We start from the raw sequence: 72,089 nt of genomic DNA, 5'->3' as shown, positions 1-72,089 counted from the left end.
ATTGTTAATTTTTTTTTTAACTGTTACATGTGTCTAAAGATTTATTTTATGATTGAAAAATGTTAAACTTTTTTTTTTTTGTACGCTTATATAAAAAACAAATCTATACAATAAGAGCTTGGTGCATTTTAATATCTTTTTGTATGTGTTCTAAATTTGTTTAAGTTGTAGCTGTATATAAAAATTTTTATATTTATTATAGCATTTTGTATTATGAAGTACTTTCTTAACACAATCGTGGAAACTTTTTTTTTCAGTCAGTTCAAAAATACCCACATATTTTTTTTTTAATTAATTTTTTTGAGTTTATACTTTGTCTGTTTTAATTCATTCCTGGTAAGTATTTATTATGTTTGTTTTTTTCAAAAACTTATTTGTTAATCTCTACGAAATAATCATATAGTTCATATTGTTATGATACAATGGTGCTTAAAATTAAGAAGAAATAACTATGTTACTAACTGAATAATTTGAATGCTTTTTACGTCAATTCGTCATTACGTCAATTATTTATCAAATTCTAATTTGTGTACTTTCCCCTTACTTAGATGTTATTGCAGTCTTGCTGTCAGATTATGTTTTCTTCCTTCAGGAAAATAACCAAAAATTATTTTTTGCATCTTTGGAAAATAAAGTAAGAAGATTTATTTTCATTACTTTTTTTTTTCTTTTTAAAAGAAAGTTTTATAAATATATTTCATAACTTTTAATCTTATTTTAGCCTGGAATTGTGTCTCTTCAAAAATTACTCCCTCGCAAAAAAGCTGGGCAAGATAGTCGAGGCATTTACTTAATATCATCCAATCCTAATGAACCTGAGATGATTGAATTGTTCTGCAAAAGTCCTAAAGACCAAAAAGCTTGGATGGATGCGATCAGGGAAGCTATTGATATGTGTCCTGATGAAGGTACTCTTTTCTTAAATTTCGCTTAATTTAATTTGACTTAATTTGTTTGATTTCATTCCATTCAAGGAGTTATATAATTTGATTTTTATGTTTATTTAAATATCATCTGAATAACATTTCAGATAGCTTAATCAGGGACTGATCTAGAAAGAGGGGGGGGGAGTCCTAGGCACTGAACTGTCAGGGGCTCTCTGGTATTTAATTTAAACAAAATTTGCCTGTCGTTTAATAAGTGTTCTTAAATTATTTGTAACATAAGTAAATTATTATATATTAGTAAATTTGAGCTTATATTTATTTCAATTGTTGTTTACTTATAAATCTAATAAACAATTCTTAAAAAAACACAAAGAGAAACTATTTGTAACATTTAGGGGGCCCCCAGAAATGGCCATCAGGCCTCTGAGGCCTGATGATAAATCAGGTACTGAGCTTGATGAATATTAATTGCTATACTTTTTATATAACTTTATCACAACTAAAATAGGAGTTGTATAGACAAATTAGAGTTTGCTTGATGCATTTGCATACAAATTGTGTGTAAAATAATTTTAATCATCTTCATTTAAATTTCACAGTTAAATTAAAATTTTCCAGTTGAATATAAAATGAATCAATGATAGTTTAGTTGTTTGCCTATTGCTGTTCAGAAAAATCAAATTGTGTGTAAAATAATTTCAATAATTTGTATAGAACTATAAAAAATCAACAACCATTACTTGTGCAATTTTGTATATTGTATATTCAGTGAAAATGTGTAAATGTATGTTTATTACTCTCACTTTAAAGATATAGTTAACTAGTAGGAATTTATTTTTTCTAAGCATGGGATATAAGATTGAAACATATCTATGTAGTATATATCCTAATCATTAAATGGGTACATATTACATTGTTGTCTATATACTTTAAACTTGACATACAGTTTGCCCATTTTATAGTACTTATGGGAGAACTGTAGCAACGAGCTTAATTTTCTCTTCAGATAATAAATGGGTTTTACTTACTCCATGTTAACCTATATTTCAGTTACTAATTATATTTTTAAATACATTTGTTCTATTTTATTCTCTGAAATCTTTTCCATTGAACTTGGTTTCCAAATTTAAATCTTTATAGTTGTAAGTATTTTTAAAATTTTTTCAAAGAAATTCAATCATTTTAAAAATACTTTTAGCTTTAAAATTTATACTGTGTTCAATTGAATACAGTAATGATTAAAATGAAACAAAAAATATTCAAATTATTAATTTGTTTAGTAAATAAGGAAATCTGTTCATGCAATTCTCTGCAAAAAAACAAGGAAAAGAAAACTTTTTTCTGAACTGCACTCTTAATAATGAAACATATTAGAAAATTTGGAAGAAGCCAGTTTAAGCAGAGAAAAATTTAAAAGAAAAATAATAAATGTAAAAAAAAAAATTTTAAACACTTAGTAGAATAAATTATTATTTTAGGCTTAAGGTTAAATCATATTTACATGGAAGTTAAATTATATTGGAAAGTTTTCCACTTAGGTCTTCAAATATCAGATTTTAATATTAATGTTAAAATCTATAAATTATATATAATTTATTAATACTCTGTGTTTATTATGTAGCTCAAATGTATTAATTGAAATTTTTTTAAATTTTTAATAGATGAGGGTGTACCCAGTGAAACGGAAGAAGAACGAAAACTGGAAGCTGCCAGAGCAGCTCGTATTAAACAACTTACAAGTAAGAAAGCTATTTATATAATATTTAAGTTTTATTGGAAATTTTTAGGGAATTAATGATTAGAGAAAAATAAGGAAATACTTTAAATTATAGACGTTTGGTATTTCTTTTTTAAATGAAATATTTCAATTGAAATATGTAATTGTTTACAATTTTGATTAATTAAAGTATCACTCAAAACTTTAAATGAAAAAGCAATGAAATCCATTTGAGATCAGAAATTAAGTAAGATATATTAATTCTATCAATTTCATTCTTTAAAGAATTTTTTTTCTATAATATTTATTAATATTTAAATCATATTTTGAAATATATTTTGCTTTTTCAGGTCTTTTGCATGAAAAAGATTTGCAATTGGCTCATATGTGTGATGATAGAATGCAGGTTTATGTGGATTTATTGGTAATGTTCTTAATAAACTGAAATATTATCTTTTAAGGCAGCACTGATATTTTCAGGATATTTAAAATAAGTGCTAAATTTCCCATTTCTCTAAGTGTAGTCTAAAATCATTATTCAATAATAATTCATTTGCAAAACTTATTTTATTTATTAAATTTTCTTTATTTTCTTAAACAGAAATGGTATTGATTAATGAATATGTGTTTTGTGGTTTAGAATTTATGACGGCTTTTTCAAGTTACGTAAATCAATATAATTTTTAAAAACTTACCAAAATATTTTTATTTTTTGCCTTTTTGTTACAAGAGTCCTATTTAGCTGGTATAAAAGATATGCCATGCTTGTACGAATGCAGTAATTAGTTGGCAGGGGTCCTCCAGACATTTTGTAAAAGGTCCTGTTTTTGTAAAATTGTGAAAAAACTATTCATAATTTGTGAATATAAAATAAGTGTTAAGTCTCATTCTTTCAACCAGGGTCCTCCTTTTGTGAAAATAGTGACTTGTTATTGCAAAAATTGCTAAAAACCTTTTCAAGAAGTTTTTAAATTGTAAATAGATACAAGATTCTGCTCAAAAATTGCTGCTACTAAATTGATGCAACATACAAATATTTGGTATCTAGCCTATACTGCTCAACACAGAATATTCATTTTGGACGAATAATGGAAATAAAATCACTCACATTTTTAATAATTTCAATTGACATATATTAAATAACACAACTTAGTGATGTATCACTTTTAATGTGTTACGCATTAAGTAAACTTAAACAATTCTTAAATTTATAATGCTTTATTTAAAAAATTACCAAAAATTAATTTTTATTTACATAATATTATATTAATTAATTTTATGAATAAATTGATCAATCATTTATTTACAAAAAATATATATATGATTTGATATTAATAAGAATGCACACACGATGTTTGTAAAAGTAGAAATATTTTCTTAGAGTACTACATTTGTAATTAAAACTTAGGGAAACTCAGTTTGTCTCAAACCATCTTTCTTCCTCCCCCCCCCTGGAGTGGTCTATTCGATTAACAAAACGATAATGAAAATAAACAAATTTGTGAAGGGTCTGATTAAAAGATAAATTATTTTGTGAAGGGTCCGTTAACGGACCCAAATTTCTTCTAAACAAAACCCTAGTTGACATCAGCATCATATCATTTGGTAATTGCCCATATCTGCTTCAAACTACCACTGGCTAATAATTCATTTACCTATAGACAAATACATTTACTTATTTTGGATTAATACCTCCAAATGTATGTTTTGTAAGTCAAAACTAGTTTCTTCTGCATGTTATATTTAGGAGTGTTATATTTTCATTCTCTAAATACAAAAGTAAAATATAATATGCAATGTGCACACTTGGTTGTGTGGTGCACCATTTATTGGCATCACTTCAGCAGAGTGAACTGGACAAACGGTTTAAATTAAGAGAAATGAGATCCCATGAAATAAAATGAATGTAGACATTCAATTTTATGATTTTTTTTTTATTTATTCAGATGTACCTTTCTTGTAAATTAGTAATTTAATTAACAGCATTATTTTTCTTAGTTATTAGATTTAACTTTTGTAGTTATCATGTTTCTGGTTAATCATTTAAATTTATTTTAGTATTTCAAAATACTTTACTATAAAGTTGCAAAATTTATTTTACTTTGAAAACAGTCAAGCAACAGAGAAAATATTACTCTTTTAATCAATCAATACAGGAATTTCTAGTAACTTTTTATATTATTTCTGTTTTTTCTTCTTCTATTTATGATGTATTATTGTCATAAATCTCTTTAACTATGTCTTTTTGTTTACCCAAAAATCCAAGCACATTCTCTTCCTGATCTTTATATGTTGTTAAGCTTCTATATTTTTTTTAATTTGGCATCTTAGCTTAAGTGTTACTTTTTTACTAATAATAACCATGCATAATATTTTGTACCTATATAAAATTAAGTAGTATGTTCACCTTAAAGTTGCACCAATTTGAATTTTGATAACACCACTTATGTATTTCTGTGTTATTATACTTCTTATTGTTGACAGTTTGCACCTGTGATAATACGTGCATAAAATACTTAGTTGCGTAATTACTTAGGAAATGGTTAACAGTTTTAGTAATATTATTAAAGTAAAATTATTTTTTTTATGCAGGAAATGGTTGGAATTGAATCTGAGCAGTTTGAAAGTGTAAGTTTTTAAATAGATATTATTTAATATACTTATTTTGAACGTTGTAATAAAAAAATTTTGAACATACGTAATTAACCATAAACTATAATTTCCAGATTAAATATTCTCCTTTAATGGAAAACACCCCTGGAATGGACACAAAAGAGCTTATTTCCTCTGCAATCACCAGTGGTATTTATATTTTTCTTTGATTAATAATAACCTTGTTTCTGGAGGTCTAAAACTATTTCTGTTTTATAATGATTTTTTGTGTAGTCATAAATTTTTTTTTATTTGTAATATATTAAAAATAAATTACATTTAAATAAATATTAATAATTATCTTAATTAAGTTGTGATAATTGTTTTTTTTTAAAAGTTCATGAAGATCAAAATTATGTCTGTTTCATAATAATCACAATATAATCATGAATAAGTATCAACAATTAAAGACAATCAAATTTTTTATAATTTTGTTATTATTTTTGATAAAATTGTACAGTATTGCCCATCACAAAAAAGATTCAAATAAAGTTAAATATGTAATTTTTTTTAAAGCATTAATATTATGCAAATATTAGTGTTTCTCAAAAATGTAATAGCTTGAAAAAAGTTATATGTGAAATGTAACATTTAAGTCTTCCAAAATCTGCATGAAATCTTTGCTATAACCCGGCATCTACAAATCTTCTAATCTATGTTTTTATATAGATTTTGAAAGACCTAAATTTGCATTCCAATTGTAAGATTTTTTTTTTGTCCTTTCCATGTTTGAATTAGAAAAATAAAATTTTTTATTATTTTCTCCTTGCATAGCATCAAGACTTGCTAGTAACCTGTATACTTCTGGTACTAATTTAAGTCGCAGTGTTAGCAGTGCTGGTGAGCGCCAGAGTGAAACTTACGTTTCTCCACTGTTGCCAAAACGTGCTGAAACGTTTGGTGGGTTTGACAATCCTACAAAAGAACAAGTCATTCCCATTAAAGGTATTGTATGCTTTTATTTTGTGGTTTTCCACAATGCACATGTATGTACATGTTATTAATTTCAGCTAAATAGTAAGTTATTAAATGTATACACAGATTTAGTCTTCCATATTTATTAAAATCATAATTAATAATTGAATTTGAGCAGATACCTCTCAAGTAATACTTTACAAAATTGTAACATTATCCTGATTTTTATAACTTATGGTATTATTGCTTCAAAGTCAGAATTATGTCATTAGAATTTTTTATTGTCTTGCCTGTTTGTTTTTTTTAGTGATGCTGCTCTAGGCAGTTGCATAGTGAGGAATCCTCTAATTGTTTAATTAATTATTTAAATTTGTCAGTATTGTAACTAAATATTTAATTATTTCTCTACAATCTAAAATATTAATCTATTAAATGATAATTTCAAAGTGTAGAATATTAATAGAAAAATGGGTGGGAAAAATTATCAAACTTAGATTTTTATTTGTTTATTTTTTTTTTCAGTTCCGATGTTCAAAAGAAAACTTCTTCATTTGAAGGAGCATAGTGAGTTGTCTATTTTGCCTTCAAAGCCTAAACCAGACACTGGAAGTATGGGTGAATCTCTGGAGAGTGCACTTCAAGTAAATATTAGAAATGAATTATTATGCTTTGAAACTTTACTCCTTTACATGTTCAAAATGATAAGGAACTATGTTTTTAAAAATTATTATGCATCCTCAAATAAATTATTATACTTCTTTCATATAAAACCTATTTATACCTGAGTCTATTTCCTATTAATTTGTAAGGGTTCACTAGTATTTAAGGTTTACTTCTCACCTGGTATAATTATAGCAATTGATTATGAAACTTAAGTATTATAATCATACAATTAATTATAATTAAATTAGTTGTAACAACAGTGAGATAGATAAAAGTTAAGACACAATAAGGAAAAATATTTGTACTCCAGAATAATTTACTTCCCACCTGGTATAATTACAATAATTAAGTATAGTATATAACTAATTATATAATTTATTTACAGAATTTATTTATATAATAAATTTATTGTAAAAGTGACAGCGTAATCAGTGTTACAGAAATAATAAAAGGATTTTTTCGGCCATATATGCATCTGTGAACCCAGTAAGTAAAAATGCCAGATTAGGGGATAATCTTAAAAGTAGGCTTTTTCCTATTTGCATTGTATAATTTAGACTCTTCTCTATTTGTGAATTACTGTAATGCCTTTCCTTGATTTTTTTTTTTTTTTTATATTGTGAGAAAATATAATTTAAGTATATTTCTTTCTTTGGATTACAAAATTTAAGATACAATTTCAATTATTTAAAACTTTTTTCATTCCTGTTATTCTAAATCTATTATTTTTAAGTAGATTTGATCCTAATTGTGTTTTGTAACTAAGGTTCCACTGCAGCTGTAAACTTTTAACTGTGTTAATTATTGTACCTTATAGTTGTATTTATTAATTTTTTTACTTTAATTTTTCGTTTAAATGTTTTTTTTTTATAGTATAAACATAGCCCTCAAACTGCTATTCAATGTTGTTATGTATAGTTATAATTTTGATTGTTTGTGCTTATTTTTTCTAGAACTTTGGCTTACAAACCTCTCTGTCTATTACTGGGAGAGTACCATCTGTTTGCAGCAGTCCTGTAAGTAAATTAATCTAAATATGCTAAGTGATATGTAATCTAAATAGCTAAGATATATTGCTCTTGATTTACTTTTTTTAGTAGCATTTTTAAGTAAAATAAATTTATCTACATAATACCAAATATTTAATTAGTAATAAAAAGTAAACACGTTGCATTATTTGCATTCTATTTGATTTTAGTTTTGCTCAGTTTTCTGAATGTATGTTATTTAGCGAAAAATAGCTATTCCTAACCGGTATACTGCTATATGCTTAGAGCAATAACACAAATCGCTGAATTATTCAAGGTCTCTAAAAGCATTTTGTTTACAATAATTAAAAATCGTGATGTAATTCTAAAGGAAGAACAAACTGTTTTAATTTCATAGCATCATACTCGTGAAGCGAAGTTTCAAAATCCGAAAAAAACTCTGACTGGTTCAAATTTATGCACAGTATTTAAAAGATTTAATTTGAAACATTTAGATGTATTTTTTACCTTTAATGTACTATATTAAACAATACTTTTGCTTTATTGAGGTAAAAAAAAACTGCATATTAGTGAGTTACATAATTCTGTTTAAAGTGTAGCATGTTTATTGCCAAGTCCAGTATTTATGAAATATAAGTAAATATTTGCTGTAATTTTATTTATGATATAACAATCTCACATTGTACCCCCCGTTTTTGTTTGAACTATAGAAGTCGTTATATCGACCATCAACTGTGACACTAATTTTTCTTGATTATAATTTTTAAATGTAGTAGAAATTTTTATTTTAGACTTTATTAGTTTACCTAACAATGTTTTAAAGCAATGAAATGTATGTTTTATTTTTCATAAGGTTATTTTTTGTTGAAATGGCTAATATTTAAAAGAGAATTTTTTTGTTAAAACAATTTCTCAATGAATTAGGTATTGTACTCTTACTGGTGAAAAAGTATTATTATTCAATATGTGTTAACCATGATAAACTTTTTAAATCATTTACAAGGCTAAATGATCGATTAAATAATTTAATTTTTCATTTAATTAATAATTATATTCTGTCTTACTTTACTGTTTATGACTCTAACATTTGAGTGTTTATGACTTCTACACAGTTTTGCATATTAATGGCTAAAGCATGGTATTCAATTGTGTATGTCTTGTAGTTGTTATTATAATTTTTTCTCAATAAGAATTTTTTTTATTTTAGGAAAAGCAACATAGTAGAAAGCTATTATCTCCCAGCTTTCAACAACCTCCTGATATGCCTTCTTTCAGAGAAATCACCACTGAAATTGCTCACCTTACTGCTACTCCTTTACTCATGACTCAAGGAAAAGAACAACTAATGCAAATAGTTGAATTGGCTCACCATTTAAACACTATAATTGTAAGTAATAACTTTTAAATGGCCTAGAATGTAATTAAAAAGATAGCTGATTCTGTCGTAATTAGCGTGGAAGATAATGTTTGTTTAACTTTTATTAATTATTATTTTCATTTTTTTTTATAAGATGTCTCTGTTTTAGTCATTTATGGAACAACTTGAAAACGATAATGCTTTAGTTTGAATAATTTTTTCTAATATCTTTTATAAGATATTTTTTTTTCAAAGAAAAAACTAAAATAAAAACAGCAAATATGGGGAAAAAATTTTACACCGTGAGTGCAATTTTAAATTTAANCTTTTATTAATTATTATTTTCATTTTTTTTTATAAGATGTCTCTGTTTTAGTCATTTATGGAACAACTTGAAAACGATAATGCTTTAGTTTGAATAATTTTTTCTAATATCTTTTATAAGATAGTTTTTTTTCAAAGAAAAAACTAAAATAAAAATAGCAAATATGGGGAAAAAAATTTACACAGTGAGTGCAATTTTAAATTTAAAAGTTATAATCAGAATTCTAAATATAATATTTAAGAAGGAAAAAAAAAATTGTGAATTTGTATCATATACTGTCTAAAAGATCTGGAGATTTTTATTTGAAGTTCTTCAAAATTATAACACTTTAATTTTCGGTTTTTTTATATACTGTTTGAAAGATCTGGAAATTTTAAACTTTCTTTTGAAGTACTCAAAACTATTTCTGTAGTATTTTTCGATGTATTTTATATCTGAACTGTGTTATTCTTGAAGAATTTTTTTTTATATTGGCATATAAAAATATGAGTTTCTTAAATGGCACGAGCTAATGAAAAAGCTCTTTGAATGACATTGTCAGTTTTTGTATTTTCAAAAACAATTTTAGAAATTGTGTTTTGTTGTCATAAAACTTAACATTTAGAAAATTAGAATTTGTATTACTTCAAATAAACATAAATTTGAAATTTTTAAATGTTTAAGTAGAATTTGGTTTCTGCAAGTTGATTTTAAAACAATTAGTTGATATTAATACAGTAGGGAACCGATTATCCGGAACGATCGGGACCATCGCTATTCCGGATAACTGATTTTTCCGGTTTTCTGAATCGCTACAAAAAGCCATTTTTTTTTTTTTTTTTATTGTTAAACCCAACTAAACAAAAAAAAATTTTGGGAAATAATCTTAAAAAGAAGAAAAAACAATGAAGTAATACTCTAATGATTATTTCCAAAATGATGGTAGGGTAAACATCTTTCAAAAAAGAACAAAAAATCCTGAAATCTTATGAGGAAAAACACATTTTTTAAAAAAAAAATGGCGGGAAAATTTATCGAATTTCGTTCCGGTTTTTTGGTCTTCCGGTTTTCTGATTTCCGGATAACGGGTTCTGTACTGTATTTCATCTTATTTACTGCTAAATAATTACATTCATGTAAACAATGCTGAAATACAGCATTTTCATATATACTAACAATCATGGAGGTAAGCTGAATTTTACCTACTCAACTTCTAAAATTTTTTGTTATTAAATGTTTATTTGCATGTAGTGGAGTTGTAAAGTAATAATCAAGCGAATTCACGATCATTTGTTATTATACTTTTTTTTATCATGATTAGGGTTGCAAGTTTGTCGCGGCGCGAATTTTCGCGACTGTTTCCACGAAATTTCAAGTTTTTTCAAAAATTCGCGAATTTTTTAAAATTACGCGATTTGAAGGAAAGTTATTCAATTCGCGCGATTTAGATGAAAATTATTCACAATTTGAAGTTATTTTTTTCTGTTTTATCTTATCAATAAAAATATATTTGTAGTTATTATTTTTCTGAAGTTTAAAAATTGATTATATTTTTTCAAAGCATTCACAAAGGTATCTAGCAAAATGTTATTAGAATTGGGTTAGGCTCTATACAAGTTCCTCGCTTTTGTATTAAAATTGAATATCGTGAACTAACTGAAAGATAAGATTTTCTACATTCTAATTCTTCATAAATCTATCAATTCTTATCTCCCCCTCCATTGACCAGAGGGACAGTCCTCTCACTGTATGAGCCCCTATCTTATAGCACTCACCATGTAAAGGGGGGGGGCAACCACAAGACATTTGTAATTAACAAATTATTTGGGGGATTGAATTTCATTGCTGGAATTAGTAGGACTGAATGAAAAGTTGATTGAAGATTGGTGGTCACAAAAAGGGTGGTCTTCTTATCTTTTTGTTGACTGATTGACACCAGTGCCTCCCTTTCCTAACAGTCAACTAGAATATAAAAGATAAAGGAAAACAAAAGAAGAAAAATTGACTCTTTCACAGGAGTGAGTAGGTACATATAATAGTGAGAAAGTACATATATTTACACTGATTATTTCAATAGGTACAGAAAGGCATGATTTCGTCAACCAGCATCAAGCTTTTTTAAAGCATGCAAAGCTTTTGATCCTAGTCAATTCAAATACTTAGATGTTTTCCAAGAAGATGATAGTTGTTTTATTTTTAACTCTATCCCCATGTTTGAGGATGAAGAAGAGTTGAAGAACGAATTTAATGCTTACAAAGCGACAGTTAATGAACTACACGTTGAAAGTAGACAATTAACTCAGTTTGGGAAATCGAAGATGGAACGCTATCCAAAACTGTCTAAAGTGGCAATTAGATGTTTGTCAGTACCAACTAATAGCGTGGATGCCGAACGATCTTTTTCAAAATACAAAAATCTATTGAGTGATGAAAGGAGAAACATTAGCGAGAATAACTTAACCATGTATAATATTTTGTATCAAAATTCTGTACATTTAAGTAACGGCATTAATATTGCTTAAAAATAAAAAATTTGTAACTTTGTTATGTTTTTTATTATTTTTAAATTGATTTTCGGTGTAAATATCAGTGGATATGTTATCCGCGAAAATTTCGCGAATTTGTAAAACTTTTGCGCGAATCACCCGCGAATTTATGTCTTTTTTTTCCCGCGACAAACTTGCAACCCTAATCATGATCACAAATCTATGAACAAAAGTAAATATTTTCAAATTCTTTATTCAAAATATTAATCAATAGGTAGAAAGATTTCCATGAAATACTGTTTAATAATTTAATTACTTTTGGTTTTGGGCTTAACATGTTATTTAACCTTTTATTTTAAATTAACCAAAGCGACACCTGGTTTAAACCAAAAATCTAGGGTTTGTTTATCCACCTTTCACATGATCTAATTTTGTCATCATACTTTTTATCTTACCTAATTTGACCTCAAAAGTGTTATGTTGAGAAAAAACTAAAGAAAGACTTATCTTCTTCCTGAATGTATGTTTGTAATTAACATTCAGTAGCATTTTTAGTATGTAACATATTTGCATATCATTAAAGGACAATAATAGAGCTTTTTTATTTCTATGCATTCTTAATAAAGAGAAGAATATTTGTTAATTCTTAATAAAAAGAAGAATATATTGTATATTTAGAATATAAAACTAATCACCATGAATGAGACTTTTGCTAAATCAAACAGTCATCACAGTGCAGAGGAAAATTATTAAATGAATTGCATAGATACTTGACAATGAATTGTAGATACAAGTCTTGTCTGATTGAATTTCTTTTCTCTCTTTTTTTCAGTGTTCTGTTTCACATTTATCATCATCATATGAAAGGTAAGTAAGGTTCAAAAAATCTTGAATTTAGATTCTTGTTTTATTTGAGTAAGAATGGGTCCTTATTGATTACAATTTCTTTTCCAGTGCTAAAGTGCAATTGGCTGAATCGGATTACAAAATGTCCAAGTTATCTAAAGAGAAGGAAGTTCGCGACAAGAGAAATCTGTATAGACCAGAACATCAACTGGAAGAATTGCGAAATTTGCAAAAGCAGCTGAATCATGATCGAGCAGCTTGGCAGCAAGAAAAATTACATTTTGAATCTGAAATGAAGAATAAGAAAGAAGAGTTGGAAAAACTACAGGTATACAGAACAACAATTTATTAAATTTCAATGGTTCTTTTGGGTCAATTTTTATTTCATTTTTTAAAAACTTTTCTTTTTCATTAATTTATTTAGTAATGTGATTATTATTTTAAGCATTTATGTATTCATCGTTTTTTCTGAGAGCATTTACACTCATAGTTTATTTTAATATTTTTCATTATTAAAATCAAAAAATATTTTCTTAATAAAAAATTAAAAGACATTTTTTAAAATAACCTAGCCAGTTATTATTAATGGACTTACAAAAAAAATTAATGGCTCATGAAAGTTGGAATAAAAAAGAGTTACAAATTACATTCATGTACTCTATTTCATTTTTAAAAAATTTAAATTTCATGTTTATTTTCAGGAACAACTCAAAACAGAACAGACAGATGTAACCCATCAGAGGGAACTTTTATATCGCAAATTAGATGCACTACAAAAGCAAGGGATCATATTGAGCCCTTCCCATAATGTTGTGAATCTTAACGCCTGTTCAGTTCGTGATACCGATGCCAAAGAGGAAGGCCATAACTGTATTGTAATGTCTGAAAATGTGCATCCAACTTCAGCTGACTTTACTCACCGACGAACAGTCTCTTACGACCTGGGTCAAGATCGGTCAGAAGAGCAAATACCGTATGTGTCATCTGGGTCTAGCTCTGCAGCTCCATCTCATCGAATAGACTCTAAAAACAGACCCTCTCTTAATGTATGTGTCAACACATCCAGCAACAAAGTGGTGCCTTTGCATTTATCTAACAGTGCTACAAACATGCAAAAGCGACAATCTGTTGCTGTTCAACCTATTAAACAACAGTTACCCTTAAAACTGGCCAATACTTTTTCTGCTAATGGTGCAAATATAGTTCCAGTACAAGGTGGCCCACAGCAAGTGTTACCTATGAAACTTGCACTTGGTTCACTTGCACAAGGTAACCCTACTTTAAATGTTGCGGAAGGGAAACATGCTCCAAAAAGATCGCACAGTGCTGCCAGCAGTCCTTCCTCAACTTTGACCACTCCAGTGCATGTGAGAGGTGGTAGCAGTCCAGCACTAGTACAGACTACTTCACCTACTGCTGGCACTGTTTCACCCAAATACAAACCTGAGAGCAGTATTTTGCATCACCTGAAGCTGACGAATGATAAGTCAAAGAATAAGAAAGATGACGGCAATAAAGAAATATTTTGTTGAGTTAAATTGATCTCTTCTTTACTTACACTTATTGTGGAAAACTTTGATTGCTGAAGTACAAAGTGTTCCAATCTGATGCTGGTCATCGCACACTTTTGAAATGAATGGAGTAGTACTTGATTATTGTTGATGGTCTTACTAAGTGATACAGCCACAATTGTTTTACACTTAATGATGTTTAATGATGATATTTTATAATCTTCATTGACAGTTTTTATTTCCTCCACTTTAAATGAAATATTTATGAACATGTGGTACTTCACCATTTGTATTTTGTAAATATATGTATAAAATTGTCTGTTCTGAAAATGGTACTTGTGAATACTTATTTATGTAGTGAAATCGCACCAAAAGTTATACAAAGTACATACATTGCATTTGTGATTTGTTTCGCATTTTTTTTTATTTATTTTCGGGACCAATAATAATTATTAAGTTTGACTGCAAGCAGTGTGATATTGTTTTTAACACAGAATTTATAAATTTTTGTACAAAATAGTATTATCTTGTATGTTATATCACAAGCATGTTAACTTCTTGTAAATTTTGTAGGAGTTCTTTTGCAAATAAAAAATAATAGTTTTAAAAACATGAAATTCATGACTAGATGTACACTACAATTATTTATTTTTTAAAGCAAATTTCATTGATTTTTGCTATATATATTTTTTTGGTCATAGTAGCATGTAAATAATAATGCTCTCATATGTATTCTTTCATATCCTTACATATGTACTACTAACTCAATTATCAATATTGCTTTGATATGTCTTTCTTGTGTGATAATTTTCTGTGATCATTAGTTGAGTGCTGTAGTATTTTCAATTCATATCTCTTCGCAGATCATAGTAAACACTCTCATAAAATACTCTATATTACTATTTTTGCTCCCTTTTTAAAGCACTGTCTTGAGTAGATAGTATGAAATCTTAAAACTCATATAATGTCTTCCCTTTTTCTCTTACCATCTGTTCTTGAAAATATCTTCTTTTGTTGTCCCTTAAAAGGGATTTGCTCTTTTTAGGTAAACACAGGTACCATTATCCTAATGTATACCAATTATCATTTCTTCTTTTTTTCCCCATGAAGTTTTCTTTAAAACACTATTTGATCACAATGGAAGACGAGATACACTTTGTGCTGCATATGAATAAAGCTAAAACAGCGTGAATAAAAAGCACCTTATTCACGTTGTTTAGATTTATTCACTGTTTGATAAGCTTATCCAGATTAATGATGTTAACCTGTGGTACAGTTTAACCAATTCTGGCTTCTGTGCCATTAAATTCTATATTCAACTCAACAATTGTTATTTTTTGACAATTTCTTGATTCTCTTTTTTTTTTCTCTATTTACATATGATTGATTTAATTTGATTCTTAAAATATAGTAATTATTTTGATTTATTTTGTGTTTTTGTCAACGACTTTGAAATTTTGGTTTGGAATGTCTGTTAAGTTTGTCTGGTAATTTTTAATTAATGCCTAAAATATTTGCACGTTTTTGATTATGTTTACTGCAGAACGGCCAAAATTTATAGTATTTTCATTTATTGTATTTACGTCTAATAAAATCAGCTGAAATTTAAGTATTTATTATCAAGATATTGAAATCAGCAATGTATAAATTACTAATGATGTGATAATTGGATGAATTAGGTTTCTCAATATAATAATTTTGAACCGACTGCATTTTTAAATTAATTAGCTTAATGAGTTAATAATTTACTCTTAATGTAAAAAATAGTTTTATTTTGAACAAATATATATTTTGCTGTTTATATTCAAGTAATAAACTTACTATATATGTATTTTAGTTTGCCTAATTGTTCAATCGAAATTGAATTAAAAATGTCTATTTATGAGATTTATTTGGCTATGTTTGTTTTAACTAGAGTTTGATGTCTCTAAAAATGACTACCACAAGTCATATTTTGTAAGTATTTGAAGTTTAGCTTTTACTTGTTGTCTAATTTAATAATCTAGTATTTAAAATCATAAAAATTTGTAAAAATTTTTAGATTACTGTATAATCTAATAGACAACTTCAAATCTATAAATTGTAATTTTGCTGCTGAATATCTTCATTTTTCAATGCAATTCTTCTGTTTTGTGAAGATAAAACTTCCTGTATAGAAAAAAATTCTGATATTTAATTATTAGAAAGCAAATCATTGTTAGATAATTTTTCATTTATTTCTATTCTTGTATTTCAAAGTTTTATACAATAACGAACCTATTGGGCGCCCATTAACGTTCTTATTATCTGTATTAATTTCATCTGTTTGCAGCCGTAGTTATAAAAGCGGTGTCAGAGTCTAGTAAAGTGGCTATGTGCTGCAACAGACCACTTACAGTCCCACCTTATGAAAAAACTACTGAGTTATTTCTATCCCGAAAAGGGATACACGGTAAGGAAAAAATTAGTATTCAAATTTGTTGAGCCTCTTTAATTTAGTATGAATGGATACCTTTTGGACATTAATGTTTAGAAAAAAATGCTTTAGAGGTGAATTTATTTGTTTCAAATTTCCTACATTGTGATCTAATGAAATGATATTAAACAAATTAAATGTCAAAATTTTTTTTTAAACTTTCGGTATTTGAAATAAATGTATCTTGGGATAATTAGTTTGTTTTTGTTTTTTTTTCCTTCCAAAAATATTTCCTCACGTCACAGTGAATGCCAAACAAGTAAATGTGCGTATCTTTTTTGTATTAATGTCCACAACCTGCTTACTTGCTCTAAATTGCTGATACCCATATTTTTTGTAAAAATCCTTAAACCTTGTTTACTCACAACAATTTTTTGTAATATTTTTAAAAAGTCCAGGAAATTTTTCATGTTTAACATAAATTGAAATCAAATAAAATTATTTCATAATTCATTTCGTATAATATCATTATTACTTAAATAAATTTTATTTTCATTATTTTTCTTTTCAATTTTGTTGTACTGTTCTTAAAATTATTTCATCAGTTGTGCCATTTTAAGAAATCATCCATCAGTATTTTTGATTATTTGTTGTACCATTAATACTTTTTAGTGCATTTGTATATTGTCAAGTGTTATTTATTTTGCTTTATATTAAGAAACGTCTGCATTTTGAATTGTACATCCACGGTGAAGGGTATTAAATAATTTTATTCCTTTATGTGCTGCGTGTGCAGAAATAAAGTCTTTAATCCTGTATGAATAATTTTTGTTATAAATAAATCTGTACAACATTATCGTGCTGCATTTTATTTTTTAGTTTTGCTATTAAGTTAAATACACTTTAAAAGTATCAAGAATTTCTCTCTATCAGATCTAAATAGCTTATATTGTCAAGATTTGTAGTTCCATAAAACTACCAGTTTGAGAATATAAATCTAATTCTTAAAAAAATCCTACAGCTCTGATTCAAAATATTAGAATAATTGAAAAATTCGACATTAAAAACTCTCTTACTTTATTTGTTTTTTACTAACTTAAACATTTAACGAGTTAAGTCTACATATTTCACAGTTTGTTTTAACATTAAAAAAAAATCAAAATCGAACATAAATTATCTACACAATTTATTTGTAATAAAAATCAAATTATTAGAATAAAATTTTGTGTGGTTCAAAATATTAGAATAATTTACTATTAACTTGAAAATTCAATAAACAGATCAAGAAAGTTACCTGATATTTTGTAGCATCGCCTTTAGCTTTGATCACTGCTTATCTAGACAACCTTGCATATAATCAACATGTGTTTCACATTCTTTTTTATTTACATTAGTCCAAGTAGACTTAATGTTTTGCACTAGCACATCTTAGTTTGTAGGATCAACGTCTTGCAGGTTTTTCTTTACTATAAATTTTCACTTTGGATAAGATCTGGTGAATTTGGCCTCGGTGACACTGTAATTATGCATTGCTGCAGCCAGATTTTAGTTGATTTTGATATATATATGGGGAAGCTAAATCTTGTTGAAAAATAAAATCATCGTCAAACAAGTTTTTTGGTAGTGCCCGAGAATATCTTAACCACTTCCCGTACCAATTTTTGTTGGAATAAAATTTAAAAAATTGTTATATTTTTTTATTATTTCATTAATTAAGGGGTCACAGTACCTTTGCAACAATTTTTTAAAATAAAGGTATAATCATTCATTTTGAGGATGCTTTACATGCTCATTTAAGTTATAATCAATAATTTATCTTCAAAAAATGATTAAGCTGTTTAATTTTTTTTAAATTTTAAAAAAAGTTTAAAAAATTATAAATTTTCAAATCCCTAAGGCTTTTTTATTTTAACATATTTTCCAAAAAAGTTTTTTTCATAGTGCTTGCAATATTTATCTTAACAATTTTGCGCATTCATTTGTGTATATATCTATTAGAATATTTTTTATAGATTCTTTTGTAAAAAAGTGTAAAAATTCCTGTTAGGTATATATAACATGCCGTAAAAATTGTAATACCTCATAAAATGCTTATTCCATGCACAGTTTAAATAAGTGTATTATACTCAAGATAAAAAAGTTTACTTCAAAGCTTTATCTTAAATAGCAAAAATTCCTTAGGGATTTAATTAAGATTAAGACACAAAATTATCATCTATGCGAAAAAGCACTTCCAAGTCAGACTGCTGAGCAAGTTTCTGTATAAAAACAATTTAAAATCATTCATAACTTTTTTTAAAATGTAGATAGAGAGATGAATTTCTTTCTGTACATTTGAGATACTTTGAAGTTTCATTATAAGCAATAAAAAAAAATTTTGGTATTTTTGTCATTTTTTGGGTACTGTGATCCCTTAATACAAGGATAAAAATTGTAAGTTGAAAATTTAATTTTTTTTTATGTGGAAAAAACATTTTAATTTACTATCCCGAGTTATCTAGTGCTAAAGAAAAAAACTTAAATATTAGTCTTAGTATGATACTTTTTAAAACAAAGAACAACACAAAGTAATACTTTCCAAACGTCTGTGAAGTGATACGCCATTCTTTCTTAACTCTTTTTCTTCTCCCCCTATGTAAAATCAGCAACTATCGTATATGCAATCACCACAAAACATGTGCGTAGTCCCACATTCCAACAACAAAACTTCCAATCGCATCAGATTATTATTTTATTTATTTATTTGTTTCCAACTGATTAAAAAAAGTACTGACAAATTCTGCTACGCCGTTGTTGTATACCAGAGTTTACTCGGAATAATCAGGAAAGCGGTTAATAAATATCTGAATTGACTTTTTCTTTGAGGATAATCGGGTACATGCACTTCAAGAAGACGAAGATCACGAAAACCAGCACATGTGATTAAGAAACTCCTTTATTAAAAGAAACTTCACGCAAAATTTAATTTTTCATGATACAACAACGTAATAAGAAAAATGAAGAGTTTGGATGGATTTTCCCCTTCATTTGGTGTATAAAATTCCAATTTTTTTTGCAAATTTTTAAATTTTTTCCCCTCTTGATTTTCAAGTTTTTAGTCTCCTTTTTCCTTTCCAAAATAATAAGAATACTTAACAATAGTTTTGATTAAAAGTCTTCGTGCTAAAATTCTACCAAACTTTCTTGCGGGAGTTTCGATTTTAGTCACAAGTGTTAATGAATATTTTTGTTGTTTGGAAGAAAAATAAGTTTAAAAATTTGCAAAAAAGAAACTAGAAAGTACGATTGTTTTTAATTATTTTATTTTACAATTTTAGAAAGAAAAAGTCTGCCTATCTGCTCTACAATTGCTCATGATTCACTGATTTTCATCCTTTTAGAAGAAATTCTCTCGCAGCTGTCCTGATAAGTTGAAAGGATTCACTGTGTGAGGACTTCCTGACCTCTTTTACTTATCCACTTTTAGTCAACAAAAATGCAGCTAAATATATTTGATACATTGGTAATTTCAGTTTGTTCAAGGGCGAAAAAGAGGGCTCTGTCATTAAAAAATTTGAAAGAAAAAATTTAAGGTGGAAAATCCCTCAGAATCTCCCTCCTTAATAGAGCTGTTCAATTTTTAGAATTTTTTAACCCTCTTGTTCCTTGATCGAAGTCGGGTATAAATTATTTTTCCTTCTGCTGAATCGAAAATTATCGCAAAGTGATAAACTTAGAAGAGGTTTGTTCCTGGTAAACAGTGAGTAGCTGGGATCATATTCGGATTTTAAGAGTTCATTGTGCGTAAGAATCAACAAAAACTGTGACAATATTCTTATTTTCTTACTTTTTTTTCAGGGCAGTGTAATTGCTCTTCATTTAATGTCAATTTTTCTTAAAAATCAAAATAAGATTAGTTTGAGGTTATTATTTTGTTTTGCTAGATAATCTTCAGACTTCAATAAGGTTTTTTTTTTTTTCAGTCTGAAGCATTTATTTGTATTCCTGAATATATGTTTTATTAACATTCTAAAAATATTTACATAAGGGGTTAATATTCAGTATATTCTCAACACCATAATTTCGAACAAAAGTACTAATTTTTGTTAATTTATTCAAAAAATAATACAAGATATATTTAATTTGAAAAATACTAAAATACAAAATTATTAAACTAGCAGATTTTAAAATATATAAAAGTCTTACTTAATAATTTTTGATGCCTCAGAATTTGAAAATAGTCACAATAATGTCAAATCTGTATCTTACGAATTTTTATGTATATGTGGAGTCCTTTATATATATATATATGTGTGTGTGTGGGTGGGTGTTTAATTGTATAACCGTCGTTGAACAGCCGACCCAATTTTGAGTTTACGACTGCCAATGTTCAACGCCGTAGCCTTGTAACTTTGAACCCAAATCCATAAGACAAGAGAACTCCAGTATCAAGTATTGGGAGAAATTTTGTCTTTGTGGGGGAATATTTTAGGGAACTAATCAGCATTTACGCTACATGGAAAGGAAAACCACGAAACCCTGCCACGTTAGTCTGACTGCAAGAGGATCCCTTCTGCAGAGGATCAAAATTGCGATGGCATGTCTTCGGATCATCCTCATGGATGTTTCCCAGACCGTCGCCAATAGCCCATTGTGCAGCTCTAGTGCGACGTAAATGAACAACAACAACTGACTGCAAGAGGACTCTAACCCATGATCAGTCTACCACTGAGGTTATTTTGCGTCAGCACTGTGGTCGGTGCAACCCGGGTGCAAAATTCGTATTGAACAGCCATCGCTGCTATTCGAAGCTCTATCAGCTGAGCCACCTCGAGGTATACGATCCGATCTAAAACGTATCCTAAACGTATACGATCCGATCGGATCGTATACGTTTAGTTTTCTTGTCCAAAAATTAAGAAAAAAAATTTATGTTTTCGGATTCGGAAAATAATATTTAATCAAGACAAATAAAAAAAAATACGTCTCACAAACTTAACGAGAAAAATGAGTTTAAAGACATCAAAAATTGTTTGATTGATACTGGTATTTCAAAATTTTTCTAATAGTATTTAAAATTAAAATTGTGAGGTAAAAGTTTCGTAATAACCACCCTTAATTCTTGTAAAAAAAAACATTGCAATCACATAATTTTTCTTATAGAATACGTATAAGTTTCTAAAAAAATCGATTCATAATACTCCACTTAGCAGTTTGTGATCAAAATTTATATTGAAAAAAAATAGCGCGTGAAGTCCCTCCGCGCGGAAGAAGTTAAACTTCGCAACCTCCGACGTTAATTGTAGAGGAATCAGCAGTCGTAGAAGGATCACTAGTTCTATTCAACGACTCTTTTTCCTGCTCCGCTCGCTTCCGTGCTCTGTAATCACGGTAATATTGTGCATTTTTCCCTCGTGGACCTCTTGAACCAGTGGAAGTGCTTGTGGTTGCCTCATCGTCTCGCCCTGGAAAATGTATTTGTATTAATAATGTATGTGAATGCGTCATAATGTAATTTCAGAAGAGAAAACCTAACAATCAATTGATATTCACAAGAGACGTACCTTGACATAACCTTAAATCCGTCGCATTGTCCGTGGGATTGTTTTCACTCATTTTTTACAATTGTTATCCACTAAATTTGAAAATAAAAAATACTACCCTATTAAATTATATGTGTATCAAAACAAACTAAAAAAATATTTATAGCTTTTATGACTTTTGTTATTTTTATGCTAGTGTGAACCAAAACAATATGGAAATGAATGAAGGAAAACTGGATCCTACCACGTTATTTCCCGGCCAATAAAAATGTAGCGTTAAACGTTTAACGCAACCTTGTTGGAAGTCGCATAAGAAGTATAACTTCAACAACAAAAAAAAAAAAGTAAACACAAGCTATCGTTATTTTAACAACCATAATGTATAAGCAGTGAGTTTAGAGTGTGTGTCTAGTGGTACTATTAGTAAAGAAGTGAGAAAATAAATTAAGCATACGTTACAATTTCGAAAATTTACGTTAAAAAAAATTGGCATTTCATGGTTTTCTTCTAAATAAATATTATCTCCATCAAGTATTCTTCATTAACCACTGCCAATATTCTTAACTCAATTTTGGTTTTACATTTAGGGCAGAGGCTAGGATTTTAACGGTCCCCAATTTAAACAAAACATATAAGCTGCGTTTTAAAATTTCTTTCTTCTAAACACGTAGAAAGTTTGAAGAAACAAATCGTACAGATTACAATTATAAATGTAAAATGTGAAAACTAACACTGAAAAGCATAATTAAGATTTTATGAAAATTTAAGAGCAAAAATGTCAAGTTTACAATTTTACCCGACGTACCCGATTTTTTTTTAATAAAGAAACTGACTCTTAATACCATAGTTAAATTATATTGTAATAATATTCAGATTTAAAAAAAAAATATTACAAGTTGTTCCAATTTTAAAATTGAATGAATTTATGAGCAAAAATGCAAGTTTACAATTTTACCCGACGTACCCGATTTTTTTTAATAAAAAAACTGACTCTTAATACCATAGTTAAATTATATTGTAATAATATTCAAATTTTTAAAAAAAATATTGCAAGTTGTTCCAATTTTAAAATTGAATTAATTTGAATGAATTTATGAATGAAATTGTTTTTTGGTGATAAATCTCAACCGCCCAGTTCACCATCCCATTAGCACAGTCCTAGTCCTGACTGATATTCATCAAACATAAGCTCTAAAAATACAACAGATTGCTTCAAAAATATAACAGATTGCCAAACAAAAGAAAAGCCCCTATGGTATAACAAACAAAAGATAAGTTGTATCAAATATAACCAAAAATAGTATGTGAACAGTTGCTAAATACAAAATCATTTCCGCATTGTTGAAGTGAGGGTGATGTTTGTCATATGTTTGTAAAAACTAACGAATTTCTCTTCATTTTTGAGTAAATGTTTTGATAAAAATGAAAATAGAATATTCAAATCAGGTAAAAAAAAAAAATTCCTTTTTCAATTCTAATTAAATCTATATATTTTATACTTTATTTTCCGTAATTTGTTCCGTATATTAATTTGCTTAAATTTCGTAATAAAACCATTTGGAACAACCAGGCGAACGGAGATGCCCCTGAAAAGAGTAGTGTATTCACTGGAATCAGGGATATAGGTAAGGGGATACGCGAGGAAACGGTGAACCCCCAATGGTTTATCGAAGAAGAAGAAATTTCCCACGCCAATTTTGCAATATTTTTATTCCTTATAATATTTTTATTTACTGTAATTTTTTTTTTATGATTTTCATTATGTTGAAATTTTTTTAAATGCTTTTAAAGATGATTAAAACGTATAAGTTAAATGATTAGTAACATTTCTTTTTTTTTATTTTTATGTAGCATTACATTATGTTATAAACTTAAAACAAATGGAAAAAGCTTTCCTTTAAATGGGTTATAAGTATTTAATAGCATTTTAACCAAATGTAGCTAAAAACAAAGAAATTTTTCTAGGACTTTTTTTTTAAAAAAAAATATGTACGTAAAAAATTTGGAAAATTAGCGTTCCCACACAGGAAAATTGGCCGCCACAACATAGACTAGAATGAGCGAAAGCAGTAAAAAGTTTATTATTTTTGACAATATATTTCTTTTTCTTAATTGTAAAGAATATTTAAATTTTGATAATCCGAAACTTCACTCTTAAATTTGTTTGAAGATTATAATACATTTTTCATAAAATATTTTCTTGTTTAAACATATTTTTCTGTTAACAAAGTTAATTGCATAATAAAAATAATAGTTGTAAATTCAGATCTTATGTCGTTATTGGGCAAATGGATATCCCCATCGGCTAGATGCCTGGGCCATTGCCTCCTTCAGCCCCCTCCCCCTCAGCACGTCGGTGCTATTACAATCATATCTCAAAACCCCTACAGTTTATTGGTAGTGAAATCTTGTTTTAATCAAAAAGGATATATTTTTTCCATTTAGCACTACTTTGCTTAAAAAAAAAGATCTTGAGCGTTTCAGATCCTTATTAAATAAACTATTGCAAAAGAATAAACACTGTCGTAATTGTAAAAAGAGGAAGGCGGAAAATCAGTTGAATTGCCAAAAGAAAGAGTTCTAACTTCTTTCTTTATCGACTTTCGATTCCTTTGTGATTTGTCAAAATTTGATCGAATTTTTGTTTTCTTTTTGCTTAAATATTAACTCGTGACCCCAAACGCGCATACTACATGAAATTTTTCAAGTATATTTTATCTTATATTATATAACCGGTGGTGAACAGCCGACCCAATTCTGAGTTTACGACTAACAATCTTCATTTTTGCTACTATGAAATTTTGAACCCAACCCAGAAGACAATGGAACTACTAGATTAAGAATTGAGACAAACTAGTCTTTCTGGAGCCTTTCTTTATGAAACTAACCTGCATTTGCGCTACATTGAGTGGGAAAAAATCATTAATACCTTCCACGGTTAGACCGACGGTAAGAGGAATATGAACTCATGATCCATTTAACACTAAGCATATTTTACGGGTGTGGAATTCGTATCAAGATATCAGGTATATGTTTTTTTTTAATACCATTCGACCCAATTTTGAATTTACGACAACCAGAGTTCAACTTCGTAGCTTTGTAATTTTGAAGGCAACCCAGAAGACAAGAAATTCCAGGATTACGTATTGGGACAAATTTTGCCTTTGTGGAGGACTTTTTCATGGAACTAACCCGTATTTACGTTTTATGAAGAGGAAAACCTCTAACGGTTAGTCTGATGGCAATGGGACTCTAATCCATACTCAGCCTACTATTGAGGATATTTTACGTCAGTACTGTGGTTCATGCAAGCCTGGTGACAACTCGTATTGACCAGCCGTAACATAACATATTTACCATTTTATAACATATTCTATAACTCAAACATATCTTACATATCAACATATTGGGCCTGGCATTGCATGCAAGAGAACTACAACCTTATACATCATGGCTAGGCATTTCTTTCAGGGTACCCTACATAACAGCCTTGAATTTGAAACCCATTGAAGATATTATCTAGTTTCCGAAATGGAAAGCGCTTATCTAGAACAAGATTTTCTTCAGTGCTGTGAAAATGCGAAAACATTCGAAACACGAAAATTGATTCATTACCATCAATAAATACCAAAAAAGATGTCTTTATCATCTTTTTTTGGTATTTATAAATAATAAACTGATATTGCTAAGTTAGCAATAAAACGTTAAAGCCAAATTATCACCACAATGCAGAAAAAATTAATAAATAAATAAATCACCAGACGATAAATTTAATTTTGAATTTACATGAAAATATTTCAGTGTATGATGACATTTGTGGATAAAGTAAAAAATGGAGTTTTATACAGAATAAAATAGATATAATATGAAAAAATACATATATACGAAAAAAATACGTATACAGAACTTCATATTCGAATTAATTCAAAGTACTTTCATATATTGAAAGTGTACATATACTTTTAAGAGCCATTGTAAATATTTTATTGATATCAAAGTTCTCTATATTCTGCAAAATTCTGGGTTTTCCCCCCGTATTTCAAAAACTAGGTTTTTTTTCTTCGTATTCCTACGTGCGGAACTGCAAGGATTCTCTATTTAGTGCTCTGAAAGTCTCGTGTTTCGTCAAAAGGATTTCGAGCTCTTCTAATAACTTTCTAGTTTTCTTTTCTCGAAATATCCATGTAAAAGTCTAGACATCAGATAAACAGTTTCCTTCCTTTTATTTAAATCAGTTGTAGGCTCTGACTTTGGCACACGAACCCCCGACCTTTTGTCACAGGACCTTTGTGCCTCGGCTATCTCGGCTTACGATGCTTATTAAAATTAGAATTTTAGAATGGCATCGAAGGAAAATGTCAACAAAACAACATGTCCGAGGGGAGTTGTAATCAAGAAATTATCGATGATCGAGACATTTATTATTCCTTTTCTTTACAGGAGAACCCTTACGAAGATGGAGTACAGTTGGAAACACCATCGGAAAGAGAAGCTCCACTGACTAGTAATTTTCGTAAGTCGTGACTGTTTTATTTAATCAGTGTGTTGACATTTCACACATCGTCTTTGACAGGCATACTTCAAAGGAATTACTAAACCACCTTTTCTGTTCCAATTCATTATTTTACGCATTCTAACCTTAGAAATATGTGAGCTCAGTGGTGTAATACATTTTTTCGAGCTAAAATATGTCTGGTGTTTGTTTTGTTGAACTACTGCAATTTTCAGCTGATGTCGAATATATGAAAAAAGGTTTTTGTTTCCGTACTTATTTCGTGTTGATTGACTTTTATTTTTATTATTTGTATTACATTAATTTTACTACAAGTTACTTCATCCAACAGAAGTTTTTAGTGTTTATTCCTTGCATCACTGTTTTAAAAACTCTAGTTCTTCGTTCTATGTTAACTTGGGATAATTTTGTTAAAAAGACAAATTTTTTCAGATTAGTTTCAGAAATTTTCCTTGAAAGGAGGTAAATTACAATTTACGGTAAAATTTATTTTTTTAATTGACGTGAATTTGTTTTGATACTTCTAATACATCTGCTTCTGAAATGAGTATTTAAACACAAGGTTAAAAATTTTAATAGAAATGCCTAGCATTCATTAAATAAACAGTTAATGAATATACATAAATTAATATGCATTATTTAGTATTTATAAGCTCTTATTTCATTGAAATACTCAGTTTTTTAAATGTTGCAAAATATAAATTTGTAGTTATTTCAGAACCAAATATAAGCATTTTTTCATACTCCCTGAGTATACAGATTCTTGTATACTAGTATATCATAGTATATACTAATATATATTATACTATATAATTCTTATATACTATATATACTAGTATTCTTAATAAGTATATACTATACTTCTTATATACTATACTAGTTAACTGTTTTAGAAAACATATTAAAGCATAACCCAGCAAAATTATGTAGCAAAAACTCTAATTAAATAAACCATAGCTAAGGATTTTGTACTTGTAATAATACTTCATGCATTTTAAAATTTAATAGGATATGTTTAAATGTATTTGTCAATTGTGAAAGAATTTTATTTATAAGCTATTAACTTGTCTTATTATCCCCTTAATATAATTTGTACAATTTTGAAATATTAATTTTTTTATTTAAAAATATAACTTTCAACAAAGAACTGAAGTCATCATAAAAATGGGTCATTTTACCCATGGCCTTGTATCCCTATGATTCCAGGTGTGCTGATGCTATCTGAAATTTGTTATTTTTAATAGTGAAATTTTATGTCGATTTCTATTTAATGCTAAAATGGAAAAGAATTCAGTCCTCACATTTTTGGGATCCCCCCCCCCAAAAAAAAGAATCAAAATTATGGAATCAAAATTATTAAAATCAAAATTATGGAATAAGAAAATAAGATTTATTTAAAATTTTATAAGAATATGTGTTTTTTATTGATCCTTAAATGCAGACTTCTTCACTAAGAGCCATCAATGTGTGTACATATGAATTATAATGTGTATATATTTAAAATTTGAAGTAGAAAAAATAGAAAAAAAAATTGTTGGCATTAAGGAATCAAATTTGAAAAAAAAAAATTATTAATTTAATTTTAATAATGTAGTCAAAAATCTGGTGTACTAAGTGGTTCATTTTCTTGAGGGCCCAGCTAAATGTTTTACCTAGCAAAGTCTAGCAGCTGTTCTTGAAAAACAGTGTTTCATCTTTCTTCTTATTGGAAGCAATGTTTAACATTTCTGATGTAAACATTTAAAGTTTATATTTGGAGTTTAGCCCATGTCAAAAATATGATTATTTGATGTTAAAGTTGTATGTAGAAATTTAATATTTATGTGCATATTTTTTTTATATATTTTTTATAATTTTTTTATAACTAGAGGGTTCCAGATCATGTACTACTTCAACAAGCCAATTTCTTGATGACACTCCTCTTGGATATGCACAATTCCAAACAATTGATGATCCTGTTGATAACTCTGAACAATGGGATATGAATTATCATGAATCATCTATTTTCCTGGAAGTAATAAAATTTGTTAATCAGTGGTTGTTATTACTTTTATAATTATTTTATTTACTCTATTTATGATTTCGATAAGTTGTTTAACAGCATTGTATCTGTTTATAACACTACAATTGATGTGACATAGGTTGTAGATTAGTTACTTACCTCTTAGACAACTTCAAATGAAAAACAATGGGCGGATATTGAGATATTTTCTATTTATATATTAATTTTTATTTGAATAATATGATGTAAAAAGTACAGTTTGTCATATTAGAAACATATTTATGTTAAAATGTAATTTATTATTTACAAGAGTGTTAACTATTTTCTTTAAAATGTTAAGTTTCCTGTGTGTTTTATATATGTAAAGAAGGATAAAAAGTCTCACTGATAGTATCAAAAGTCTTTTTCATTAGTCCGTCAATATTTTATATGTTTCTTATGTTATAAAATATTTTTATTCTATAGAAATTTTCTATTAACTTTCATTAACATTTGTATAAGAATTTACAATATTCAAAAAAAGAAATAATCAAAATTATTGTATAATGAATGGAGCAAATTGAAATAGGACTGTAAATGTAATTGTTGAATGCCACCAAATACATAGATGTCCAACCTTTGGTGTGCTTGCCTTAGTTTGTTGCAATGTGGTTTGCACAGTATAACTCAAAATCTCATTAAAAAATTTGTGAGAATCATTTTGTCTTCATAAACTTTTTCATAATTTTTAAAAGACCTACTCATACTTACTGATTACAACAGTGCTGTAAAATGGCATTACTTGACACCATTTCAACAAGCAAATTTTTGAAATGGTGTCCAAAGCAATTTTCCAAACTTACATCATTTAGCTATGAGATATTTTTGTAGCTTTATATCAATATAAATTTCTGAGCACATGTTAATGTAAATATGAACCCAATGAAATTATGTACATGAAAATCAAAATGACTCAAGAACAACTGATATGCATCTAAAATAGCTAATTTTGTTGGAATCTTGTAAAACTTCTTAATGTGGATAATTTGGTAAAGAAAAACTTCTAATTCAAAAGCTATTTTAATTAAGTACTGTTTGATAATTATTTAGACTTTTATGTTAAAAGTACATACTAAATAACATAATCTAATAATATTTTTTAACCTCCACTTCTCAACTTGTAAAGGAATAGAGAAAAATAGAAGTTAAGTTTTTCAAATTTCAGTATGTTTTTAAGCAAGTTGGAAATTACTGATAATTGTTTCCCCACTACAGCACTCTTCTTAAAAAGGTTGGTCATCTTTAGCATGATGTATGCTAAATTAACACTAAATTTCTTATGCTGGCTTTTTTTTTATTTTTTTAAAGCATTAAAATTAATGGAAGCGATACTTTAAATATAGAGTGTGCAAAGGAATACCTATATTAAATATGATATAATTTTCTTATCGGGGTTTGATTTTTGGTTAAATAAAAAATTAGATTTTGTGTAAATAAAGGATTTTTCTTATCCAAACTGTGTTTTTAGTTATAAGGTTTTAGCCAAAAAATTTTTTTTAAATCTTTCTTAGAAATTCTGAATAACACTGCTATTTAATTCTTGTTTATTTGCTGTTAATTTCTACAAATAAATTAGGTATACCTTCACACATTTCAATGTTTGTTTTGTAGTTTATTAATTCTTACTCTCTATATAAGAAATATGAATGAGTGCATAACTTCTTTTTGTTCTTTAGGAAGGTGAAAACAATGACAAGTTTACATTTCATCCTAGAAATCGAGATGCTCTCCCAGCATATAACTTGGTTCACAATCAGATTTTTTATTTTTGTGATCTTGTCGCTTCAGTTGCGCTCTTGAGCTTAGCATTAACAGAAAAACCTGCTGTTGCAGGTTTTGCTGTCTCAGAATGGGTTAGTAAACTGCAAATATTTTTCAAACTTTTTAGAAAAATTACTTTCAGTTAGTACTTGTTTAAGTGTGCCTTGATTTGTTTTCTTCATTATTCTGATCTTGAATTTAAAAAAAAAAAAAGTCCTTACTTAAGCTTTTAAAAGAAATAATTGCTATCTGCATGCAAATTATTTATCCTTGAAAAGTTAAAGAATTAAAAAAATTCTTATTTTATAATATAATAATTTTAGAAAGTGCAAAGTTTTGTTTAAAAATTCATTTGTGCCTCAAAAATTTAGTTATTTCCTGTGGATCCATAGTTTCAAAAATCCACCAGAGTCATTGAGTTTCATTACTGTGTTCATATCATTAATATACCCTTTCATATCATTGATATTTTGTTTTCAGTTGTCAATGAGACTTTCTATTTGAGCATTTCTTAATAAGCATTTCTTAACATACAAAAGACATAATTTTGTTATGAATGTGAATTAATGTTATGATTACATCAATATCAATAACTATGTGAATATTTTATTATTATTATTTTGTTAATCAAGGTGCAAAAGATCTGTTTCACATAATGAATGTATTTTTTAAGTGTATCTTTAAAATTATATGTCTGATTCAGAAACAAAAAATTTGCTTGTTTTAAAGTGTTTAAAAATGTGTTTAACAGATTCATGCCACAATTGAGTTGGTATGTCTTTCTCTGATGTGTGGGGAAATTTTTCTGAAAATTCGATGGATGGGAAATCAAGCCTTTTTTCGCCATAAAAGAAGTGTGATTAAGGTGACTATGCTCTTGAATTTTATGTTTCTTAATTTAAAATGTTATCTTTGAAGTAAAAAGGAAAAATGTAATGCTTTTATATTTAGTTATTTAACCTACTGGCGGTTAAGGAAATGGGCAAAATTGGGAGAATGTTTCTCCCCTACACACAGTTCCCCTATCAGTTAACATGGGAAAACCGGTTTTGCTATGCAGAGAAGACTGCAGGATAAAATGCGACTTTTTACGTGCAGAACCGCCAGTGGGTTAATGTGATAAAAATATTTTTTAGTATTATGGTCTTTTGAGTTATATTTTAAAACAACTTCGTAACAACAAATGCAAAAATTATGTTTTATTTCATGAAATTTTGGTGTATAGAATTAGCTGATTTATTTGGATGTGTAACAGCAATATTGAAATGCATTTAGAAAGCACCATTAATATTTCTCATTGATGTGCAACAGTTCTATGTATATGTATATATAAAATGTTTATTGATTTATATTTTTACTCATATGCTTTAAACAATAAACAAAATCTTTATAATGTGGTATAATCATTTGAATTTTATATCTTTAAAAAATAAACAAGAAATTATTATTTACTATGAAGTAAAATTAAGAATTAGATAAATGAAAGCATTAACTTTTATTGAATTATGAAATGATAAGTCACGAATAATATTTTTAGTTATAAAAAAACAAATAGGAAGTGTTTTACAGTAATTGTTATATTTTCTAAAAATTCTTTTTAATAATTAGTTCTTGATTTTTAGCTTGTGGTTTTAGTCATCATGATTGTAGAAGCATTCGTTGTTGCAGTCCGTCAAACCAGCCATTTTCGTGTAACTCGTGCATTGCGACCAGTTTTTTTAATTGACAATCATTATTGTAAAGGTATCCGCAGGTATGTTAAGCATATGTAATTTTTTTAGTATTTTAATTTTGAAAGATATGAAGTTAATTATAATGTATATATTATTTAAGCTAATTTAAATATATTTTTAAAATTTTGTCGTATTTATAAAGTAAAATTATTTAAAAATAAAGTGATTTGCTAATTTCAATCAATAAGCTTGCTTTATAATTTTTCAGTTTATTTTTTCTTTAATTAAATATTTCAAGAATGGTTTAAATATTAATAATATTACTAATTTTTGCAATAAGAAATAATTTTTTAAAATTATTTAAATAAAAAAATTTCTTAAATGTGTCAAAAAAATAATGAATTTTGTTTCAAGTTGTTAAATTATTAAAGTATGCAATTTTAAATACCGTTAGTAGATTGAAAACAAATAGTTTATCTTTAAATTGTAGTTTAAAATACTATTTTTGATCATTTTTTTTATTTAGTTTTTTAATTATAAGTTATTTTGATGTTCCATTTCATCTTTATAGTTATATATTATTGCACATTGTTTAGATGCTTCAAATGGAGAGTTAGTTAATGTAAGTTGAAAAACTTTTGTAATTTTGCTTTGTGCATTTTTCAAATATTATTCAAATTGTAATTTTTTCTTACTTTTATATGCTTGTTTCTATTTTTAAAGTTAAATTTAAAGCATTAACCACTAATTTAACCACTTTTTTAAATAATTAACTTTTTGATTTCGAAAGTTGATTTTTAATGTAACAATTTTGGAAATTAGAGTAAATGTGTATTTAAGTTGCTATCTTCTAATTGAGTTTCAAGAGTATGCCGTATGAATTTTTAAAAAATGTATAGGTTAAATTTATAAAAAATTAGCATCAATTATAATTTAGTAAAAGAATTCTTGTGTTTCTAAAAACTTTAAAGTTAAAATATTGGTCAAAACTTTTAAAAACAATTGTGTTATTAATTTTTTTAATTCATACTTAATTATTAGAGCATAGACTATTATATTTCTATGTTGTAGTTTCTAATTCAAAACAAGATTCTCAGAAAAAATTATTTTTTAAAAGTAACCTTTTAGACTTGTAATCCTCAAACATATTCTGTAATTTCTTTCATATTACCACTTTAAAAAATCAAACTGTTCAACAAAGTAAATTTGTTAAGTGTACTGTTTTGGTCAAAAATATTTTGATTATTTTTTTCCTAACAAATACTATTATGGTTGATTCAATTTGTTATTCAAATTATTGAAATTGAACTGAATTGAATTATTTTAAAAGTTTTTTTGAAACTCTTAATATCTGTTAAATAGCTGCAAGCCAACTTTACTTGAAGTAAAAAGTTTAACAGGAAAATTATTTTTAAAAAACAATGCAATTATGTAATGACTTTATAATTTCTATACTGAGTTTTTAAATAAAGTATAATGCACAGTTATTTTTTTAAGAATACTTCGTTTATGTTAAAGTAAAAGGTAATTGTTATCATATTACATATGAGTGAAAAAATATTGAGGCCTTCAGAACATGCTTTCTATGCTTTTGCCTCCCTGCTTTATTTCAGCATTTTTTAATTATTACTTCTTCTTCTTCTTTTTTTTTTGTTGCATTTATTATTTGCCTGTAGATTTGAAAAGAATCTTAAGTGCAATAAGTAAATCATATTTCTGATTTTGTGTAGGAGGGTAGATTATTTTCAATGTATTATTACACTGTTATTGCACTGGTCTAGTTCTCTTTTCTCCTCTCATCAACTTTTTTGTATTGTGTTGCATTTATTAGCATGTTCGATTTTTTTAAAAATAATAAATAATTCATATCAAACATTGTTAACAAATTTAAAACCGCACCATAATAAATGTGAGTCAAATATGGCGTATCCTTTATGCTCATGCCCAACAGAAGACTGACTAATTTCAAAATCAAAAATAGAAACAAAAAATGATAGAGAAGTGAAACAAGTGGTATGTCAGTTGTGAGAGCTGTAAAAATTTTTTGCAGAAGTGTTAGAAATTGGTGAGGAAAATTGCCAACAGATGGTACTACAAGCCATTGATGAACAGAGCAATCAGTTTTATCATTGAAACATGAAAAGAGGTTGTTGTACTGGATTAGCTGGTACTATATATTCTGTTGAACACCATGTGTATCTGGTACTGGAATATCACAAATTAAAATACAGTTCTGTAGAATTTGCATTTTTTTTCAAACTCTGCACAGTGTATAATGTCATTTGTTTACAAAATTTCTATCTAATATTTGTACTGCTTTCACAGTGGACATACACATTGGTGACAAAATAATACAAACACTTTTATGTATATCACCTCTTTTCCCCAAGATTTTTAATTTTAAAATCAGTATTTTTTGTTAGACTGATTTTTAGCAATTAAACATTCAAAGAATATTTTTAGACATTGTCAAATGTTATTAAATTATTTATCGTCGATGTTTTTGAATATTTTCTACTCTTTCTTTATTTCATATAATGGAAATTATAGAGAGCTGCGATGGCTCAGTTGCTAAGGCATCGAGCTGTCAATTTGTATGAATGGCCATGCTTTTTATTCCTGGTGCCGTTTGTTGGTTGATCCACCATAATGTCATTGGTTTCGAAATTATGGAGCCTTCACTTCAATGATCTCTTAGAACTACAGCGGCAGAAGTGTTTTTTTAGATATTATTTATTTGTGAAATCTTATTTCTGTAGCAACTCTGTAGCAACCAAGCGATGCCCTGTGGTGCCACCTATGTCCTCACCACCGAGACTCAGTTCAAGTTCAGATATGAAACCTTAAACATGACTTTTCCCCTATCCTTGAGTTTTCTTAAATTTTAATTCTTTCTTTTACTTTTGTTCAAATGTAATTATGTTGTATCTGTGGTTATTAATTAAAATTCTTTATTAAGTGTACTTTTAGTCACTTTTGTCGTAATTTACATTGGATTAAGTTAGCCGGTATTCCTTTACACTACATTTCTTAAATTTAAAACAACTGTTAAAAGTATGAAATTGGATAAATATTTTGTTTTGTCTAACCTCAAAAAAGATTTCTATGAAAATTATGTTGTGTCACTGATGATACACAACAATTTATTTAGTAGTAATTCATTTAATGATAACTTTAGATTTATCTAAATACTACTAAAGTAAAATAAATTTCTATACACAAATTTTCAGGTTTAGTGAAGGAAGGACTTTAAATTCTAACCTAAAAATAATGAAATCAGAACAATTACCATTGAAATCAGAAATTTCTCTTCACTCTTTTTATTTATTTATTTATTTTTTTGCACATTGAGAGACATATTTTCTTTTTTATGTTTGAATTTATGTTTTTAGCTTGAAGTGAAGTTATGTTTTTTTGTTTCAGAGTAATTAGACAGATTATACAATCTTTGCCACCTATTCTTGACATGATGTCATTGCTCTTGTTCTTTATGCTTATCTTTGCAGTTTTAGGTATTATTATTTTTTTTAAATATTTCTTAAGAAAAATTTGATTACTATTTTTCTATAATGAGAGAGATTTTAGCTCATATTAAAATATTTCTTTCATTGCTTTGTGCTGAATAATCTTTATAATTTTAAAGACATCTAATTACAATTAGCAGCAACAGAATCTTGATGAAAAGAAATCAAAGTTTAACTATTTTTATAATTTTTTTTGTAAAAGCACAAATAATATTTTTTAAAAAAATCTAACTTTGTATTTTTATTATTAATGATAAATTTTAATTATTAAAACTACTTTATTTTTTTATAATTTTAATTTGTAATTTTTTATCATTTCTTAGTTTTAAAAGAAAATATGCTGTCATAATTTTAAGTGGTGTAATTAATTGAAATTATGGCAATGCTTAAAAGATAGAAATAATTCATATTGCCAGTTATGTTCTTTAATGCAGATCATGCTCTTTATGGTGTAAAAAATTTAGCTCCAAAGTAAATAAAGAAGTATTTTAAATAATGTAATATATTTTAAGAAATTTAATATTTTGAAAAGAGTACTAAAATAGTTTGCAATTTTTTTTAATACTTCTGTGAAAAACAACAGACATGTTTTTCATTTCTAATGGCACAAAAAGAAGAAAAAATGTGCAGGAATATATTCTGATTTTGATCAAAAGCAAAAAAATTATAAGTATTACAGGTTTATAATTTTTTTAGTTCATTTTTTTTTTAATTTATGGAAAATTTTTAAAAATATGTTATGATTTGATAGAATTATTCTAATTATTAAGTTAAGAAAAATTTCAGAGCAATTACTTTGCTTGTCACTTTGATATTTTAACATGTTGTGGTTTATTAGAAATTAATTTTGTTTTTAAAACTAATGTAACTATGTTAAATTGTATTTTATTTAACTGTACGAAATCATTATGTTTTGAAATTTATACTTTATTTTTCTTATTTAAAAAATTCAAAACTTTCTTTTTTAGGATTTTACATTTTTCGTTCAGTCGAAGAAGATACAGTAAGTGTTTTATTATATTTCAAATGCCTATAAATGTCTTATTATTTTAAAACCACATGGCTTTGCTTCTATTTTAGTATTTCACAAGTTTTGGCAACAGCTTTGTTAGCATGTTTGTTCTTTTAACCACTGCTAAGTAAGCACTTTATATATTGTTTTTTTTATTACTTAAAATTATTGATTTTATATTTAATTTGAAAAATTATGCATTTATTATAAAAATATTATTATTACTTGGAATGGAACCTGAAATCAGCTAAAAATTAAATGGAAAAACCCACGTAACTAGCATGAAATATGTTATAATTTCTCAAACTAATTTCGATAAACTTCTCTTAATAAAATGAAATTATGCCAATAAAATTTAGAAATGTTGGTAGGCTAACTCAAAGTAGAAATGACAAATGTTTTGATTTTTAAATTTTTTCTTAAACACTAGATAAGATCACCAACCTGTGACATTTATATGAATTCTAGATATTATCATAACACTCTAACATTTTAAAAGATTGCAAATGTTGCATTTTAAAACTTTTTTTAATTTCATTAAAAGTATAATCACTTAAAATTTGCTGACTAGTTTACTCAACTTTAGATTTGATTAGCATATTAATCAGCATGAAGGAATTATAAAAATCGACATTTTTATGTATTAGATGAGTTATAGTTATGAATGTTCGATGATTAGTAAATAAATAAATAAATTATCTTTTCTCCATAAAGACAGTGTGTAAGGCTTCAAATATTTTTTAATTCAAAAATATTGTATTTATACTTTCTATATATTATATATTCAATTTGCTTCTTTGCTATTTCGATTAAAACAAATTTAATTGTTCTTAATATACTTAAAATTGATAAAATTACAAGTAATTGATATAAAATTTGAATAATTAGTTATTTTATTGTGATCCCTAAAAGCTTAGAAAATATTTTGTAACCTTTTTCTGAGAGTGGGGTATACACCACTTAGGTTAAGTATGCCTAATATGTGTGGCTCTGTTTGTATAATTTTACTTATTAATTTGTTCATTATTCAGTTGAATTCTAATTTCATTTTTTTTATTAGCCTTATTTTTGTTTTGGCATATTTTTTCTATAATTCTCAAATTTTCAATATATTTCTTTTGCAAAATAGAGTTTAGTATGTATTTTAATTGTTAAATTCATTAATTTAATGCAAACTTTTGAATTATGTATTCTAAATCAACTGTTTCTTGTTTTATTGTCAGTTGAGATATAAAGACTGGTTAATATTAAATATTGATTAAATCTATCTTATCCTGTTATAGGGAAAACTTTTTGTGTTACATATAGTTCTCATACTTAAACTACTTATTATTAAATATTAAAGTTTCTAAGAAGCTTGAGTAAAATTTTATGAACTGAGTATCTTGCTTGTATTCTTAATCTGTTAACTCTTTTCGATTGTGCTGTTTGCATAACTTTTGCACTTAGTTTAATTTTAAAATAAGCTATTAATATGGTAAGATTTGTTAATTTTTTTATTGTATTTGCTATATTTTAGATACCCATTGCTTTTAATATATATGGACATTAAAGTATTTAACTGTTAACCTAAGTTATTGTTAGGATAAAGCTTGTTTAGAAATGATAATTTTTTATATAAATATTAAAGCTAATTTCTTTCACTTTATATATATATATATTAAACTATTTTTTAAATTCCTAATGATTCAAATTCCCTGTAATCAGAGACATAATATGCTTCTAGAAATACTAAATATTGTAATTTTCGTATAGTAATATCTTTAATGTTAATTTGTTAAACCGATAAATCTGTTAAAAATTAATATTTTTTTGTCAAATTAGATTATCCGTTAAATCTAAAAGAAAAATAAATTTAGTAGTTATAAGTTATTTGTTATTTAGCCATTGATATCCGATACTTTATATTTTCCATTAATATTTTTTTACTTGTTCATAGTAGATTTAGAGTCTGTATTGCATTTTCTTAACTATATTAAGCAAATTTAATAAAAAAACGTATGAACAAAGAACTTTTTTAAGTTATAGAAGCATCTTTAAAGCTGAACTTTAAGTGAACCAGTCAGACTTCATAGGTTCAGTTCTGTTACAGATGGAGATGATTTCTCTTTTGCATCTTTCCTTTTTTAATTTTCTATCTTTCCTCGTTTATTTATTTGTAAAAATAACAGTGTTACATAAATAATTTTTCCTTCTTGTAAAAAAATGTTTTTGTTTCCTAACGAGTTTTGAAAGTAGTGTAGAAATTAAAAAAAAAAAATAATAATAACTCAGTTACTCCCCTCTACATTTTGTATAGTTACCCAGATGTTATGATGCCTTCATATGCTGCATCTAAGTGGTCATGCCTTTTCTTCATCACATTCATCATCATCCATGTGTATTTTTTGATGAATTTAGTGAGTTAAAATATTTTTATGTTATATCTGTTAAATGTAATAATTGCTATCAAAAACATATGCCTGCCTTACTCGTTATTTATTTATTTTTATGTTTGTTATGCCAGGTTTGTAGCTCCTTTTGAAAAAAATATCAGTTTATTGATCATTTTTATGGTAATCTATAGTTATATCTGTTTCAAATTAAGAAACAGTGTTTCAAGTTTAGTGCTGTGAAACCTCATAATTTTCCACTAATGAAAAAGGCATTGTAATTTTCTCATTCTCAGGAAGTTTCATGTTATAAATTTTTGAATTAAAATACGATAATGAATGTATGAATAAAGAATTAAAAATTCAGTTGCGCTACAGTCCATAAAGGGCCAAGGACTACTGTACTCAACTCAGTTTTTTTGACCTTGAGCTCTGGAGTGTAGGAGATGTTCCGGTTGGGTGGTCAGCCGAGTGTGGAACCCCCAGTGTCTGAATAAAGAATTAAAGATAATAAATATGATTAAATTACTGCAACATGAATTAACACTTGAATATTTGAGCAATTAAATAAACTCGTTCGAATATGAACAAGTTAGACCCTTTCTTTGAATTTCAACAAAATTGGTGAAAACAAAAGTCATTCACAACATGAAAAATGTCTTTTTCCTCAGCTTTTAAAAGTTGTCTATAACCCCTCAGTAGAATTAAAATCACTAAGAATTGCTGAAAATCTATTATTTGGCCTCTTTGGGTATAAATTATTACATATAGCATTCTATTTAATTGAAAAGTGGAAATTTTAACCCTCTTTTTTTAATATGAACTTTTTTGAAATTTCCCACTTAGCTGTTTCGTTTGAACATTTTTATATTCAATGCAGAAAAGGCCTATACAGGGAAAAAATCAATACAGTTTTGTTCATACACTTTAATTTCAATGGAAATCAGGATAAATATTTTAAGAACTGAATTTTGATAATTTATCAGACCTGTACTTATGAAGTTGCCCATTATGTATGAAATATATTGTCATATGTTTCTTTTCTTATAGTTTCTATATTTCTTTGAATGTTATCTAGATGCTTGCAGTTGTATATGAAACCTTTATAAGAATTGAGAAAGACAAGTTTCGTAAATTATTATTACATCGACGCAAGGCATGCCAACATGCATTTAGATTGCTTGTTACTAGAAATTCTCCATTGCAAATGAGTTTTCGACATTTTGAAGGACTCATGAAATATTTTAAACCTAAAAATAGTAAGTCAAAATTAATTCTATTTTAAATTTAAGATTTTTTAATTTCTCAAATTATTTTTCTTTTACCATTATTAAAATTCATAGACATAGAAAAATACTTCAAAAAGATCTTTGAAAGTTTTGATTAACAACTTGAGTTTTCAAGATTTTTAAATCGAACCCTTTTGTTTAAAATTGTAAGTGCTTTACCATTATTTAACTTCACAGACAATGAAAAATAATTCATGAAAAGAATTTGGAAACTTATGATTAGCATCTTGAATTTTCAGGATTCGTTAAATATATGTCTATGTGAACCACTTTGTACTTTGAAATCATTGTAATAAATAAATCAAAATTGTTCTATGAAATGCATATACTTCACGACTTATCCAACTTATTTTTATATGAAAATTTTATTTTTGTGTTAAAATTCCTACTTTTTAGTGTTTTCAAGGGAAAAAAAATTAACAAACATGTTTTTTTTCATTTAAATGTTAACTTTTTATTTTTTGTCTGAAGCTGTGCTATTTTTTGAAGATTAATTTAGGAAGGAAAGCTTGGTTGTTTGTAACATAGTTATTCTTGTCCAAATTATTTTCTCATCAATTTTCTTCTTAATTATCTTTTATTACTTTTTATTACATTATTATTTTATACATAGTTATTTCTGTTTGGTTTATTTTTTTCCTCATCATTTTTTTCATCATGCTTTTTATTAACATATGCTTAAAGTTATTTCCATTTAGTATATTTTTACTCTCTTTCTTTTTTTCATAAAAATTTTTTTATCATGCTTTTTATATAAAGTTATTCCCATTTAGTTTATTTTTTCCAACCAATACAACTTTGGTAAGAAAATTTCAAACTTAATTTTTTTAAAAAAAATTTTCTTTTCTACTGACATTTATGTAGATTGTGGAGATATTTTAGTTTTCATAGTTGATATTTGACTTAGAATATTAGTTTTGTGAAACTTTTTATTTCAAAATTTTTTTTCCAGGTAAATTGGACAATTATTTGATGTTTAAGACTGTAGACATAAATAAAACTGGCTATTTGACCATGAATGAATTTTTAAATGTGTTTGAAGTTAGTCCTTTAAAGTGGAAGGTATTATTACTATTATTTTTAAGCTTTCATTCTTTCAAATCATTTTTTATTTATCTGCCAAATTTTATTTTAAGGATTTTATTATTATACCATGAAAAAAAATTTTTTTTTGTTAAAGATGTGTGTTGTATTTTTTTAAATAATAACTAAATGATAAACTAACTTTGATATATTTAAATGAGTTTTTAAATGAAATACTTATGTTTGGTTGACTTCAATAATTTTTCAATCAGACCCCTTAACCACTAAATGATAATGGTATGGGTTTGGCAAAGAATAATTCAAGAAAGATAACCATTAAAAAAGAAGACTAACTGATGAAATTTTACTAGTTATTTTTAACAGTAATTGAATTACTATACTAAAATATTTTTATTTGTTATAAATTTCTTCCCGTCATTTTAAGTTTACTGGGTAGGGGAAAATACCGGAAACTGCTAAATACTTCACTTAATTTAAAGTAGGAGTTCTAAATATTTATAGCATTAAATTACACACTTTTCTAATCAATTCAAAGAAGCCTTTCAGTGTTGAAATTTAAATAATAAAATATTTCTGCATTTTAGCATTAGAAAAAGTTTTTTACAGTGAGGTGTCCTCAAATGATTTCTTATCCAGAAGTTATGATGACCCACAATTTTAATTGAAGAGTTCATTCAAAAACATGAGCAAAATTTTTTTCAGATCTTCTATAGTAGATGATTTTCTTCTATAACAATGTATAGAAATTTAAAATCTGAAGTAGGATTTTTTTCTTTTGATGGCAAGAAAAATACAAATACTAAAAGTTGTGACTGCAGTTATTGCCTCAAAAATTCTTTAGCTCACCAGTAAAGCACTATTTTAGAGTCACCATTGGGGTTATGCACATTTACAGCTGTAAACAAAATATTAGTATAAAACAAGCAAAATGAAAATGGTTTCAGAAAAGCATTTCTTTCTTTTGATCTTAATAATTTAGATAAAGTTAGTTTTTAAGTATTTAAGTGCATTTAAAAATGAAAGGTTTTACTGGTAAATTTTGATGTTTTGGGAAAATGATGTTCTTGGCACAATAAGATTGCTTATTAGATGAAGAAAATAAGGAATTATATTGACTTTGTGTTTATTTATAATTGCTTTTACTTTTTTTTAATAAAGTTTGTCTATTTAATTAATATATTTTTTATTTTATGTTGTAGCCTAAAAGACAAGATGATCTTTGGTTTGTTCATTTAAAGGGAGTACCCCTTATGTTTTTCAAAGGTGATTACATGAAAAATAGGTTATTTATGTGTTACAACTTTGTAATTTATACTTGAAAATAGTCTAAAGAATGTATTTATTTTTATTTTTAGGTCTTAACAAGGTGGTAACACATCAAACAACTGATTTTATTGTTAGTGAGTACATTTATAAAAATAAACAATTTAGAAAATTTAAATAAATTATTATTATTTAACTACTAATAAGTAATTTTCTGGTAGATACAGTCTTTACTCTTTTGTAGATACTTTGTAACATTCACCCATTACAACAATCCTTCCTTTATAACAACCTATACATGAAGACCCATTTTCTATTCTATTGATGCAACGTTATTTAAATGCCTATTGTATTTTAATGTCATTATATTCATGCCTTTAACAATATTACAGTCCATACTCTTTAGTCACTGTAATGGAGTGCTTTAGTGCAAAACGCTTCATTACAGCAACCCTTTTATTAAAATGACCAATGAACAAAGTCTTGTTTGCTATTCCATGAATGAAATGTTATTTTAATGTGTGTTAGAACGTCCACACTCAAACTGTTCATTACAATATAGTGACTGAAATATAGTCAAATTTTGTCAAATCAAATTTTATATGTATTTAATCGTAGTGATTATATTTTTGCTCTTTAATGTAGATGCTGTCGTTGCTCTTAATGGACTATGGCAAATTGTGGAAGCCTCAGAATTGTTTGGTGATTATTATCATCATTATTTTAAGTATTATAATTAGACATTTATGTGTATGCAATGGTATAAGATCATAAAACATTCTTTTTATAATAGGTTCACAACAACCCAAGGAGGCTTACTATGAAGGTATTTTAAATTTGAATCTGTTTAATAAAATTTTCCCTTTAGGGGTTTTCATATAACACTGAAGACCCTCTGTTTTATTTGATGCTTTTACATAAAAGCATCCTGTTACAATATTTTTATGAGTATTTTTATCTCCAGGGAAATTATAATTTGAATTTTTTCTTTATGCAATATTCTAAAAGAGGTTGTATTTTTATACAGATTTAATCGTTAAAAAGCCCAAGTTTTAAATGAGTTAATGTATAGTGAAATTGAGTTAAAAATGAAATTTTCACCAGTATTATAGCGCATGAGTAATACTTTCTCTGCCTTACTGTTTTTATATCTTGTTCAATATATTTAATAAAAAATAAAAATTTATAAATTTGATGATTGATTTTTAAAAAGATTATAGTCATTTTAAAATTCTTTTACTTATTCAGTTATTTACATTTTAAACTGTGAATATTGTGTAAAAATTGTTTAATATTTTGATTTACTATTTTATACCCAAACAATATATTTTCTTTTAGAATGTGATGATGTAAGGTGTGACATTCGCCAAAATATTTATGGATGGGTATCTATTGGTTTTGTAACTTGTAAGTTTATATTAGGACACTTGCATTTCTCTGTTATTCTTTTCTTTTGAATTTTGTGTAATGATTACAAATTTCTTGAACAGATCTTTGTTATTTTTAAAATCTATGTTTTGAACTTTTAATTGCTCTTATTAAATAAAGTGAAAATCAGTTATGCAAATTTTAACAGGTTTTTAAGTTTCTTTCTTAAAACTTCAATAAATTTTTCTTTACTTTTCTAATTTTTAATGCAAAAAAATTTTTGCTATCTAAATCTGGTATTAAAAATTTTAAATGAAATTAAAATGCATACATTTTTATTATTTTTTGTTTTTGTTTGAGTTTATTGCTTTTTCAGATTTCCTAAATTATTTAAACATTTTTAATAAACTCTGTGAATATTGCAAATCTGGCTGATAGGAAATATTTACTACTGTTATATAATGCTGTTATAAAAGCAAGAAATTAATCTTGGTGTCAAAACTTACATAACAAAAAAATGCAACTGTTTTTACATTGTAGTTAAGTATTATTATAGGTACCAAGATAGCATCATAGCTGAGATGAATAATTAAGATGAAGCTATCAATCATCATCTATCTCTATCTATTATAATGCTTGTCTGTAGCATTTTGACTTTTGTATGTCTCTCATTTACATTTTTTTTTTGTACTCTTCACATTATTCTTTTGTTTACTTTCATTTATACTCCTTTATTATAGAGACTTCTTTTTTTTTTCACTACTTTAATTTATTAATATCTGTGACATATTTTTTTTAAAATTGAGTACTAACATTTTGTTTTGATATTTTTGAAGTAAATCTCATTTATAATAAACTTTTTTATATTTTAGTTTATACAGTAGAAGTATCAATAAAAATTATTGGCTTAGGAATCGCAGAATATCTAAGTTCGAAATGGAATAGGTAGGTCACAAATTTTCATTTGCTCAATATTTCAACGATGATAAAAATTAAAATACTGTTTAAAATCTTTTTTTAATAATTAAATGAAGAAATAACTTTTAATGTTTGAAATGGTTACATTAATCTACTAAGCTTATTAAAAGTCACTTTGATTAGAAATGAAAATTAAAAAAAACTTTATTATTAACTTACCATTTTAAATAATTTTATCTTTTTAGCAATGTTATTTTTTATGTTTATTTGTTTAAAAAATTTTCTTTTTAAATATGATTTCTTGAATTGCTGATTTTACTTTGATTTTCTGCTTAATCACCTTTGTTTTATTTTTATTTCTCATTTCGTATTCAATTTATTTATTTATTTTTTCTTTTAGTGCATTTTTTCTCTTCAAGTTTTCTTCATTTATCAACTATTTCCTAGTGTTTCTTTTTTATTTGTCTTATGATTTTGTCACTATTTATAATATTAGTTAGAGCTTCCATTTAACTCATTACTTAACATAATTTCTGTAGTATTCATATATATTTCAATAAACATTCTTCTTATTTTAACAGGTTTGACTTAGGAGTTACTGTTCTAGCATTATGTGGCCTAATAGCTGAACAATTCCGTTGCCCTTTCTCTTATGTTACAATTCTTCGATCACTTAGGCTGTTGAGGTGAGGCCACTGACCTATACATTCTTAGCATGTAAACTTGTTTGTTCACGAAATATTTTATTTCTTTATCCAAATACAGTTGAGTTTTTGTTTGAAGGCGTTTTACTGAATCACAGTCTTTATATAGAGATATGTTGTAGTCTCAACTCCTTCATAGCAGTAGAATCTCTATTTAAAAAGAAATGCGTAAAAAAATTTTTTTGAACGTTTTATTTTCAACGAGGTGTGAGAGGAAATAAATTTGGTCGTAATGGGATTGAGAAAAATGGGGAAGATGTTTTGTAAAAAAAAAAAACATTTTTAAACTAGTGAAGATATTCTTACAACTAATTTGAGATGTTGATAAAATTTTCAAAGATTTAAAAGAAAAAGACAAAAAACAAAAGAATGTTGAAAATGGAGTATAACAAATGAATCACTGTCTTCTTATGCAGATACAGCTATTACTAGTGACATTTTAAGATCATATATAATCTCATCCAACATGGAAGATAGCTCCTTTTATAAACTCGAAAAACTGGCAAGAAAGTTATTAAAACAAGACCAAAATTGAAGCAATCAATATTTTTTAATTTTTTTTAATATTGTTTAATTCTTATAAATATTGGATTTTGTTATTCAATTTTAACCTTGTAATTTAAGCAATGAAAATAAAATTATGAAAAAACGCTTTTTTAAGCATATTTATTTATTGCAAAATAAATTGACCTTCTTAAGCCAGTAAAAGGTGTGAGGGAAAAATTTTCCCAATCATTCCCCCCTCAATTCTGTTTAACCGTTTGAGTTCGCCGAAGCGCTATCGCGTTTTGTTTGTTATGTGCCAAAAATGCGGAGAAGCACGATAGCTCTTCTCTTGTTTTGTACCGAAAATGCGGAGACGCTACTGTTAGTTAGTATAATTTTCGTTATTAACATAACAATTAGTGTTAATAAGCATAATAATTAGTGTTAATTATAACCATTTCTATTGTCCTCCAAAAAAATTACTACGCATTTCATTCCGCCCTATTAGCATATATATAAGAAAACTCTTCAGCACTCAAACGATTAAGAATGCACTCTACTCTTAAGAATGATGTTTCACAGTCCGTTCAAAGTTGTTAAGCAGAGAGCCAACATGTTTTATGCTTACATTATTATTAATAGTGTATATAAATCTAATAAATATTACTTTTTGTTTAAATAAGATTATGAATGCATTTTATTGATAAAATGAATGAAAAATGAAACTAGGTTTAACCAGTTAAAGTGGAGATTACCATTCTTTGTCAGTTGAAGCCCAAATGATTTGCAACACTTCTGCCTTAACCTGGCTTAAACTAAGTTTAATTAATCCTAGTCACCTAAAGGCATAAATTCTGTTACAAATGTTAATAAAGCAATATATTTTCTGTTAGTACATTGAAATTTTGAGTGCCTTGTCAGTCATCATGCCTGACACTGAACTTTCTGTTTAGGCGTATCTGTTGTCAGTGACTGACAGTGTAAAATATGATGTGAAACTAAAAATTTACATTTATTGAAATAATTTCTGAAAAATCATTTAAAATTTACTTAATATTTATTTATTACATATCATACTTTAATGTATTTCAATTTATTAGCAGTGCACTTTCTATTGCTGTTCCACAATATGAGTATTTATAAACTGTGCACATAGTCTAATAGTATAACATATCTACTATCTTGTATACTTGTTATTTTAAGTTATTGGTTCTGGACAATTATAAGTATTGTAGATATTGACTTTGAATCTTTACTAAGCAGAATTTGTTTGACCCAGTTGTAGTCGGTTATATGATGCCACAATTGGTATTACATATTTATTTTCTAACCTTTTAAAATATATTTCATTACTTAAGCTTATTTTTATTAATAGAATTATATTTAAAATAAATCGAAGGCTTAATCTTTTAAAACGAACATAAAATATTTATTCCTCTCGTATGGATCAATGTAACGGATGCTTTTTATTTCATTACTAGGCAGACTTATTAATTCACTGCTGCTCCTAATTAAAAACAAAAATCTATTTATAACTTTTTATGCTAAATTTCTAACCGCTAAATGTTTCAGTTGCATGGTTGTAATAATTCTCATAAATTAGTTGGCGACTCGTGTCATTCTTTTATTAATATTGATATGCTGGTTGGCTTTGTTTTGGCTATGTTATATTTTGATAATTCGCCAATTTTGGATCTCCTACCCATGCTTCTGTGTCCGTTGGGAGCAAATTACATGGACTTTTTAATTTGGTCTTGGTTAGGTAGGTCATGAGGGATTTGTCTCCCATGGCCTGTCCTTATTAATATTACTATGCAAAATTTATTTAACTTTGAACATTATCATGGATAATACAAAAATTTTGTATCTCGAGCTCTGCAAATATTAAATAAAAGCTTCTTATATCAATCTTCTTATATCAATCATGATCTGGTTTTCATTTTTAAGTGTTATTTTCATCATCCCCTGATTTCAGCATTAATCTTTAATTGATCAAGTATTTTATAAACTTCCAACCTACACCGAAATTTCCATCTCAACATAAATGGGACCAGAAATATACATCTCCATAAGCCGGTTAAAACCGGAAACATTAAAAGTTAAAAAATTCTTTGGGCTTCAACCCGCTAAGATCAATAAACCTAAGTTTATTTTTTCTTTTCTACTTTTGATTTTTTTTTATAAATCTGCATATCTTGAAAATCACATTCAACAAAAGTTGTCTGGAAACTATCCTTGGGACAGTTGCAAAAAGAAATAAAAATCTAATTTCAGGTTATTCAAGCTGAAAAAAAGATATCGTGATGTTTTGGGAACACTATTTATCATTTTACCTCGATTTTTAAGTGTTGCATTAGTGTTGGTTATTTTGTATTATTTCTTTGGAATTATTGGAATGGAAATAATGTCTGGCTACGATCTTGTTAACTGTTGCAAGTAAGTAAACTCTATTCCCAACATTTTAACTAGATGTAACTTTTTCAATGTACAGTTTTGTCCATTTCACCAATTAAATTTATTTTGGCTTAGAAATGATGTTTAATTTTTGAATTATCAGTGAAAAAAAAATCAATTATTGTTACCACCAAACCTAAAAATTAATATTATTAAGAAAGAAAAACTGTAAGAAAATTAAATTTTTAATCTGTATAGAGCAGCTATTTTAACTGAAAATTCAAATGGTCTAAGAAATAAAGTTCTTTATCTTTTCATAAAGTTTGCGAAACATATTTTATACTATTTACAGAATTAAATTATGAAACTGCACTTTTCTTTCTTTTATGATTTTTCTCATCTTCACTTACATTAAGTTTTTAATAGTTAAAATTTTCAAAAATTAGGTCAAAAAGAGAAAGTTGAAAAGGTGTTGCAAAATGCTAAAATGTCTCCAGATATAACTTATTTGTATACCATTTTGGATATTTGGATATGTTTCATTTGTACTGTAAATAGATTTTAAATTTTAGTTACTACATCTTTACGTATTTATTAATTTGCAACGTAGGCTAATTTATGTATGTGAAATTTGAAATAAAAATTAATAATTGTATTATTAAAAGAAAATAAATTAAATTAAATTCTAAGACAATACAAATGCAATGTAACTAGTTTTTTAGGGGACATGACGCATGCTGCATTAACTTTAAAAATAAGTATAGTTGAAATTCACAGTAATTTGAAAATCTTAGCCATGATTTATATTCTTTTTCAACGGATATGGTTATAGTAGCTACATAAAACTCCGTATATAAAATTTTTACTCTACTTTATCTTAAACGACTTTGTCGATTTATACAGATACTGCCCTGCCCCAACTCGTTCAATCTGATTTTCTAGTTCTCATTGAAATTTTTTGATAAAATATTTTAGCAAAATGCTAAATTGTATGCATTTTAGCATTTTAGAAAGTCTTTAAATTTTCGTAAAAAGACTTCCATTGTAGAAACCTTGCAGTCAGTTTGTCGTGTTTGATAGTACAAAAAATAAGTTTTACACTTAAAATAAGAGGGTCATCCCGAAAGTAAGCTTTTTTTAAACCTAAGAGAAAGAAACGAAGCAATGAAATAAACCCCAAGAAACAAAACATGATTATCTGAAAAGATGCTTTAATATATTTAAAGACAATAACCAACAAATTGTGACACTTGTCTGACATGTGCTAACAGAAATTTCTGTATATTTGTGGAGAAGTGGTGATTAGAAAGGAATTTTTGCGTATGCAAATACAAGAAGAAAATGCTGGCAGTGAGATAGAAACTTTGTTAAACATCCAGTGACACGTCTGCAGCTTTCAGCAACTTTAATTTATTGTAGAACATGAAAAATCTTCTGCCTGAGCAGTACTTTCCCACAGACATCTGTGACATTTACTGTCTGACATATCTGTGGTTTACAATTATGACAGTTCTTATGTTGAGAAAGTAGCTTTTGAAATCTTTCCAGGTAATTATGTTTTGTTTCCTTTTATGGGCTGCGGGAAACTTGCTTTCAGGATTTCCCTATTGTTTCATATAAAAAAAAGTCATTGATAAATGTTTCCACACATTAAATATTAAAATACTCTTACGTATGCATCAGTAATTTGAACTCCATTTTTTACTATAGTTTAATAAGTATGTAAGTTATTTTACTTTAATAATTCTTTGTTTTGTTTTCATGTTATAATTTTTTGGTTGTTGAGTATTTTTAATTTTCATTTTTTAAAGCCCATAAAGGTGCTTTTTTTTATTGGGCGTTTATAAAAAGTGCTTTATTTTCTTTGATTGAAACATTTTAAATTTTCAAGACATTCAAATGGAACTTTTTTCATTAGTTACCAACTACCACTCTCTACAAAATTATGGGAAATTAATTTAAAAAATTTTCTGCTCATACGCAGTTTGAAAATATAAATTTATATGTTTAGATGTTGTGCAATTTGTTATGAATTTTTAAAGTCAAGCTGGAAAATAATATTTTTTAAATGAAAAATTAAAAATTTTGTTTCATTTTATGCAATATTTCTGCAGTTATGGTAAGAAAACATAAGGCAAAAAAATTAAATGTTATAAAAATGTTCGTATTTCTATAAATATTTAAGCTAGGCTTACAAAATTTTGTGCAACTATTGCACTGTTATCAAACCTCGTATAACTGTAAACTTTATAGATAAGTATGAAAAATTTTGTGACCTAAGCACCTTTAAACGTTTTAAAATAACTCTTAGTGTTTTTGAGAAATTAAAAAAAAAATTTCTAACTTAGTGCCTCATCAATTATGGTAGGGTAGTGTAAATATGAAAAACCTTGAACTTTAAGAAAAAAGTGTATAAGTGTGCATACCTTATTTAATTTCTATATAAAAAAGAATTCTTAAAAATATTGTTCAGTGCTTAAAAAGGGCCTATTTTTTGTAAAAAAATTTGAATGTGCACCATGTAGTCCATTTTCTGTAAACATCTGCTTTCCAAAGACTAAGTATTTTTGATTTAAAATTTCTTTCTATTTAGAAACACAACTGTTGAACAGTATTATCGATATGACAATGACAGTTCTTTAGATGGATATTATTACCTAAATAACTTCAACAATTTTCTATTTAGTCAAGGTGAGAATTTCTCCTAATGTTTACAGTGTACTGTTTAAAGAATTTTACAACTTCATTTAATGTTATTGAACTTATTATAGTCCAGGATTATTTTATTTTACTACTTAGTAGAAAGCATTAAAATTTTTTTAATTCATCCAAATTCCGTACTTCTGTAAAATAGTACTTCTGTAATACTCAAAATTTCTGATCATATATTTAAATATTATTTTACTCTCATAACATTAATCATTTTTGAGTAAAAAAAAGAGTTATTAAAAAGTAATTTATTTTGATGTAACATGATAAAAATGTCCGATTTGTTTGAACATTTGATCTCATGATTTTGATTTAAAATGTAAAATTTAGGTGCTGCCTAATGTTGATGTTTTGAATGTAAGTATCCACCAAACTGACCTGTTGGAGCTAATTTTAAGTTACATTACAAATAAACAATTGGATTTTTTGTATAAGATTATATTAAAACACAGAGTTTTCCCTATGAATAAAAAAGGGCAGGGTGCTTACTCTCTGAAAAGGGGAATTTGAGTTTTGAAAGAGCACTCACTTAATGTAAATATTTATCAAGATGTGTAATATTAAGTGAGTTTTATGCTCAACAATTTTTAAATTATCCTCTCATACCATTTTATGAGTCTATTTCAAATGATAATTCTCTTTCATTATCAAAAGAAAAGAAAAGGTGGTTTATAAAAGTAATTAAAGACATGCTAAAAGGTAATGTCTGTGCAAATTTTTCTTCTTCAAAAAATTAAACTAGCAATAAATGATTTATTGATAAACAACTTGAAAGCTTTTTTCTGTAATTTAAATTGAATTGTGAGAAAATAAACATTTAAAGATGCATTTTTTTTTAAAAAAAAAAAAGAGAGAGTCATTAATTTAAAAAAATAGTTTTGAAATCACTTAAAAATTTTATTAATATTCCCCGCCCCCGAAAAATGAAAAATTTATGAAAATTTAACCAGTTGAGAATAATCTTAACAAAGCAATTATTTGTTATAGTAATCAGAATTAAACCTATAAGCACAGATAATTTTGCCACTGTGTAATTATAATTTAAAAAAGATGAATAAATTTTTTTAATCTGGAATCTGAGTAAAAAGGCAGTGTTTTTAAGAGATGTCGGCTTACTTTTTCAAAAAAGGCAAAGAGGGTGCATTTATTGGGATTAAAGGGCAAGCAGGACGGGCCACCCTTAAAAAAAAACGCTTAAGGAGAACATTGAAAGCAAATGGTTTATACAGAAAATTATACAGTGAAAAAAGAATTTAGAGGGAAAAATTGGATCTCGCAGGTTTTAAGCAAATTAACCTATTATCTATTAAGAAAGTTTTTACATAAATGAAGAAAATGTATTTTAAGTTACTGTAAAGCTTAGTATATAAAGTTATGTATTGTAAAAAAAAATTTTAAGGCCCAATGCTTCCATGATATGGAGAAAATATCAGCACAAAAAAGGTATTTTATTATGTTCTGAAAAAATATATTGACTAACTTCCTTGGTGTTGTTAAAGTAGGAGTATTAGATACATTAAGGAAGTTTATTGTTGTAAGAGTCTGTTTTATAACAATAATATTGAAATATGGAAAATCTTGTTGAGAATTTATTGTGTTTATCTTGTTAATGTTGAAAATTGATTTGATAATATTTTTTCTTTTCTGCAGAGCTAATTTAAAGGATATGGCCTTTATAACTGCAATGAAAAGTTTTTTTAAAAAGTAGCTGCAGCTTGCTTGTGATTTTGACTTCTTCTGCTTACGGTTTTAAAATGAACACTTTTCTGTAATAGAATAATAACTTAATATAATAAAAACTTAATCTTTTTTACCTCATCACTTACCTTTCATTAAGTTATTGTATACATGTCTCAGTAGCTCTCAAAAGTGATTATTCTTCCTGGGTATACATTGAGAAGTCTGAGATAGGTATTTCCTACAGAAACTGTATGTAATTCTATATAATTTTAGGTTTTATAGTTTTATGTGTTTTGTCTGGCATTCTTAAAACTTATAAATAGAAAAAAAAGTTTTAAAGTAGTATTTCTGTTAGTGTTTTTCCATTTGATTTTAAAGCATTTTATGCTAATGTACAGTGCGCCAAAAAAAAACTGACCTCCCTGAATAACTTTTGCCCTAATAATCGAATCTTCACTTTCTATGACTTATTCTTAAAGATTCGAGGGGGTGACCTCAAATTTACTTATTAATTAGTGCAGACGGTATTTAAGTTATTATATCATATGCGAAAACGTACTTTCTCTCATAAACATACCTTTTCCCGACGGTTTCAGATTTTGGCTCCTAAAATATAAAGGGTAGACGCAATCTGAGATATATGATCCTAATAGTTTAGTCAGGATAGCGATCCAAAGTTAGGATCCCCTAAGAGTAATTTTATTTTTTGCGTATTTTGTCATATCTCGAAAAAATGTTGCACACAATTATAAAATTCGTTTATCCAAAGATAATTGCAAAAAATAAGTTTTTGTAAATATTTATTATTTTTATATTTTATTTAATAGTCGAAAAAATTTAGGAATTGTAAGGTATAAAATTTTTTACATAATTTTAATGTATCTAATTTTACATGGCGTAATACAAAATCAATTGAATAGCTCCTAAGAAATCTAGTTTTAAAAATACGACTTTTTTAAAATTTGATTTCTCAGGAACTTTTCAAGCAATTTCGTATTTTGCATGTAAAATTAGATACTTTAAAATTATGTAAAACATTATATATCTTACAATTCAGTTTTTTTTTACTATTATTAAGTGAAGTTGTAAAAAATAATAAATATTTACTAAAATTTATTTTTTGCATGGAATTATCTTTAGACAAACGAATTACATACTTGTGTGCAAAAATGTTTCAATTTGCTTAATAAGTTTGTGAGATACGGCTAAATATGCAAAAAATGAAAGTAACATAAGGGGTCAAAACTTTGGACCACTCTCCTGACTAAACTATTAGGACCATATTTCCCAGATTGCAGCGACCTCCGATATATTGGGGGGCAGAAATCTGAATTCATCAGAAAAAGGGTATATATTTATTCAGAGAAAGTACGTTTTTGTGTCTGATCTCATTACTTAAGATATCGTCTACACTGAATAATTAGCATATCTGAAGTCACTCCCTTGAACCATTAATATTGAGTCCTAGAATGTGAAGATCTGATCATTAGGATCAAAAGTTATTCAGGGTGGTATGTTTTTTTTTTCTTTTCTGTGTACTGTACAAAATACCTGATGTCTCAAAAATAACAGATGAACTGAAAAATCAGTTTAACAAAAATGGAATGAGATAGAAATGTACTATTTGCTGTGTTCTGCTTAGTAGGTAACAAGATAATTTTCTCACAAAGTTTAAAAATAAGTTATTATAATAATAATAATTTAGGAAAACTATAAAATTCTGCAACAGCATTGCATAGTCTAAGGGTAAGGCTAACTGATGCCGGTGCAAATATTTCTGTTGGAATAGTCTTGAATACTGTTGAAACTATGTTAAACAATTTTTCGAATCATCATCACCATCGATTGTTGTACTCTATCGCTATTATTAAATCTAGTGAGAATTTACCAACTGGTTTACTAAGCAAAATGCCTTTAACTGTACAATTTTATCTTCTATTGCTTTCTTTTTTTTAAATTTCTCATATTTTTAAAAATGCTGCATAATTGGGTATGCAGTACAATTTGAGCATGTATGGATTAAATATAAAATAATGAATTTATTTGAATTTTTAAATTTTCCTTTCTTGGTGGGCACTTTACATTTATTTTTAAACTTGAAAAATTAAACTTTTTCTGCATTACATTAACATTCAGGGAAAACAGTCTTAAATGATTTTTATTGATATTGAGTACTAGTTTTAGGGCACGTTGGTGTTGTATAAAGTAATGTTTGTATATCCTTAACATACATTTTTAATCTTCTAGTTACTTTATTTGAATTGATGGTCGTCAATAATTGGTTCATTATAATGGAGGGTTATGCCCTTGTCGTCTCTCAATGGACAAGGCTATATTTCATGTCTTTCTATGTTGTGACGATGGTAAATATTTTCTTTTATCCTTATATATTTTTTGACTTTTCTAGTTACTTTATTTGAATTGATGGACGTCAATGATTGTTTCGCGATAATGGAGGGTTATGCCCTTGTTGTATCTCAATGGACAAGGCTATATTTCATGTTTTTCTATTTAGTAACAATGGTAAATATTTAAACATTTTTTTTATCAACTCATCATCTGTGTCAAATCAACTCCTCCATGATTTCAACAACCCTGCTGTGTGTTTTCGTCATTTTCCTAGTGAGTCAAATTTTGTACTGCTTGTTTTCATCACTTCATTCACACATCGATGTATTTTTAATTCCTAGAACACACTCATCGGCTGTTTTTCACGCCACAACATTTTCTTTCATCATTTTAAACTTTTTTCAGTATAGTCGAGTGAGTTCTATAAAAATTCTTGAAATATCTATGAAATTTCATGAATACAAGTATATCTATAATAAATATATGAATTCTATAAAATACCGAAGCACTATTCTTCAAAAAAAAAGAGATTTAGTTAAGTTCAGGATCTTAATGCTATGTTTTCAACGAGTTTTTTTAAAATCAAGATTCAAATTTAGTTTTAAAATTATTTGACATTTTTTGTATTCCATAAAATCATTGTATCAAATATAGTTTTTAAATATATATTATTTTGGTGACAAAATTTTCAAAAGTGTCAATGATTTTTATTTTTAAATACTATTGTTAGAAATGTTGTTTATAACCCTATTTAGGTTGTAATCAACATTGTCGTAGCTTTTGTATTGGAATCTTTTCTGTTCAGGATACAATATAAACGTGCGACAGGTGACATGGACAGTAAGTTTTCTAACTTTTCTTTAATTGTTTTTGAACAAAAAGCATCTTAAAAGATTCTATTTTAAAATTTTTTTTAAATTTAAATTGCGACAATTTTTTCTAATAATATGGAATAAAAGTTATTTTTCTTTTTATTTATTAAAGAAGCCAAACTGTCAATTAATTATACCTGCCACAACTGTAAAATGCTGTAATTGTTTACTGTTCGATTAACTTTTAACTTAAGATCATAATTTTTCAGTTAATTTTTTTAGAAAGTTATTTTTTATTAATATCTTACTAATTAGTTTAATTGTTTTAACCATATTGAATTTTTTTCATTAATATTGCTGTCTATTTTTTAATGGCAACTTATTAAAAGTTGCTAATTTCTTATATCCATCAAAGGAATACATGTAATTTTCTAATAATTCAATAAATATTTTATTTCCAATGTCCCAAAAAAAAAGATTTTTGTATGAAATTGAAGTGTTTTTTTTTTTTTTATTAAAGTTTTCTTTCTTCTTTTTTTTTAATCTGCTATATTTTAGAACTCTTTAAACAAAAAAGCAAAATATAACTACTTTATTTTTAAATTTTATGTAGAACTTCTGTTTTAACTGTAATTTTTCTTTACTTTTTATTTTTATTTTATTGCATTTCACCCCATTGTCAGATTTTTTATTTCATTAAGAATAACTATTATCAAAAATAACTATTTTCTTACATTAAATATTTTATGTATATTAAAAATATCTATTTAACTATATTAATTTATATTATGATAAAAATGTAATTAATAATGATTAATTTGTTGAATTTCATAGAGGACACTTTAGTCAGAGTTGATATTGGGTTGAATGAACAGGAAATAGATTTTTGCAGGAGTAAAACATATTTATCTAAAGCACAAATGAAATCTTTTGCAAGGGATGAAATCTCTCCTAGAATTATATACCGTGGGACCAGAACTCGAACAAAATTTTCTTTTTCCTTGAAAATGCATGCTGAAGAAGTTAAAGTAAGTACCAGTTATTTTAAATTCCATTATAGTTCTCTTTCCCCCTTACTGACTTTTACAAATTGTTTCCAGAAATTTATTTTTCTCAAAATTAATAATTAACCCCTACTGATTTAATGTGCCCCAGACACCATTTAATACACAAGAACTCTTCAGTTGGCTAGATTTGAACGTTATAATCTATTTTTGAATTATTTAATAACTTTACCAGAAATGTAAAGTGCAATGCCTTAAGTTCTTCCAGCAAATTCTTGTTACGGTTTGAAAACTTGTCCAAACACTCCTGTTGTAGACATTTCTACCATTCATGAAGAACAGAGCTATATAAATCAATCTACAAGCTTCTGACAAAAGTATTTTAAATAAAAAAAAAATTTCATTTTATGGTAGTTGATTTTTTTTAATACTACTTAATTTTAAATATAGGTAATGGCTCATAGCGACAAGATTGTGATAACAACAAATTCACATGCTAGTTTTTACCGTAGTAAAAACTTCGTTGTTGAACTTTCCTGTAAATAACATTTAGGTGAAATGCAACATTTACATTGATACTAAGAAAACATATACAACAACTAATAAATTTTTGTGCAAAGGTGGAAATTTTTTTACACTTTTTCAGCTTATAACTGTATAGTTAAAAGGCGAAAAGTACATCAGAAATCATAATAAAGTACCAAAGATAACCGGAACATCAAATTGCGATTTTATAAAAAATAATTTATATAGATTAATTGATTTTAATAAGGAAATTATTTTTAAAGAAAGTTTATAATCGATCCAAAAGGATTAAAAAATTAAATTAACTGAAGAGAATGAAAGAAAAAGCTTTTCTATCACAGATACTAAAGATTGTTTTTGCAAAATGTAGATAAAATTATGCTGATTGTTGTTTGAATAAAAAAAAATTTTTTAAGTAATGAATAAATATATTAAATCGACAAATTCAATTTTGTAGGAACACACACCCATAAAATTGGCAAAATCCTTTTAATTTTATAAAATTTCACAATAAACTCATTTACGAAAATTTTATTATATTTCCAGTTAAAACTGCTTAAAGCGTGTGTTAAGCTGTGAAGGTATAGGACTGCACTTAGCTATTGGTATCTTTAAACTACATTTGCACCAGAAAATATGTTTCTTACTTTTTGGCTCAATAAGTTGATTCCCAACCTATCAGGCTAGAGTTATTTTATCGTAAGGTTAATAGTGAAGGTTTTCATATCCATGTAACAAAACTGATAAAGTTTCTCACAAATTTGCCAATTGGGTTCACAATTACAAGAATAAGAAGTTTAACAGTAAGAATAGAATCCTATATGAATCATCTACACCAGCAGTTCCCATTTTTTTCAGCTATGGAACACTGAAAGATCAAACTTCTTTTGTTGGAACTCTGACTGTTAAAAAAGAGAATTAGCTGGTGTGAATATTCTAACCAAAAAATAACAAAAAACCTACAAATTAATTTTGAAACATTTAATGTGAAGAATGAAATTTTTTCATTGTTTAAATAAGTCTTAAAATTAGGATTTATGTTAAGTGTTGAATTTGAAAGCCTGCAGTAACTTTTAGTCTATTAGTTTTTGGTATATGCGTAAATCAAATGAAGTAAATCAGCTGAATTATGGTTTTTGAAAAATAACTTATAAAATGTGAGAGTGTTACAATAGAAAAATTAGTAGTTCTTGAATTAAGTTATTTTATTTAGCATTTTTTTATTTTTATTATTATTAAGCTTATTAATACAATAAGCTTTAAAGTCGATGAGAAATGCTGATACCATTTATAAAAGCAAAACCTTTTATTAATTCATTTAATATAATGTTACTTGGATCAAAAATATAAATATATGTTTAAAATTTTTATTTTTATTGACATTTTACTTAAATGATTTCAGAATAATAACTAAATTGATAAATAAACAATTAATAATCGGTCAAATACAAACCTATTACAGATTTCAAAAATCATTACTAGTTAAAAAAAAAAACTGAATCACAGAACTCTTGTGACCTTTCCATGGAACCAAAAGGTCCAGTGGAACACTTTTTGGGAACCCAGGGTTCCCACGGTCCTTAAAAATCCTTAAAAACTGCTTAATTTTTATTTTGGAAAATAAGGGCCCTTAAAAGTACTTAATTTTATTACAAGGTTTTTAAAAGTCCTTAATTTTTTAGCATCACTAAGGATAAGCAGAATGTTACATAAAAATTTAAATCTACTCAACTAAAAGATCCTTAGATTTTAATAATCGTTTTATTCAGTTAACATTGCAACTTAATATACTGTTTTTTAATTTTTGTTCAATTTTTGGTTGCTTTAAAATTAGTTCATGTTATTCACCAGAATGTTTAGTAACATTATGTAAAGTTAATTCTTAACAACATGTTTGGCTGGATATAATTTTGTTTAAGTTTATCATGAAAGTAATTGTGACACGTTTGCTGCTCTAGTAGCGAAATAAAAAAACTTCCTGTAATCATTTTTTCAATGTTTTTGCCAATTTTCTTTATTTACTTCTTTTTTTAATATACATGAAAAAAATTGCAAATCTTAATTTCTGCACTTAATTTTACAATTCAATTTCAATGAAATCATTAAAAATGGTGTACAGATTAGTTTCATATGTTAACTTTTACAATCTGAATGACGTTAACTTTTAACAATCTGAAATTTTTTTTCAAAAAACCCTACCCGGGTTTGCAAAAATTGCCTGGTAATTCTTTGCCGAGCCTTGTTAATTAATACAATTATAACACTGCTTACATTATAATAAAATTGTTTATAATTTTTTTAAAATTTATTGATGTTCTTAGAAAGGCACTGTCACTGGTGGCATAAGTCGTTAATTTTTCAAAAAAGTGCTTAATTTTTTCAAAAAAAAGTCCTTAAAAGTGCTTAATTTTTGCTTTGTTAAAAGAGTGGGAACCCTGGAACCGCTGCTCTATATAACGTTGGTAATAAAATAAAACTTCCACCCATCAATGGAAAAATATAACTATTGTTAGTAAAAAGATAACTTAGCCACTGGTCCTATCACTCTGCTTTATATGAATAAAGGGATAAAATTATAAGAAAAAAAAGCAATATTCTTTTTTTTTGGTTTTTTGTATTGATACCAGAAATTTATGGTAATAAAAGACTTCTTGTAATTTGCCATACTCGTTAAACCCAGCCTTTACTGTTTCTGTTTAAACTTTGTATTTTAATGAAGCTTGCTAATTTGTTCAATTTACAGCTCAATTAAAATTTTTCCCTGCCTCTCACTTGTGTAAATAGTTTGATTTCTTTTAGGAATGGTTAAAACAAGCCGATACTGAAGAACGGACACAGCGAGAGTTACTACTTTCCAGATTACAAGTAGAACACCTTACTGACAGTAGGAGAGTTACATTGGAGGAAGAATATCATATCCGTACTTTAACTATCTAATTATTCCCGTGCGTCCTTTATTGTTAAATTATTATTTTAATTTAGCTGCTGCTTATATTTATTTTGAAATTGTAAATTTATTTCTTTTGTAAATAGAGAATGGTTTTAACTATGAGATGTATTATAAAGTATGAGTATGTGATCTGTTTTGTTTATGAATGTTTTAAATTATCTAAGAATTTGCATGCCTGTAATCTCTGATGATCATTAAACTGTTCTGCTTAAATAAAAAAAATGAGATGTAGACTACTTTCATTTGTAAAAAAAATTCTGCAGTTGTTTTTGATACTATTAAAACAGTATCAGTGACACTGAACTACCACCATGTGTATGATATCGATAATTTTTTTAAATTTTTTATTGCGCAGTTCCGTATTGAAAATAATATTACATTATTTTGGACGTAATGTAAACATTGTGTGATTTTAGGAAAGTCTAAAAACTTGCTTAAATCATTTTGTGTCTTCCATGTTCTTGAATTAAAATTAAATTTTATGCTGTAAATTTGTTCATTATTAATGTTTACAGCTTTTATTTGTTTTTTGTATGTTTATGATATAACCAGAATTCAATTGTAAATAGTTTGAAAATATAATATTCCTTCATTCCAGCACTAGATGCTTTTTCCATTAAAGTGCCTTAATAACTCCTGCTGTATTTAAAAACTATAGAGAATAAATATCCTCTAAGAAACTGAATAATAATAGGCTGAATCTCTACAGTTTCTACTTTTTTGTGCAAAATACTTCATACAGCCATGAGTTATTTTTCAGTGTTTTATGATAATTTTCTGATTTATAGTATATTTTGAGAAGAAAAAGAGCTAGTTTCTTAAATGTTTTGACTTTATATTAAAAAAACTATTAGTAGTATATTAATCAGTGAACAGTAAATTCCTGATTATTCATGATATTGAATGGCCTGGTACTAAGCAGAAATTTGCTGAGAAGTTAGTATGCCTGGGTGAGAAATTTTGTTGTATGTTTTTGAAAAGGAAATTGAATCACAAGTAAACAAAATATCACTGATCCGAATTCCATATGTATTTTCTTGAATCTTGTTGTTGTGTGTATTTCTAGAATATGACACAGTATAAATGGCGAGGAGAATAATTTACATGTGATTGTTTATTGTAATATTTTTGTTCTGCTTTACTAGTCTATATTCCTGTTTCTATATGCTGTACGAAAAAAACATGTTTAATTTAAAGAAAATTTGTTAACTCTTATATAAGTTAGTTACATTTCTCTTAAAAGATAAGTTATATTATGTGTATCAATTATGTATGTGATAGTTGAATTTTTTATACAGGCACTTGTTCATGTAAATTGTATAAATTTGTAAATGGTAATGTGTTAAAATTTTGTGCATTATTTTACTTATCAAAACTGATATTTGTGCATGCATGTTATTCTTAAAAATATTTTTTGGTAATAGTTTATAAGGTAACCTTTGCCTATAGGTTACCTTAATAGTTTATAAGGTAACCTAATTACACTGGGGAATTTTTTTTATTTTTACATTTATATAAAAACTTGATCATGTCCAATTCAGGTGTAGGTATTTCAAGTATGAAATTTGTTTTGCCCTAAAGCAACGGAATTTTTTAATAACATTTTTACTATATTTTTGTCAAAATGCGCAAGTTTAAAAACGTTACGTATTATAGGGGATTGTGTAAAAAGTTGCGTCTAACTTCTAGGGGAGTTAAGGCACATTATCAGGGATTAAAATCGCATAGAAAGAGATGTATGGAAATTCTGTTGTACAGAGCTAGGAGCACTTCCCTGTTATCATCTGTTCAAAAGCACACAAAGAAATAATTCCTAATGAAGATGTGCCCCTAGCGGCGTATGACGACATTTTCTAGCTTCCCAAGAAATTTGTTCCAACAATTATTTGTCCCCAATCTATAAAGACGTTTTTAAACTTGCACGTTAAAAAAATAGACTCAAAATATCATTTTGAAAAAAAATTGTAGATTGGAGAGCGAAATCGATTGCAGGTTCGAAGTCAAGTATACAAAAGTTTTCGAGATCTGTTAAAAAAAAATCTCTTAAAAAAAAGCATTTCCCAGTGTTATTCAGCTGTTACTTTAATTTCCTGCATAATAATTTACAATCATTGATGAGAGATACATAAAAATGCTTGAAAAAATTTACTGTCTTTGACTATTTCTATATCACATTGGCATGCATTTATAATTAAAGGGTTTCTACTGACGATTAAAAAACAATTACCTATAACTTTTTTTTACCTTGGGGGGTTTGTCTTTTTTAAGCAAGAAGGTATTCAAAAATAACTATTTTTAAAAAAAATAGTAGGGACCTTTTTTTTTAAAAAAAAAAGTAGCTTTTTTAAAACTTTTAACTTTTTTTTTAAAAAAAAGTAGCGACCTTTGCCTACTATTTCGTCATATAATGTTTAACTAATCAGCCATAGGTTTTTTGCTATTTTTCCACTTTTTTTTATTCATGAAACTCACTCTTTCTAACTCATAAGGATCCATTTTTATGCTAAAATCTACAGAAACGCATGAGTAAAAAAAAAAAAAAAATGAAATATGAGTTTTTTTCCCCTTTGGGTAGCCACGGTACAAAAATACTCACCCAACCGAACTTCAAATGTATAGAGATAAAATTATAATAAAAGGGTGTTGTTTTTTTTTAAAAAATATATTTAAGTACTGAAACGAAACTGAAATTTGTAATGAAGACAAACAATTTTGAAAGCGTGCGATTGTTGTTAGTGCATCATAAAATTATTGGCTTAGAAAGTTCCTGTTTTATGATAATATTGCTGATAGTTGTTATGTTTGTGCTTTTAGAATTATATTTTCATATATAATCATAAAAAAAAATAGAAGCATTAAAAAGGCTCTAAAATCAAAAGTCTTTGTTAGTTTCTATATCATATTATACTACTTATCTTATTTCAAAACTGACTTTTTTTGAACAAAAGCGTAATATTTTCTAACAAAAAATAATAATTTATTTATTAGTCATATTTTTATTTGTATTTTACACTGTTTAGATATTTTCTTTTCTTGTTTTATTTAAAATGCAATTTGTTTTACCAATTTAAATTTTATTTATAATGTTACTTTATAAATAATATGAAAACTTAAATAAACTTAGTAAAAATTAATATATGCATTACTTGCGATTAATCATTTTTTAAAAATTAATTTTACTTACATTATGTGCAATTTTGTTAAGAAGTTGAAGTGTGAGTAGTTTTGTAAAAATAGATTGCTTTTGTCTAAATAAAAATATGTTTTATTTCAAAACCAATTGATTATTGAATATACACTCATATTAGTTTTGATGCCTAATGATATATTAATTATGCACATTATTAGATTAAAAAAAACTATATTGGATATTTCTTCTTTGTTAATACAGTATCCTGTACTATGCTGCTCCTAAATATGAAAAAAAGTTTTAAAAGGAAAGGTACTTATGAAATAGTAATAGTTAATATTAATTTTGTAGTTGATTTTTAAAAAGTAATTACTACACATAGGCTAAAAAATTTTTTTAAATAAAAATTAATGTCAGTACATTTTTTCATTGTCTAGAAAATAACTTGCAATGTTTGTAGTTTTAGATCAAGAAAGTACTCATTTCTAAAAATGGTCGTTTAGAAGAAATTATGTGGATAAGTTAATTCAGTGTGTTTTTAAGACTTACAAAGTAACTAGTAATGTTTTTTAGTATTTTTTGCTTGTTAAACCTGCAGCAAAATAAAGCAACAGATTTGTTTTCTTCTATTTTTAAAGTGATTTGATTTTACTTTTTTTTTTAGTATATAACAACTAACTACAGACAGTTTTACTTCCTAAAGCTATTCTGGTGAAGGGACGTTAGTCATCAAATGTGTATATTAGGGCCTGCTTATCTAAAAATTTCTCCTTAAAGTGGGGATAGTTCTTGATATTATTTGATACAGAAAAGGAAGAAATGGGGCTTTGATATATGTATCAAGTTATGAATGTAATTGATGTTCACTTTCATTCTAAAACCAAATACCAAAGAATTTTAATTATTGAAACTGCATAGATTGCATAACGAAACACATATATTAAGTTGAACAAGCATAAATTATTGAAACATAATAGTTTGTTTAGATTTAGTAAAAAGAACTTGCATGAGTTTATGTGTTGAGTACTTGGTATATTATTCTGTAAAAAACTAAAGGAAAATGTTTTTTAATCATTACTAACGTCATCTGTGAATAGTGGTTTTGAGAATAGATTTCCCATGATTGTATTATGATTGAAAAAGCATACATTAATTTTTTTTAGTTAAACATTCTGCATAGAAAGTGTGTTAAATGATTGTCGTTGTTGTTCATTTACGCCGCACTAGAGCTGAGCAATGGGCTATAGGCGACGGTCTGGGAAACATCCCGGAGGATGATCCGAAGACATNATTGACGAACGTCTAAGAAACATCCCTGAGGATGATCCGAAGATATGCCATCACAATTTTAATCCTCTGCAGAGTTGATGGCACCCCCACTTACGGTAGCCCGACGACCTGCACGCGAAGTCGAGCACTTTACGGTAGAACAGTTTAACGAGGACTAATACCGCACACCCTCGGTCCCGACGCAGACTGATCCAAGTGGTCACCCACCCGCACACTGACCGCAGCCAGCGATGCTTGACTTAAATGAAGTAAACATATGATAAATATGTGTTACAAAATAAAAAATAAGTGAAACAGTGGGTCACGTCGTTTTTTATTTAAGGAATAAAGGCTGACACGAAACGATTTCTTATATACGTTAACGCTAGAATGTGCACAGACTATGTGAACTTGCTAATGGTCCAGTCTTACTGTGTGCAGTTTGTGCACTTTTAATCGCCGTGGAGGGAGAATGAGAACCTGATTGGTGAAAAAAAATTTTTTGCTAAAAATCTGCTTTTTTCTCGATCATCAGAGGAGCGTGAACCGCATGCAATGAGAATGGTGCTTAATGAAGAAGGACAAGAATGCTCCTCCCTTATGCATTTTGGTTGCGTCCCGCAGTGGACTGATCGTTAAGACACGGTCCCCAGCAGATCACCGAAGTCAAGCATCACTGACTGCAGTCAGTGTGCGGGTGGGTGACCACTTGGATCAGTCTGCGTAGGGACCGAGGGTGTGCGGCATTGGTCCTCGTTAAACTGTTCTACCGTAAAGTGCTTGACTTCGCGTGCAGATCGTCGGGCTACCGAAGCGGGGGTGCCAACCCCTCCGCAGAGGATCAAAATTGTGATGGCATGTCTTCGGATCATCCTCCGGGATGTTTCCCAGACCGTCGCCAATAGCCCATTGTGAAGCTCCAGTGCGACGTAAATTAACAACTACAACAGCATTTTGGTTGCATTTGAATCCTACCTGTACGGCTAATTCAAGCCATTTTCACTGCATCTTATCTCCCTACACATTCTTGCAAAAGTTTAGAAAATATATGGAATCATCCCACGACATGTGACTTCTTTAGACGCGCTGGCGAATTTAAGTGGCGTAAGACAAAGGGAGCATGCTCCCTAACTATGTTTGTCAACCCACTGATCTTCGTCGCGATAAAAAGAGAACTTGATTGGTGAATTTTTTGAGGGAAAGTATATTTTATTAATCGAGTTCTCATTTTTGCTTCGACTGCGACTGGAAGTGTGTGAACCACATCCAGCAAGAATGTCCTTTTAGATCGATCAGACGCGCGATTCTAATGTTTGGCTCTCTGAATAAAACCTGTGATTAACTAGACGTTGTTAAGAATCTGGATCAGTCCAAGGGAATAAATATTGCACCATTCTCAATTCCTGACATCCCATGTGCGATCTGTGCAACTGTAAAGTGCAAGCACTTGCAAAATTCGCAACAACCTCATCAAACTGCAAGTATGAATTAAACATCACTCATCAGTTTGCTCAGGAACAAGCTCAGCCACGAACCTCGTCGCCTTCACAAACTAAACTAAATCACGTGATTTTCGTCTGTAGACGTAAACAAATAGTGGTTTAGAAGTTAAATACACTTTTTTTTCAATAATTAACACAAAAATAAACTTATTTTATTATTTACAGACAACTAACCTTTATTTGAATTTTGCTTGTTTAGAATCTAAAGTCGTTTTAAAGTTTCGTGAATTGAGCTCATGTGAATATTTATAAACGGAATGTGAAGATATTTTGTTGCAATGAGTAAACAGAACAGCCGTCATATTAATGAGATGGGTGAAAATGAAGCTAATTTTAACTCAAAGGGTATAGTCGGCATGCCCGAAGATACTGATAGTGTTAATGACCACTCTATAAGTGAAGCTGATACATTTAGTGATGACGCTCCTGTAATGAAACAAAAAAGGGAACTCGAAAACAACGTAAGTGAATCTTTCTTGGATGACAGTGATCTCTCAGTTAAAGATAGTGAAGAATCCTACTTTCCCAGTAAAAAAGTTGAATCTACAATTATTTCTGAAATCATCGTTTCAGATGAGAATGCTCACTCTGAATTTAGCGAAACCTTATCGTCAATCAGCGACGGAATTCAGGAGTCTAGTGATACTTCAACAAGCGAGGAATACAATGAATCACTATCTACAGCCCTTAAATTTCTTTCCCCTTCTAAAAAGAACAGTAAAACATTGAACGGAGTTATTGAAGAACCGAGTTATGCTAAAAGTGGACTAAATAAATTAGCAAGAGAAAGAAAAATTAACGAAATTATTCATGCTCTTGAAGAAAATGATATTGATGCTCTTAAAATTGCTGCCATTTCACCCGGTGGGCTACTAAATGACAATATTCGAAGAAAAGTGTGGCCTAAGTTGGTCGGAGTCGACTTGGTGGAAGCTTCTCCTCGTCCCTGCCAAAAAGAAATCGAAGAACACCCCTATTATCAACAAGTCGTCTTAGATGTAAATCGATCTCTGAAGCGATTTCCCCCTAGTATAGAAGAAGCTCAGAGATTAACTATGTTGGACCAGCTTGTTATATTAATTATGCGAGTATTATGTAAACATCCAGAATTGCACTATTATCAAGGTTACCACGATATTTGTGTGACATTTCTTTTAGTTTTAGGTGAAGAAACTGCTTATCATGTTGTAGAAAAACTATCACAAACTCATCTTAGCATATTCATGGAGAAGAGTATGGAGCGTACTATACATCTATTAGAGTATATGTTTCTTCTGATTGAGAAGAAACAACCAAACTATAAACATTTTCTTATGAAATCTGAAGTTGGAGTTGCTTATTGTTTGAGCTGGCTCATTACTTGGTTCAGCCATGTTTTAAATGATTATAGCACTGTGGTCAGGTTTTTTGATTTCTTTATTGTGTCACATAGTTGGATGCCGCTATATGTCACGACTTCTTTAGTGCTTCACAGACAGCTAGAGGTAATGAAACAAGATTGTGATATGGCATCAGTGCATTCATTTTTGAGTAAAATTCCTGATGATATGCCATTCGAACAGCTTTTAACTGAATCGCTCAATTTATTTGGAAGTTGTAAGCCTAAAGCTTTGGCGAAGGAAAAGCCTTATGTTAAGAAAGTTCTGCCGAAACCTAAAAAATTGAAAAAATGGGAGTTTATACCTAGATTGAAGTATGTGCCAACAACTATAGTTATCGCTGCTGCTGTTTTGGTGACTGCTGTAATTTATCAAGCTTTTAATTATTAATTAAATTATAAAAATTTTATAGCGAAATAATTATGTCTAGCTATTTATCCAGATGTTGATAATTATTTTTAGGCCAGTGCAAATATATTTTCAACCAAAGATTATTTACAAACATATTTCTTCTTTGGGTCTTGGTACGTAATTAAAAATGTGACTTTTAATTACTTGCAAAAACTTCTTTCTATAAAAGGATTAAAATTTGTAACTATTGATTGATTCCTTATACTACTATATATATGTATACAATTATAAATGTTGAATTGTGTTTTAATTTATTAATTAACCAAAGAATTATTGGTACTCATACATTGAAGGAGTTGTAAAAAAATTACCGTACAATTATTGAGGTCAGTATTATTAAGTTAACTGTTGTAAGAAGTACCTAATATGCTAATATAGATGCTGTCGTAACAGATTTCTTTACGGTCCCTTTTAATGAATTAATACTGATTTTTCTTCTTTAAACTTCTATTGTTATTTACTTTTTAAAGTAAATTTTAAGTTATATAATTTTGTTAAATTACTAAAACATGTTTGTTTTGAAATTTTAGTAAATTCTCAAAATTTGTAATAACCAAAGAGAATAAATTTTTTTTCTTACAAATTTTCAATAGTATTTCTGTATTTTTCTGTTTCTCTCACAAAGAGTTTTGTTGGTATTCTCATAAATTTTTTTGGATCAATTTTATTTACGTTTTGTCTTATTCTCATAAACCATGTGTTGAATTCTCAAAATAATCATAAAAGATTCGATGGTCGGAAAGATATTTATAGTTAGATTTTATAGTTAATTACAACTTTTTTTTTTTAAAATGTTGTGACTACAAACTACGTCAAAATCTAGTTACTATTTCTAGAGGACGAACTTTGTGTTGTTCCATCATCCATGTTCAAAATGGTATTGAGTAATAAATTGGCGTAGTTGGTATTTAAAAATGGGAAATCATTATAAAAACTGTTTACATGAGCCAATCAGTTATTCTAAACCATTTTTTACAAATTTGTTCTTTTAATCTTCAAATTTTTATGTTTATAAAGACAGTAGATATTTATTAAAAAAAATGTTAGAATGTAATCAAATATTTGCGATTTTTGGTAAGTGTTTAATGTTCTTTTATTTCTTCTGAGAAATAAAGTACACTGAAAATTACAGAAAAAATGTATTTCCTTCTAGCAGAGCCGGATTATACCTTTCGTAGGCCCTAGGCATAGTCATTTTTGGGCCCTTCCCCCACTCCTCCCCTCTTTTCAAAATATATGCTAAAATTTTCTTGCATATTTTTTTTTAACATTTTTATTAATATGGATTTTAATTTACAAATTTGTTTATCAAACTTTATCTGCAATACCAACATACTGCCGACATACTTGATATCGATAATACCATTATGATTAGTTCGATCGATAACTATAAAATTTGTCAGAATCTGAGATTAAACTAAAAGCGCAAAATTTGGTGAAAATTTACTCATCCGATTTAGAGGAAAACTTTGTAGATGAATTTTTACTATTTTCAAATTTGTATGAACATAAATCTACACAAGAAATGTTGAAGGCTCGAATTAAAGATAAACTCGTGAATACTTTTCCTATCGTTCACATTGCATTAAGAATATATTTGTCGATTCTTGGATCAAATGCAGAAGGAGAAAGATCTTTCTCCAGATTAAAATTGATAAAAAATCATTTGTGTTCAACAATGAATCAAGATCGTTTGGCATTGCTCGCACTTATGTCTATTGAATACGACATTTTGCGTAGTTTGAAATTCGACAGCATAATACAAGATTTCGTTGAATCCAAAAATCGCAAAAAAGTAATATATTAGATCATAAGATTCTGCAGAACAATTTATTACCGAGAAATATTATCTTTTTATTTGTATCTTCATAATTTTGTGCAAAATACACTTGTTGTTTTCAAAGCTAAATTATTTTTGTCAACAAATTTTTTTCTCCCAAGTTTTCGTAGGCCCTAGGCACGTGCCTATATGTTAATCCGGCCCTGCCTTCTAGTGAAATAATATCAATGTTTCACGAGTGTACATTCACATTTTCAGATGTGACCTAAGCGATAATTTAGCTATTATTCATAATGGTTAGTTTAAATATTAGTAATATTTAATTATAAATATGTAGTTCTTATAACACTCTGCTTTCGTTACATTCATTGGCAGTTCCGCAAAGATTTGTACCAATCATATTATAAAAGTATTTTAATTTAAACTTAGTTTCTTTACGAAACTAATGTTAAGAGAAGTTGCCAAGAAACCACTGTTTATTTTGTTTCCTATTATTCACTACACAATTTTTTTTCAAAAATAGCATAGTGTGCAAAAAATTACAAAATAAGTGGCAGTAGTTTAAAAGTAGTAAAAACAGTAGTTTAAAAGTATTAAAGTTAGTAGTAGTAGAAACAGTAGTTTCGCTCTTTGTAGCATGCTACTTCTGATGCTGAAAATAATGTTTATTTCTTATATAGTAAAGGAAACGGATACATTCTTTGTACAGCTCTCTCACAATTGTAGAATTACAGTTATCTTATAATTCTTTAAACAGAAGTCTTATCTTTTCAAAGGATCTAAATATTTTCATTTTGTTAGCAAATTTTATAGATTTAATTGTTGGAAATATATCACATATGTGCTGAAAGCCTACAAATTTTACTTTGAAACCTGGAGTATCAGCAGAAATGATTTCATTTTGTTTGTTTTCTAATGCAAAATTGCAGAGACAATATTTTATACAAAAGACGCAAGTCAATTGATTCAATTACTATTATTATTGGTAAGAAATAGAAGATAGATTTGGGTATCCGTAAGGCTGTTTTGAATTAAGTTGCGTTTTTTAATTGAAGGGATTAGGAAAATACAACAATATGGCATGTTTTTAAATTCTTCAGATGAGGATTTCTGATAGAGAGAAACTATATGCGTAGAAAGTCTTTGAATATCTTTTTAAAAATGATGTTAAGTGCCAGTTAAATGTAAAAATGTCACCATTTAAAAAATTATGGCCACTAGATTGCCATGAGATCTTCAAATTTTTTTTACAAAATTTTAATTAGATATTATAACATTAAAAAATATCTAATTTTATTTATGTGTAATAATTAAAATTAATATGTTATATGTGAATAAATAATTCAAAACTTAAATTAAAAAAGAAAATTTAACAAATTATTGAGTTTTTAATTTTATTCATAGCATTGAAAACTATTTTTAAATTACAATTTTCATTTAGCGAAACTTTTTGGAAGAAAAAGTAACTTCCAAAGTTCTGCATTCTTTGCAATTAAATTAAGATAATTCTCATATATATAATTTATCATTAATTCAGTTGTTTTTGTATTGCATTTCCTCTGCATTAAAAAACAATTACTACCACTATCATCGCAGTTACAGAACATTTTTCGCCAAATGTGTGTTTACTCTCATAATTGAAAAACAATGAAATTTAACTACATGAAATTTCGCATATTTTTAGAGAAATGTTTAAAGAACATTCTGATATCAAAATGAAATTGATTAAGTTGTGACATTTTTAATTATTTTACTTCAAATTTGGAGATTTATTTTTTCTGTTGTGTAATTCAGTATAGCCAAAACTATTAGCAAGAGGTTTAGGATTTTTTTTATTTGCAGTTCACATTCTCCAGTCAGTAAATGAGTAACTCATCTTGTTTAAATTTCGAAATAGTTTCAGAATAATAAAACAGTTTACATTGACGGTTTTACGATGCAATGAAAAACTAATTGCAGTAAATTTTAATTATTGCATTCATG

General features: G+C 27.2%; 3 protein-coding genes across 22 annotated transcripts in view; all 3 read left to right on the top strand.

Moving 5' to 3' along the window:
* LOC107454046 (rho guanine nucleotide exchange factor 18) overlaps positions 1 to 17,579 on the top strand; it is a 254,780-nt gene extending 237,201 nt beyond the window's left edge. For all 14 annotated transcript variants that reach the window (XM_043048253.2, XM_043048256.2, XM_043048255.2 and 11 more), the window contains 13 exons: positions 549 to 634; positions 722 to 908; positions 2,549 to 2,626; positions 2,955 to 3,028; positions 5,197 to 5,232; positions 5,331 to 5,406; positions 6,031 to 6,201; positions 6,694 to 6,812; positions 7,788 to 7,850; positions 9,031 to 9,210; positions 12,803 to 12,837; positions 12,925 to 13,144; positions 13,518 to 17,579. In XM_043048253.2, the coding sequence (XP_042904187.1) occupies positions 549 to 634; positions 722 to 908; positions 2,549 to 2,626; positions 2,955 to 3,028; positions 5,197 to 5,232; positions 5,331 to 5,406; positions 6,031 to 6,201; positions 6,694 to 6,812; positions 7,788 to 7,850; positions 9,031 to 9,210; positions 12,803 to 12,837; positions 12,925 to 13,144; positions 13,518 to 14,348 (2,156 nt within the window). In that variant the 3' untranslated portion in view covers positions 14,349 to 17,579. The remainder of the gene's footprint in view (positions 1 to 548; positions 635 to 721; positions 909 to 2,548; positions 2,627 to 2,954; positions 3,029 to 5,196; positions 5,233 to 5,330; positions 5,407 to 6,030; positions 6,202 to 6,693; positions 6,813 to 7,787; positions 7,851 to 9,030; positions 9,211 to 12,802; positions 12,838 to 12,924; positions 13,145 to 13,517) is intronic.
* Positions 17,580 to 26,527: 8,948 nt separating this feature from the next.
* On the top strand, positions 26,528 to 60,866 carry LOC107453723 (two pore channel protein 1). Of its 7 annotated transcripts, none has more exons than XM_043048243.2 (24): positions 26,533 to 26,757; positions 28,626 to 28,771; positions 30,475 to 30,651; positions 31,311 to 31,424; positions 32,182 to 32,312; positions 35,656 to 35,744; positions 36,725 to 36,759; positions 36,837 to 36,895; positions 39,068 to 39,167; positions 40,219 to 40,399; positions 41,382 to 41,491; positions 42,673 to 42,736; positions 42,829 to 42,873; positions 43,382 to 43,438; positions 43,530 to 43,562; positions 44,075 to 44,143; positions 44,977 to 45,049; positions 45,604 to 45,708; positions 48,487 to 48,648; positions 51,200 to 51,297; positions 55,403 to 55,518; positions 56,100 to 56,184; positions 56,991 to 57,184; positions 60,485 to 60,866. In XM_043048243.2, the coding sequence occupies exons 1-24, from the start codon at positions 26,616 to 26,618 to the stop codon at positions 60,620 to 60,622; spliced, it is 2,523 nt and encodes an 840-aa protein (XP_042904177.1). In that variant the 5' UTR covers positions 26,533 to 26,615; the 3' UTR covers positions 60,623 to 60,866. The 7 variants fall into 7 exon arrangements, 6 of the variants coding, with proteins under 6 accessions (XP_042904183.1, XP_042904181.1, XP_042904177.1 ...); XM_043048242.2 differs by lacking the exon at positions 55,403 to 55,518 and adding an exon at positions 55,243 to 55,358 and having other exon boundaries at positions 26,536 to 26,757; XM_043048244.2 differs by lacking the exons at positions 26,533 to 26,757; positions 55,403 to 55,518 and adding exons at positions 26,841 to 26,996; positions 55,243 to 55,358.
* Positions 60,867 to 66,122: 5,256 nt separating this feature from the next.
* Positions 66,123 to 68,916, top strand: LOC107454334 (TBC1 domain family member 20). Its single transcript, XM_016071533.3, has one exon. It carries the CDS (start codon positions 66,815 to 66,817, stop codon positions 68,303 to 68,305), a length of 1,491 nt encoding a protein of 496 aa, XP_015927019.2. The 5' UTR covers positions 66,123 to 66,814; the 3' UTR covers positions 68,306 to 68,916.
* The last annotated feature ends 3,173 nt before the right edge of the window (positions 68,917 to 72,089 follow it).

This window comes from Parasteatoda tepidariorum, chromosome 5 (genome assembly GCF_043381705.1).
Source record: "Parasteatoda tepidariorum isolate YZ-2023 chromosome 5, CAS_Ptep_4.0, whole genome shotgun sequence".
NCBI classification, from domain to species: domain Eukaryota; kingdom Metazoa; phylum Arthropoda; class Arachnida; order Araneae; family Theridiidae; genus Parasteatoda; species Parasteatoda tepidariorum.
The sequence above is the reverse complement of the archived record's forward strand: the minus strand, read 5'-3'. Positions and strand labels throughout refer to the sequence as shown.

Coding starts and splice junctions, on each gene's coding strand:
- LOC107453723 (XM_043048243.2), top strand. CDS start 26,616: ATGTCCGAGGGGAGTTGTAATCAAGAAATTATCGATGATCGAGACATT. Junction 43,439..43,529: donor GGAAGCCTCAGAATTGTTTG/GTGATTATTATC, acceptor TTTTTATAATAG/GTTCACAACAACCCAAGGAG. Junction 57,185..60,484: donor TGCATGCTGAAGAAGTTAAA/GTAAGTACCAGT, acceptor GATTTCTTTTAG/GAATGGTTAAAACAAGCCGA.
- LOC107454334 (XM_016071533.3), top strand. CDS start 66,815: ATGAGTAAACAGAACAGCCGTCATATTAATGAGATGGGTGAAAATGAA.